The sequence below is a fragment of the Leucoraja erinacea genome, chromosome 38 (genome assembly GCF_028641065.1).
Source record: "Leucoraja erinacea ecotype New England chromosome 38, Leri_hhj_1, whole genome shotgun sequence".
Taxonomy (NCBI): Eukaryota; Metazoa; Chordata; class Chondrichthyes; order Rajiformes; family Rajidae; genus Leucoraja; species Leucoraja erinaceus.
The window spans coordinates 4,145,896-4,217,984 of record NC_073414.1 but is presented as its reverse complement, the minus strand read 5'-3'; the positions used below and the strand labels follow the sequence as shown (position 1 = coordinate 4,217,984).

At 46.1% G+C, this 72,089-nt stretch overlaps 1 protein-coding gene across 1 annotated transcript; it reads left to right on the top strand.

Annotated features, from left to right (window-relative positions):
- Positions 1-38,677: 38,677 nt before the first annotated feature.
- Positions 38,678-70,127, top strand: slc1a5 (solute carrier family 1 member 5). Its single transcript, XM_055663660.1, is given in 9 exon segments — positions 38,678-38,947; positions 38,950-39,487; positions 50,670-50,712; positions 52,529-52,615; positions 56,003-56,169; positions 57,461-57,694; positions 59,132-59,326; positions 61,778-61,912; positions 63,900-70,127. Coding segments are annotated over 9 exon segments (1,716 nt in total). The 5' UTR covers positions 38,678-38,856; the 3' UTR covers positions 64,126-70,127.
- Positions 70,128-72,089: the final 1,962 nt, after the last annotated feature.

Genomic DNA, 72,089 nt, shown 5'->3' with positions numbered 1-72,089 from the left:
TCTTAGGCTACACTACCTTGGTAGTCTAGGGGTCCTATCTTTGCATATCTCACTTTTTTCTTTCTCTTGCCCTTTCTAGAAACATAGAAACATAGACAATAGGTGCAGCAGTAGGCCATTCGGCCCTTCGAGCCTGCACCGCCATCCAATATTGTAATGTATGTAATGTAATTAGCATATGTCAAATAATGGGAAAAAAGCTTATACTTAAATTCTGGAAAAATGCCCCCACACCAACAATAAAAATGTGGATATCAAATATGTTTGAAACATTACATCTGGAAGAGATGAGATTCCTCTTAGCACGTAAAGCAGACCAATTCCAAAAGACGTGGTCTATGTTTCTGGACCTATTACAAGTATGAGGTGCAATAGTAATTTAAATAAATAAATAAATAAATAAATGGTATCAGGACCTGGTAACGGGAGGTAAAACAACAAAAACAGACTTGGTTGGTAGTCCCCTTTCTGCGGAGTTTAATGTTATAATAGAGCGACTGTTCCTATTTTCTTTTTCTTTCTTTTCTAGGGTCTACTTTCTCACTTTACTTCCTTCTCTAACTTATTTTCTAAGGGGTTTTCTTTTCCCAACACTCTTGCACTTCACAACTCTCTTACACTTTCTTTACTTGCTTTACTTCTATCTTTTTCTTAAAGCTCAAAAAAAAATGAAGCGGTACAAAAAATGTATTAAGATATATGTGTTGTGTAGTATTGTAATTTACCGTACTTCTAATAAAAATAAAAATAAATAAATAAAAAAGCGTATGTTATGTCTTGTGCAAGGGGACGCATGCGCTGGAGGAGACTCATGGTGGCATCCTACAATTGGTAGAGAAAACCAAGGCAGCACGCTGTATTAAGTCATTCATAAGAATGTGCATTACAAGAAAGCATTTCTTGATGCAAAAGGCAGCTGTAGTCACTCTGTAAGCTGCATCCCGTGGTTACCGATTAAGGGTATGGTACAGAGCTATTCGACAAGGCTAGGCAGTGGGTTAAGCAAAAGAGAGCTACTGTAAAAGTGCAGTCAGTACTCTGTATGAGTTGGTATAGGAAAGACCTAAGGAGACAAATAGACGCACAACAGAAAAGGCTGAAACGATACAAAAGACTTAAACGATATAGGAAAGACTTCCTCAAACTGATTTATCCAGCAGTTGTAGTGCAGTATCACTACCGTGCTTATGTAGTAAGAGAAATATACAGAGCGCAAATCAAAGCCACTGTTGTACGGCAAGGACAGTATAGATACTACTTCGTGATGAAGAACCAGAAAGGTGATTTAAGAAGACAAATAGACGAACAGCAGAAAAGGCTTAAATGTTGCAAAGAACGGTGCAATAAATGTGTGACGATGAGCAAAAAGCTGTTAACAGAATAGTCTAAAGAAGAGAGGCTTGTCGGTCGGGACAAAAGTATGTAGGACCGATTGCGATTAGGACACTTCAGTATAGTCCAGCATGGAGCTGCCTTCACTGAGCAATGGACAAATGTTTATGCATTGCAGAATGTCATTATACAACAAGAGCAGATCAATACATAGCCTCAAGGAATTGAGCGACGGAAAAACGAAAACCTGCAGTCATGTGTCAGATCCCACCTACAAATAAGGAACAGAAACAGAGGAAATGTTAACTTTAGCAGAATATCAAGAACAGGAAGAAATCTGCAAATTAGATTAGGATATTTAAAAAGGGAAGAGGCAGAGCTACAGGTAGAGCTAGGGTGATTAGAAAGATGATGGGAATGAACCATTATAAGTGTAAGTTTTAGTACGATTATTACAATTATGAGGATGTAATGTACGATGACTGTAATAATATAATTTTGCAACTGTGTGTTAATCAATTATATTTAACGTACTAGAAATGGTGTTATTTGCCTCCAAGCTAAAGGGCGATCAGTGTAATGTATATAATGTAATTAGCATATGTTATGTCTTGTGGGAGGGGATGCATGTGCTGGAGGAGACTCATGGTGGCGTCCTGTAATGAAGAAGCTTGCTAGTTTACTCCTGTATCTGAGAGTTCTTTTGAGTCAGTTCCAAGTACCCAAAATACACTACACCACTTCGGTTTCCTCCCACACTCCAAAGACATAGAAACATAGAAATTAGGTGCAGGAGAAGGTCATTCGGCCCTTCGAGCCTGCACCGCCATTCAATATGATCATGGCTGATCATCCAACCAAGTATCCCATCCCTGCCTTCTCTCCATACCCCCTGATCCCTTTAGCCACAAGGGCCACATCTAACTCCCTCTTAAATATAGCCAATGAACTGTGTGGCCTCAACTACCTTCTGTGGCAGAGAATTCCACAGATTCACCACTCTCTGTGTGTGAAAAAAAATGTTTTTCTCATCTCATCAGGGTCCTAAAAGATTTCCCCCTTATCCTTAAACTGTGTGTGTGTGGCCCCTTGTCCTGGACTTCCCCAACATCGGGAACAATCTTCCTGCATCTAGCCTGTCCAACCCCTTAAGAATTTTGTAAGTTTCTATAAGATCCCCCCTCAATCTTCTAAATTCTAGCGAGTACAAGCCGAGTCTATCCAGTCTTTCTTCATATGAAAGTCCTGACATCCCAGGAATCAGTCTGGTGAACCTTCTCTGTACTCCCTCTGTGGCAAGAATGTCTTTCCTCAGATTAGGAGACCAAACCTGTACGCAATACTCCAGGTGTGGTCTCACCAAGACCCTGTACAAGTGTCTTGTTCCTATTTTCTTGTCCATTCTTCTAATTCAAAGCTAAAAAGTCAAAATTGAAGCTGTATAATAACTGTATAATTTTAAATGCCGTTTGTTCTACTCTTGTACATTTGCTTCCAATAAATACAATTATTTAATTTTAAAAAATTAAAAAATAGTGGGGCTGGAGAAATGACCAGCCGGCCCTCTCGAGTGCCATTGTGGGGTGCTGTCCCTTTAACTATCTCCACTGCTCACACTGGACGTCAATGCTAATGTACCTATCGGTCGCCACGGTAACCGGCCGGTGACGTGGTGAGTTCTGTTCCACATAATTACATGCTTGCGCCTCCAGGTACGTGGAGACAACTCCGTCACAAGAAGACAGACAGGTCATCCATCAGTAACTGTGCTTTATGGCTAGGCTCTGAACTTGGAGGTTCCCTGTTGGCTGCTTGACCTCCCGAAGCATCACGGGGATGGTCAAAGCACTTTGTCCAGCCTTCTCGTCACCCCCTCCATTCACTCCCCCTCCCACCCCAGTAACGGACTGTTCCAGTTCCAGCTGCTACGGTCAGGCAAGCGCCTCCGCTCTCACGCTGTGAAAACGGAGAGGATGAGGTGGAGTTTCTTCTCACAGGCCGTCAGGACCAAAGACCCTACAGCGAGCAAGATAGCCCACTCGACGAAAAAAGACATAGTAGGGTCATGGGCAGATTCATGGGTCATTTGAGGCCCCATTTCCGAAACCGGCTTCCGTCTCCGCACCAAAGATCCCGTAGCGGAGCAAAGATACTAGTGCGGAGACGGAAGCCGGTTACGGAAACGTCCTCGTAAAAAAAAAGTTATTTGGTAAAAATCTTCTGTGGATTTTTTCACCCAGAGAGTTGTGAATCTGTGGATTTTCTCACCCAGAGAGTTATGAATCTGTGGATTTTTTCACCCAGAGAGTTGTGAATCTGTGGATTTTCTCACCCAGAGAGTTGTGAATCTGTGGATTTTTTCACCCAGAGAGTTGTGTATCTGTGGATTTTTTCACCCAGAGAGTTGTGAATCTGTGGATTTTCTCACCCAGAGAGTTGTGAATCTGTGGATTTTCTCACCCAGAGAGTTGTGAATCTGTGGATTTTTTCACCCAGAGAGTTGTGTATCTGTGGATTTTTTCACCCAGAGAGTTGTGAATCTGTGGATTTTCTCACCCAGAGAGTTGTGAATCTGTGGATTTTTTTACAGAAGGCAGTGGAATCCAATTCACTGGATGTTATCAAGAGAGAGTTAGATATAGTTCTTAGGGATAAGGGAATTAAGGGATATGGGGAGCAAGCAGGAACAGGGTACTGGTTTACTGATTTGGATGATCAGCCATGATCATATTGAATGGCGGTGCAGGCTCGAAGGGCCGAATGGCCTACTCCTGCATCTATTTTCTATGTTCAAGGTTCAAGGCTTATTTATTGTCACATGTACCAATTAAGAAAACAGAAGGAAGGACAGACAGACTGTTGGCGAGGTAGCCATTCTATGTTAGTATGTTGTATGAGGGTGTGGTATGTGGTATGTCATCGAGTCATAGAGTGATACAGCGTGGAAACAGGCCCTTCGGATCAACTTGCCCACAACAGCCAACATGTCCCAGCTACACTAGTCCCACCTGCCCGTGTTTGGTCCATATCCCTCCAAACTTGTCCGATCCATGTACCTAACTAACTGTTTCTTAAACGTTGGGATAGTCCCAGCCTCAACTGCCTCCTCTGGCAGCTTGTTCCATACACCCACCACAACTCTGTGTGAAAAAGTTACCCCCGCAGATTCCTATTAAATCTTTTCCCCTTCACCTTGAACCTATATATCCTGGTCCCCGATTCCCCTGCTCAAGGCATGAGACTCTGTGCAAGTCAAGTCAAATGGTGAGACCACACCTGGAGTATTGCACACAGTTTTGGTCTCCAAATATGAGGAAAGACATTATTGCCATGGAGGGAGTGCAGAGAAGGTTCACCAGACTGATTCCTGGGATGTCAGGACTTTCATATGAAGAAAGACTGGATAGACTCGGCTTGTACTCGCTAGAATTTCGAAGATTTAGGGGGGATCTTATAGAAACTTACAAAATTCTTAAGGGGCTGGACAGGCTAGATGCAGGAAGATTGTTCCCGATGTTGGGGAAGTCCAGAACAAGGGGTCACAGTTTAAGGATAAGGGGGAAATCCTTTAGGCCCGAGATGAGAAAAACCTTTTTCACACAGAGTGGTGAATCTCTGGAACTCTCTACCACAGAAGGTAGTTGAGGCCACAGTTCATTGGCTATATTTAAGAGGGAGTTAGATGTGGCCCTTTCGGCTAAAGGGATCAGGGGGTATGGAGAGAAGGCAGGTACAGGATACTGAGTTGGATGATCAGCCATGATCATATTGAATGGGGGTGCAGGCTTGAAGGGCCGAATGGCCTACTCCTGCACCTATTTTCTATGTTTCTATGATTCAAGTCGTCAAGTTTATTCGTCACATACACACACGAGATGTGCAGTGAAATGAAAAGTGGCAATGCTCGCGGACTTTGTGCAAATAGACAAACAAACAAACCACAAACAGAATGGAACAGAATCACATATTCTTTTACATATTACATATTGTGGGAGGAAGGACATCTATTCCGCTCATGATTTTGTACACAAGGTGACATGTCGCTGCGCCAGCCTCCCTTCATCTTTGCATGCAGCATCTAAGCACAGCTGTGATAAAGCATCTGGGTTTTAGCGTGACAGATGCTTGATTGTAACTCCCTAGCAACCAGAATATCGTCACTTCACAAGAGACCCCAACAGGCAACTGAACTGGTCCCTGCGTGCAGATGTAGCCACGGCAACAGGCTTAAAGTCAATGGCTTTATCCTCCGGCCAGTGATAAGACTTGCGTCACGAGCCGGTACTGCCTGACAACCGCCTTCTGCACCTCATTGATTTTCATTTGACCTCCAAGATCTAATATCCCCATGAAGAAACAGATGCTGCGGTCTGAAAGAAAGAGAGAAAATGTCAGGAATGCTCAACAGCATCTGTGGAGAGGGGAAAAAACAAGGTCAACGTTGCCAGGGGTGATGGTGGAGACAGATGCGTTGGTTGCGTTCACTAGACTTTGGATATTTCTAAGTATAGGAAGAAACTATATAAAATTATGAGTGGAATAGATCGGGTAGACGCACAGAGTCTCTTCCCCAGAGTCATGACCCTATAACTGCAGATGCTGGTTTACACCAAAGATAGACACAAAGTGCTGGAGTAACTCATAAGGACATAGGAGTAGAACTAGGCCATTCGGCCCAACATCTACTCCACCATTCAATCGTGGCTGATCTATCTCTCCCTCCCAACCCCATTCTCCTGCCTGCTCCCCATAACATAGAAAACATAGAAACATAGACAATAGGTGCAGGAGTAGGCCATTCGGCCCTTCGAGCCTGCACCGCCATTCAATATGATCATGGCTGATCATCCAACTCAGTATCCCGTACCTGCCTTCTCTCCATACCCCCTGTTTCCTTTAGCCACAAGGGGCACATCTAACACCCTCTTAAATATAGCCAACAAACTGTGGCCTCAACTACCCTCTGTGGCAGAGAATTCCACAGATTCACCACTCTCTGTGTAAAAAATGTTTTTCTCATCTCGGTCCTAAAAGATTTCCCCCTTATCCTTAAACTGTGTGACCCCTTGTTCTGGACTTCCCCAACATCGGGAACAATCTTCCTGCATCTAGCCTGTCCAACCCCTTAAGAATTTTGTAAGTTTCTATAAGATCCCCCCTCAATCTTCTAAATTCTAGCGACTATATGAGTGGAATAGATCGGGTAGACGCACGGAGTCTTTTCCCCAGAGTCATGACTCTATAACTGCAGATGCTGGTTTAGACCAAAGATAGACAGAAAGTGCTGGAGTAACTCATAAGTGATAGGAGTAGAAATAGGCCCTTCGGCCCATCATCTACTCCGCCATTCAATCGTGGCTGATCTATCTCTCCCTCCTAACCCCATTCTCCTGCCTTCTCCACATAACCCCTGACACCCGTACTAATCAAGAGTCTATCTATCTCTGCCTTAAAAATATCGATTGACTTGGCCTCCACAGCTGTCTGCGGCAATGAATTGCACAGATTCACCACCCTCTGACAAAATAAATTCCTCCTCATCTCCTTCCTAAAGGAACGTCCTTTAATTCTGAAGATGTGACCTCTAGTCCTAGACTCTCCCACTAGTGCTAGAGGAACTGAACGAGTCGGGCAGCATCTGTGGAGGAAATGGACAGACAGTGCTTGGGGTGGGGCCCTTTGTTCAGAGCGTCCAGGAGCGGAAAAGGCTGTCAACACTGCCCAGTCCATCATCGGCTCTGACCTCCCCACCATCGAGGGGATCTATCGCAGTCGCTGCCTCAAAAAGCCTGCCAGCATCATCAAGGACCCACACCATCCTGGCCACACACTCATCTCCCCGCTACCATCAGGTAGAAGGTACAGGAGCCTGAAGACTGCAACATCCAGGTTCAGGAATAGCTGCTTCCCCACAGCCATCAGGCTATTAAACACTACTTCAAACAAACTCTGAACTATAACAGCCTATTGCACTTTATCTGTTTATTGATGTGTGTGTGTGTATATATTCTATGGTATATGGACACACTGGTCTGTTCTGTATTTATGCCTACAATATTCTGTTGTGCTGGAGCAGGCAAGAATGTCATTGACCTATCTGGGACACATGACAATAAGCTCTCTTGAATCTTGGCTTGGCTTGGCTTGACTTGACAGGGTTTGAGATGCAGATAACTGTCCTCACTTACAATAAATGCAGAACCCAAGATTTTTCCAATGAGTAATCGTTTCTTAGGAAAGCAACCAATTTGTTAAAACACTTTCTCTGTATTTTCTCTCCACAGATGCTACCTGAGTCATTGGATGTACTGGGAAAACAGGAATTGCAAACGCTGGAATATTGAGCAAAGCACCAGGTGCTAGATTGTCATGTGTCCCAGATAGAATAATGAAAATCTTGCTTGCTGCAGCACCACAGAATATGTCAACATAGTACGTAACGGGAGAAAAACGTTCAGTGTATATATATATATATTTAAAATATTTCTAATCTAAAATATTTCTATATATAAAATATGTATATATATATAAAAAATATTTCAGGAACAGCTTCTTCCCCATAGCCATCAGTCTATTAAACGCACCATCAAACAAACTCTGAACAATACAGCCTATCGCAATGTATCTGTTTATTTACTGTGTGTATATATATGGTCTATGTTATATAGACACACTGAACTTTTATCTCCTGTTCTGTATTATGTTTGCATATTCTGGAGTAACTGGAGTAACTCAGCGGGCCAGGCAGCATCTGTGGAGAACATGGATAGGTGACGTTTCACAGAGTGCTGGAGTAACTCAGCGGGTCAGGCAGCATCTGTGGAGAACATGGATAGGTGACGTTTCACAGAGTGCTGGAGTAACTCAGCGGGTCAGGCAGCATCTGTGGAGAACATGGATAGGTGACGTTTCACAGAGTGCTGGAGTAACTCAGCAGGTCAGGCAGCATCTGTGGAGAACATGGATAGGTGACGTTTCACAGAGTGCTGGAGTAACTCAGCGGGTCAGGCAGCATATGTGGAGAACATGGATAGGTGACGTTTCACAGAGTGCTGGAGTAACTCAGCAGGTCAGGCAGCATCTGTGGAGAACATGGATAGGTGACGTTTCACAGAGTGCTGGAGTAACTCAGCGGGTCAGGCAGCATCTGTGGAGAACATGGATAGGTGACGGTTCACAGATGATGGCGTAACACGGCGGGTCAGGCAGCATCAGTGGAGAACATGGATAGGTGACATTTCACAGAGTGCTGGAGTAACTCAGCGGGTCAGGCAGCATCTGTGGAGAATATGGATAGGTGATTTTTGGGGTCGAGACCCCTTCTTCAGACTATCCATGTTCTCCACAGATGCTGCCTGACCCACTGAGTTACTCCAGTATTGTGTGTCCTTTTGGAAACCCAGTCAGATTGCTACCACGTTCAGCTCTGAGTTCCTGCTGTGCTTTGTTGTGAGACGTGGCAACCACACAAACAGGCATCTCAAGTTATTTGTAATGTTCTCTCACAGGCTGTCAGTCTCACAGACACATCCAGGTTTATTACCTTCCCTAATTGACATAGACCAGGTTGTAAGCAATAGTTTAAGGAGAGAGACAGAGTGAGAGAGAGAGAGGGGGAGGGGGGAGAGAGAGGGGAGAGAGAGAGTGGGTGAGAGAGGCAGAGAGAGGGAGAGGGAGAGGGAGAGAGGAGAGAGAGAGGAGGGAGAGAGGGGAGAGGAGAGAGGGAGGAGGAGGGAGAGGGATAGAGAGAGAGAGAAAGAGGGAGAGAGGGGGAGGGGGAGAGAGAGAGGAGGGGAGAGAGGGAGAGGGAGAGAGAGGGAGAGAGAGAGGAGAGAGAGAGGGAGAGAGAGAGGGAGAGAGAGAGGGAGGGAGAGAGAGGGAGAGAGGGAGGAGAATATAGAGAGAGAGAGAGAGAGAGAGAGGGGGAGAGGAGAGGGAGAGAGAGAGAGAGAGAGAGAGAGAGGGAGAGGGAGAGAGGGAGAGAGGGAGAGAGAGAGAGAGAGATAGAGAGAGGGAGAGAGGGAGAGAGAGAGTGGGGAGAGAGGGAGAGAGTCCTCAGAGGGAGAGATGGGGAGAGAGTGGTGGAGAGACAGAGATGGAGAGAGGGATGTACCGGGAGGGGGATCCTGTACATTTCCTACAGCCTCAGAAGAAAGGACATTCCTTTAGGAAGGAGAGAGGAGGGATTTACAGTGTTTGAGGGAAGGTGAGTCACACTAAAGCAGGATTAGGCACCAGGACCTCGGTCTGTCCAGGTGTTCAGAGTGACCCAGTTTCAAGCAAACCGCAGCTATTTTAACAACGTCCTCACTTCCTCCATATGGTTTCTCATATCCGTGAATGGACATTAACCTGAAATGTTGTCTCAGCTATGTACCGCCCTGGGTATCCTGTACATTTCCTACAGCCTCAGAATGAAAGGACATTCCTTTAGGAAGGAGATGAGGAGGGATTTACAGCGCTGGAGATCCGGGATCAATCCCGACTTACGGGCGCTTGTCTGTACGAAGTTTGTACAGTCTCCCCGTCAATCGGTGACAGGTCGCTGACAGAGTCGTAGCTTGTGGATGTAGGTTGGTGTCGGTGTGGTTGTAAGTGGACGTACTAATGGGTCGCTGGCTGTCGGTAGCTTGCCGTAGCTTAACGTCGACTAGGTGGTAGATTGATGTAGACATTGTCGCAGACATTGTCATTGGGGGGGTCCAGTCGCTGTTTTTTCCGGCGATCTGCTACGACCATGACAGTCGCCGAAAAAATCACCTAAGTGGGACAGGCCCATTATAGAGTCTTGTAGAGTCATAGAGTCATGTGGTTTTAAGAAGGAACTGCAGATGCTGGAAAATCGAAGGTAGACAAAAGTGCTGGAGAAACTCAGCGGGTTTCCTTCGTTCCATAGATGTTGCTGCACCCGCTGAGTTTCTCCACCCAAAGGGTTTCAGCCCGAAACGTTGCCTATTTCCTTCGCTCCATAGATGCTGCTGCACCCGCTGAGTTTCTCCAGCACTTTTGTCTACCATATAGTCATACTGTATGGAAACAGGCCATTCGGCCCAACTTGCTCACACCAACCAACTTGCCCCATCTACACTGCCTACTTCTGCACCTATTGTCTATTGTCAATTACCAAATGAGGTTACTCATTAGATGTGGCCCTTGTGGCTAAAGGGATCAGGGGGTACGGAGAGAAGGCAGCTACAGGATACTGAGTTGGATGATCAGCCATGATCATATTGAATGGCGGTGCAGGCTCGAAGGGCCGAATGGCCTACTCCTGCACCTATTGTCTATGTTTCTACACGCGTCCCACCTGCCTGCTTTTGGCCCACCCACATACCCATCTAAATGCTTCTGAAATGTTCTTCGAACGACATGTCGAAGTTAATTTTGGATCTCAAGGGGCTGTTGCAAAAGTTGGTGAGATACATTCCGACACGTTGCAGACAGCAACATTTCACTGCCCTAGCCTCTCACACTTGATTAGACCCACTCCCTTTATCTCACGCACTTCAAACTATACAACAAAGTGAGGTTTGCTTAGACTCTTGTCTCAAGCAAACCAGCCTCAGCTGAATGACATGATTACAGATGTCATGTACAGATCGCCCAATGCTCGACTAATCTTTAACGCTGAATGGAACAAGAAACTATTAATCCAACTCTCAAAACAGCTTCAAGAGAGTCGTTGAGAAGTCTAACAATGGCCAGAGATTAAGTGGTTTGGAATTTTGCCCTGTCCTAATCCCCTCTCACTGTCTGATGTCAATGAGTCTGAAGCCCGTTTTGACAGGAGGTCACAGTTGTCTGTCCAAATAACAGACCCTGAGCAAGATCAACATGTTGGAACAACTCTGCTGAGACTTAGGACAACTTTCCCACAGTGAGTAAGAAAACTCACAACGTTCCCAATGTTGGGAGAGTCCAGAACCAGGGGCCACAGTTTAATAATAAGAAGGTAAGCCATTTAGAACGGAGATGAGGAAAATGTTTTTCACACAGAGAGTTGTGAGTCTGTGGAATTCTCTGCCTCAGAAGGAAGTGGAGGCCAATTTTCTGCAGGTTCTGAAGAGAGAGTTAGATAGGGCTCTTAAAGATAGCGGAGTCTGGGGATCTGGGGTTAAGGCAGGAACGGGGCATTGATTGTGGATGATCAGCCATGATCACAGTGAATGGCACTGCTGACTCGAAGGGCCGAATGGCCTACTCCTGCACCTGTTGTCTATTGTCTATCACCAAATATGACCTTAAACCACAAAGCATCTTGGATAAAGGCATGGAGTCCTAGTGCATGGAAGCAGGCCCTTCGGCCCACCAAATCCATGCTGACCACCCAGCACCTCTTTGAAACCTACTGAATAGTGAAAGGCCTGGATAGGTTGAATGTGGAGAGGATGGTTCCACTCGTGGGAGAGTCTAGGACCAGAGGTCACAGCCTCAGAATAGAAGGATGTATCTTTAGGAAGGAGATGCGATGGAATGTTTTTAGTCAGAGGGTGGTGAATCTGTGGAATTCCTTGCCACAGACGGCTGTCGAGGCCAAGTCAATGGATACCTTTAAGGTAGAGATTGACAGATTCAAGAATGTCAGGGGTTATGGAGTGAAGGCAGGAGAATGGGGTTAAGAGGGAAAGATAGATTAGCCATGACCCACCTTACACCAGTTCCCTCAAGTTTTAGACTCTCTTAACTTGCGAATAAGGCCATGATCATCCAACGATGTCCCTCATGACTGTATATTCATTCAGACCTCCGCTTCCTGGGCTCCAGAAGAAACCAGTCCCAACCTGTCCATTCCTCCTCGTCTCAGAGTCGTACAGCCCTTCAGCCCAAAGCCTATGCTGATCAAGTTGCCTAACTTACTATCCAAATGGCGTCAAGTTGGGAAAAGGGGAAGCACAACGGGATCTGGGGGTCCTTGTACATCAGTCTATGAAAGTAAGCATGCAAGCATGCAGGTACAACAGGCAGTGAAGAAAGCGAATGGCATGTTGGCCTTTATAACAAGAGGAATCGAATATAGGAGCAAAGAGGTCCTTCTGCAGTTGTACAGGGCCCTAGTGAGACCACACCTGGAGTACTATGTCCCCTAATTTGAGGAAGGACATTCGTGCTATTGAGGCCAATCTATCTCTCCCTCCTAACCCCATTCTCCTGCCTTCTCCCCATAACCCCTGACACCCGTACTAATCAAGAATCTATCTATCTCTGCCTTAAATATATCTACTGACGTGCATCTCTCTAAACCTTTCATGGGTTCATGTTTATAAGTGATAGGAGCACAATTAGGCCATTCGGCCCATCAAGACTACTCCGCCATTCAATCATGGCTGATCTATCTTTTCCCCCTAACCCCATTCTCCTGCCTTCTCCCCATAACCCCTGACACCCGCACTAATCAAGAATCTATCTATCTCTGCCTTAAAAATATCCACTGACTTGTGACCTCCACAGCCTTCTGTGGCAAAGAATTCCACAGATTCACCACCCTCTGACTAAAGAAATTCCTCCTCATCTCCTTCCTAAAAGAACGTCCTTTAATTCTGAGGCTGTGACCTCTGGTCCTAGACTCTCCCACTGGTGGAAACATCCTCTCCACATCCACTCTATCCTTGCCTTTCACTAGCTGATGTCATTGCATAGGTATGGAGATTTGAATGGGCGGGAGGTGGTGGTGCTGGAAAACACGCACGCAATTCCCAAAATGATATCATGAACTGGGAAGAGAGGAATGCTGCCTGGACTCTGCACACTGCCTGGACATTCCATGGGTCTGCTGGCTGGCATGTGTGTTGTTTACCAGAGTCAAGCCCTCTTTGAAAGAATGAATGCACACACACACACACACACAGACGTTGACAGTTATAGAAGCAGCTGTAAGCACATGACACAGTCTCATCAGCCCACAACTTTCTTCAGCCCAGATTCACGATTCCAGCATCTACAGTGACTTGTGTCACAAGGCAAAATCAATCACGTTGGTTCTGAAGGCATGTTACAGTTGTGTAAGACATTGGTGTGCGTGCGTGCGTGCATGCAAGCGCGTGGGTTTGTATGTGGGTGTGCGTATGTATGGGAACATTGTGTGTGTATGTGCATTGTAACATAGAAACATAGACAATAGGTGCAGGAGTAGAGGCCATTCGGCCCTTCGAGCCTGCACCGACATTCAATATGATCATGGCTGATCATCCAACTCAGTATCCCATCCCTGCCTTCTCTCCATACCCCCTGATCCCTTTAGCCACAAGGTCCACATCTAACTACCTCTTAAATATAGCCAATGAACTGTGTGGCCTCAACTATCTTTCTGTGGCAGAGAATTCCACAGATTCACCACTCTCTGTGTGAATTTTTTTTTTCTCATCTCGGTCCTAAACGACTTCCCCCTTATCCTTAACCTGTGTTTGTGGCCCCTTGTTCTGGACTTCCCCCAATATCGGGAACAATCTTCCTGCATCTTGCCTCTCCAACCCCTTAAGAATTTTGTAAGTTTCTATAAGATTCCCCCCTCAATCTTCTAAATTCTAGCGAGTACAAGCCGAGTCTATCCAGTCTTTCTTCATAATAGTACTTAAAATAGGCACCACAGTCTGGTGTCACAGCGGTAGAGTTGCTGCCTGACAACGCCAGAGTCCCGGGTTCGATCCTGACTATGGGCGCTGTCTGTATGGAGTTTGTTGTACGTTCTTCCCGTGACCTGCGTGGGTTTTCTCCGGGAGCTCCGGTTTCCTCCCGCACTCCAAAGACGTGCAGGTTTGTCGGCTTCTTGGCTTTGGTAAGGTTGTGTGTTGGATAGTGTTAAAGCCCTGTCCCACTGTACGAGTTCGCTCAAGAGCTCTCCCGAGTTTAAAAAAAAAATCAAACCTGTGGTAAGCACGGAGAATGTACGTAGCGGGTACGTCGGAGCTCGGGGACGTCTCTTAGCGGCTCGTAACGCTAACGGCAGGTATTCGGGAACCGCGGTAAGCTCGGGAAGACTGGTGAAGATTTTTCAACATGTTGAAAAATGTCCACGAGAGCCCCGAGTACCGACGAGTGGCCATTACCGTAAATCTCCAAGTTCGAATCAGGGCAAACTCGGGAGAATGTGCTCTTGGAATGAACTCGTACAGTGGGACAGGGCCATTACTGCCTTACAGCAGCAGAGACCCTGGATCGAGCCTGAGTACGGGTGCTGGAGTTTGTACGTTCTCTCCGTGACCCATGTGGGTTTTCTCCTGGTGCTCCGGTTTCCTCCCACACTCCAAAGACTCTTGAATGAACTCGTACCGTGGGACAGGTCTATTAGTGTGCGGGGTTCGCTGGTCAGTGCTGGCTCGACGGGCCGAAGGGCCTGTTTTCGTGCTGCATCTCTGAGCTGAAACTTTGTGGCATGAAAGGTGGGGAACAGGTCAGACCAGTTTCCTTAAATCAGACAGGTGGGCGGCTCGTGTGGGTATCGTGTTAGCTCTTGTATTGAAAGGATCTGCGATCAGGAAACGGCACTGTTGCCGAGCTACCACTCGGACCGAATTACAGGAAGAGTTTGCCTTTTCCAACATCAGATATTGACACCAATAATTGTGTACACGACATCTGAAATTAACTGTTGCCTAGATTCCCAAAATGAATGGCATATTGCATGCATGTCAACATTTCCCAAAAGGCACTGATAGTTCTACTTATTGTCCCCAGTATTAAATATTAACGGATCAAACCCTTCTGTGTATCTAGAATCAGGGGCTGTAAATAATGTTGATAACCTCCGATTCAATACGCACAGCTGTACATTTAATTTGTCGATAAGCACAGTAGATTAAAGCTAGACCATCGCGTCCCTTGGAGCTAACGTGCCTGACAACAAGATCTAAGGTAGACAAAAATACTGGAGAAACTCAGCGGGTGAGGCAGCATCTATGGAGCGAAGGAAATAGGCGACGAGACCATAGAAACATAGAAACATAGAAATTCGGCCCTTCGAGCCTGCACCGCCATTCAATATGATCATGGCTGATCATCCAACTCAGTATCTCGTACCTGCCTTCTCTCCATACCCCCTGATCCCCTTAGCCACAAGGGCCACATCTAACTCCCTCTTAAATATAGCTAATGAACTGGCCTCAAATACCCTCTGTGGCAGAGAGTTCCAGAGATTCATCACTCTCTGTGTGAAAAAAGTTCTTCTCATCTCGGTTTAAAGGATTTCCCCCTTATCCTTAAGCTGTGACCCCTTGTCCTGGACTTCCCTAACATCGGGAACAATCTTCCTGCATCTAGCCTGTCCAACCCCTTAAGAATTTTTGTAAGTTTCTATAAGATCCCCTCTCAATCTCCTAAATTCTAGAGAGTATAAACCAAGTCTATCCAGTCTTTCTTCATAAGACAGTCCTGACATCCCAGGAATCAGTCTGGTGAACCGTCTCTGCACTCCCTCTTTGGCAATAATGTCCTTCCTCAGATTTGGAGACCAAAACTGTATGCAATACTCCAGGTGTGGTCTCACCAAGACCCTGTACAACTGCAGTAGAACCTCCCTGCTCCTATACTCAAATCCTTTTGCAATGAAAAGCTAACATACCATTCGCTGCAATGAAAGCTAACATACCATTCGCAGAATGGTCCTTCGCTCCACAGATGCTGCCTCACCCGCTGAGTTTCTCCAGCATTTTTGTCTACCTTCGATTTTCCAGCATCTGCAGTTCCTTCTTAGACAACAAGATCTAGGTTGGTCTGGATTAAATATTTGTTTATTACAGTTTCTTCGATATATTGACTAAAATCAACTGCATTCTGGTCTCCCAGTTCAAAATGAGTTGATTGCATTCCAGTTGTATTAGTTCTGAAGTGGCTAAAGAGTCTAGCATGGGATATGCAGACATTTGAGGGAGTGGGGACTGGCACAAAGTGGTGGAGTAACTCAGCGGGTCAGGCAGCAGCACCTCTGGAGAAAAGGAATAGGTGACGTTTCGGGTCGAGAGACTTCTTCAGACTGAGGAATGGGGTAGTTTAGTTTGGTTTAGAATTTAGAGAAACAGGCCCTTCGGCCCACCGAGTCCATGCTCAGATTCAGATTCAGATTCAGATTCAATTTTAATTGTCATTGTCAGTGTACAGTGCAGACAACGAAATGCATTTAGCATCTCCCTTGAAGAGCGACATAGCAAACGATTTGAATGAAAAAAATAATAAGTGTAACTCAGCGGGGACAGGGGGGGGGGGGGGGGGGGTGATTGGCAGTCACCGAGGTACGTTGACTTTTAGTAGAGGACGTACAGCCATTGCCGGAAAGAAGCTGTTCCTCGACCTGCTTTTAAATATCGGCAACGAGAGAGACCTGTAGCGCCTCAGCCCGGATGGTAGGAGGGGTAAACACCTCCATGGTTGGTGTCTCCGAGCAGTCCTTGGCGATGCTGTGGCACCCTCCGCAGACAGCGCTTGCTTTGGACAGACTCAATGGAGGGGAGCGAGGAACCGGTGATGCGTTGGGCAATTTTCACCACCCTCTGCAATGCCTTCCAGTCGGAGACAGAGCAGTTGCCATACCATACTGTGATACAGTTGGTAAGGATGCTCTCGATGGTGCAGCGGTAGAAGTTCACCAGAATCTGAGGAGACAGATGGACCTTCTTCAGTCTCCTCAGGAAGAAGAGACGCTGATGACTATCATTCAGAGTGTGGCAAAGATTTACCAGACTGTTTCTGCCAATGGCAGCTCTGCCATTGAAGATGGAAACAAGGGAACCGCAGATGCTGCCTTACACAAAAGGACACAATGCGAGCAGCAAACCACAATTGGAACTAGACACAAAATGCTGGAGTAACTCAGCGGGACAGGCAGCATCTCTGGAGGGAAGGAATGGGGTGACGTTTCGGGCCGAGACCCTTCTTCGGATCTCAACCAGAAACGTCACCCATTCCTTCTCTCCAGAGATGCTGCCTGTCCCGCTGAGTCACTCCAGCATTTTGTATCTGTCTTGGATCGAGTAGGTGCCAAAAGTCGAGGCAGAATGGAGTCAAAGGGTGTCAAAAGGGTGGGGGACCCAAAACGTCACCTACCCACGCGCTCCAGTGAAGCTGCCTAATCTGCTGAATCACTCCATCTATTTGTGTCCTTATCTGTTCTGCAGTATCTTGTTTCCACCTTAAATGACACAAGTGCCAGCTGAATTGTTGCCATGCCCTGAACAATGCACGGCATGGAGTCAATGAGCCGAAGGGCGTTCATAACTTTGTGTGATAGGAGCAGAATTAGGCCACTCGGCCCATCAAGTCTACTCCGCCATTCAATCACGGCTGATCTATCTCTCCCTCCTAACCCCATTTTCCTGCCTTCTCCCCATAACCCCTGACACCAATAATGAGAATCGCCCCAAAGCCTTTTTCCATGATGTATTTTTAGCAGCAGGCATGGGACAAAACGATTAAAGAGTTTCTCTACGGGTGTGTACAGCAATCTTTGCATAACTATTTTGGCTGCACACCCTGCAGGTTGCACCAAGCCCTTTATAATTACAATGACACGTCACCTACATCTAAATCCATTTGACGTTACTAGTGACTTTAGAGATACAGTGCAGCAACAGGCCCTTCGGAACACTGAGTCTGTGCTGGCCATACATCACCCCGTACACTAACATTATCCCTACACACACTAGGGACAATTTCCCATTTTTACTGGAGCCAATTAATCTACAAACCTGTACGTCTGAGTGGTGAATCTGTGGAATTCTCTGCCACAGTAGGTAGTTGAGGCCACAGTTCATTGGCTATATTTAAGAGGGAGTTAGATGTGGCCCTTGTGGCTAAAGGGGATCAGGGGGTATGGAGAGAAGGCAGGTACAGGATACTGAGTTGGATGATCAGCCATGATCATATTGAATGGCGGTGCAGGCTCGAAGGGTCGAATGGCCTACTCCTGCACCTATTTTCTATGTTTCTATGACTTTGGAGTGTGGGAGGAAACCGAAGATCTCAGAGAAAACCCACGCAGGTCACGGGGAGAACGTGCAAACTCCGTACAGACAGCACCCGTAGCCAGGATCAAGCCCGGGTCTCTGGCGCTGAGAGGCGGCAACTCTACCGCTGCGCTCCCGTGCCACCCTCTGGTCATTAATATCTCCCATCCTTGCATAGGAAGGAACTGCAGATGCTGGTTTACACCGAAGATAGACACAAAATGCTGGAGTAACTCAGCGGGACAGGCAGCATCTGAAGAAGGGTCTCGACCCAAAATGTCACCCACACCTTCTATCCAAAGATGCTGCCTGTCCCGCTGAGTTACTCCCGCATATTGTGCCTATCTTCGATGTCTATCGTCCAATCCTAGCAAATCCTGATCCCTGGTGTCCATTCTCTTAAATGCCCCAGTTTCTCTTCACCCATCATCTCTCTACTGGGGTGAAGGGAAGAGCATTCACGTCGCGGCCCTGTTTCCACCAATCTCTCCACCACCACACACAAGAAGCACAAGATGCACAAGAGACCATTGTATGCAGATTCCGAGAGTGCGTTCACATCTGGCTGAACAATTTCTAACCTTGTGATGTGGTCTCGATAAGAAGATCTCTCTACTTGTTGACCTACTAAGGCTCACAATTAAGTTTTGATTTTTTTTAAATTCTTGCCCTATTTTCTAACTTTTCTCAATACGTTATCTCTTTCTCAGCCCTTATATTCCTACAAGGCACATAGAGCGTTAATAAGTCAGAGCAGAAGAGTATAATGGGCTTACAGCGATGGACTGGGAGATGTAGAGGTGGGAAAGAGGTTTTTCAGTCAGAGGGTGTTTGTGATGTGGAAAGCACTGCTTCAGTGGGATGTGGAGGCACAGACTCTTATATGTGTCGAAACAAACATTTGAATCCTGGCCTGGATTGAGTGGAAGGTAGACAAAAATGCTGGAGAAACTCAGCGGGTGCAGCAGCATCTATGGAGGGAAGGAGATAGGTAACGTTTCAGGCCAAAACCCTTCTTCAGACTGACTGGATTGAGTGGATGTGGATTGTGAGTCTGTGGAATTCTCAGCCTCAGAGGGCGGTGGAGGCCGGTTCTCTGGATGCTTTCAAGAGAGAGCTAGATAGGGCTCTTAAAGATAGCGGAGTCAGGGGATATGGGGAGAAGGCAGGAACGGGATACTGATTGGGGATGATCAGCCATGATCACATTGAATGGCGGTGCTGGCTCGAAGGGCCGAATGGCCTCTACTCCTGCACCTATTGTGTATTGTCTATTGTCTAAAATGCACCCGGTGTGAACATATTAACGATGGACTCGGTGGGTCGAACAAGGACATCATTGATGTATTTTTAACAGAAGCTATCACACAAAAGGACTGGAGAATTGCTTATTAAAAAGCTAAAGGAAGGAATGTAACCGACTTTATTCTGCATGTCTGAACAAGGGTTTAGTTTTTTAGTTTTTGGTTTAGAGATACAGCGCGAAAACAGGCCCTTCGGCCCAACGAGTCCAAACCCACCAGCGACCTCTGGCATTGTCACTGACACATCGACACCTCGAAATAAAAGCTTTATTTCAATGTAAGAGCAGGAATAGAAGCCAAAGTGTGTGCGATGAGATTGTAACAGGATATAGAAAAGGATTAATGAGGCACCTTATCGTTGTGTGTACAGCAATCTCTTTGTTGACTTAAGGGGCATAAAAAACAGCAAATACAACAATGGTCAAATGGTGTATGGAGGTTCTGCAGATGCAGGTTTACACCATAGATAGACACAGAATGCTGGAGTAACTCAGCGGGACAGGCAGCATCTCTGGAGAGAAAGAATGGGTGACGTTTTGGGTCGAGACCCTTCTTCAGACTGCAGCGTGTAATTTCTGCAGTGTGGGAGAGACCGTGTTCCATGTGTACATGGAGTGTCAGATTCAGATTCAGATTCAATTTTAATTGTCATTGTCAGTGTACAGTACAGAGACAACGAAATGCATTTAGCATCTCCCTTGAAGAGCGACATAGCGAGGTCGCAGCCCCTGTTTTGAGTATCTGAAGGGGCTGCTCCTTGAGACTTGGCTGCATTTCAGCCCCACGCACCTTCGCCCATCGTCCAACCTGGATTCGTATCTATATCTTCCTGCATTCCTTCCTCCGGCTTCACAATTTGCAACTCACATCTTCTACTTTAACCTCCGGCCTTTATTCCAACTCATCTCCAATTCTTCCCACACACCCCACCTCCTCCACACCTTCCAGACCTTCTCAGTCTGAAGAAGGGTCCCGCTCCCGATCCAAAACGTCACCTGTCCATTCTCTTCAGCGATGCCGCCTGACCCGTTGAGTTACTCCAGCGATTAGTGCCAACTACCGACCCAAAATATTGTCTATCCACATTCTCCACCGATGGTGCCTGACCTGCTGAGCTACTCCAGCACTTTGTGTTCTGGGCAAGAGCCTGTCCCACTTACGTGTCCTTGGCACGCAAATTACGATACCTCGTGGTTGCGTTGAGGAGTTAGGGGATATGGGGAGAAGGCAGGAATGGGGTACTGATGATTTCACACAGAGAGTGGTGAATCTCTGGAACTCTCTGCCACAGAAGGTAGTTCAGGCCAGTTCATTGGCTATATTTAAGAGGGAGTTAGATGTGGCCCTTGTGGCTAAAGGGATCAGGGGGTATGGAGAGAAGGCAGGTACGGGATACTGAGTTAGATGATCAGCCATGATCATATTGAATGGCGGTGCAGGCTCGAAGGGCCGAATGGCCTACTCCTGCACATATTGTCTAGTGTCTATTGTCTATATCTCCAGACTCCCTCTCCCCTGACTCAGTCTGAAGAAGGGTCTCGACCCGAAACGTCACCCATTCCTTCTCCCCAGAGATGCTGCCTGTCCCGCTGAGTTACTCCAGCATTTTATGTCTATCTTTGGTGTAAACCAGCATCTGCAGTTCCTTCCCTACATACTGCACCTTACTAATCAAAATTCTGTCAATCTACACCATACAAATATCCATTGACTTGGCCTCCACAGCCGACTGTGGCAATGAATTCCACAGATTCACCACCCTCTGACTAAAGAAATTCCTAGCTGTTACGGGGCGTTTGCTGAGCAGAAATTGTTACTGCCTTCCCAAGGTGTCTAATCTTCGAAAAGTGCGTCATTAACTACAAAGTGCTTTGGGGTTATCCGGATAGGAATGTAAGCTATGCCTAAGATACAAGGATGTCATTCTGAATCAGCAATTTACCTAGACTCTGCATAGGTATAGGAGGAACGTTGGAGGCCTGAGGGGAGATCAGATTTCAGTACAGATTTATTATTGTAACAGGTACCAAAGATCTAGTGCAGAGCTAGCCAAAAACGCTGGAGAAACTCAGCGGGTGCGGCAGCATCTATGGAGCGAAGGAAATAGGTGACGTTTCGGGCCGAAACCCTTCTTCGGGGGGGGGGGGGGGGGGGGGGGGGGGTGGGGGGGGGGGGGGGGAGAAGAAAGGAAGAGGAGGAGCCAGAGGGCTAGAGGGAGAGTTGAGAAGGGGAGGAGACAGTAAGGACTACCTGAAATTGGAGAAGTCAATGTTTATGCCGCTAGGGTGCAGACTGCCCAAGCGGAATATGAGGTGCTGCTCCTCCAGTTTACGGTGGTGCTCACTCTGGCCATGGAGGAGGCCCAGGACAGAGAGGTCGGATTCGGAATGGGAGGGGGAGTTGAAGTGCTGAGCCACCGGGAGATCAGGTTGGTTATTGCGGACCGAGCGGAGATGTTCGGCGAAACGATCGCCAAGCCTACGCTTGGTCTCACCGATGTAGATCAGCTGACACCTAGAGCAGCGGATGCAATAGATGAGGTTGGAGGAGGTGCAGGTGAACCTCTGTCGCACCTGGAAAGACTGGTTAGGTCCTTGAATGAAGGGGGGTTGCAAGGGAAAAGCTTTGTTTTGCATGATGCCCAGTCAAGTCAGATACTTCTTAGTGTGAAATTGTGAGCATCAGTGATAGGATGAGAATTTTTATACTGACGAATTGTAATGTTTATGTTGGCCTAAAATAGGACACGTTGATAGTGTCGTCTGTGATGTTCAAATGAAAGACTCTTAACTCTTGAAGTCATGGTTGTTCACGGGTGCCTCCAGGGATGGCGGACGCCTGTGCGTGACTTTGTTTAACGTGGGGAGACTGGTGCACAGACAGCCACCACACACACGGTCCTTGACAGATCTGGGTCAGGATCCAGTTGCCTGGAGTCCAAGCTGGCCGGAGATCATCAGATAATGCTGTACACAAAGCAGGCCAAACTCAAGTACAAAAGGGCATGCAGAATATAGTTCCCAGCACAGTGCCATAGACAATACCCAATGTCCGCAATGGGGTAGAGGTGAATCGGACAGTACCCCAGCTTATGGAAGAACTGTTCAGAAAGCCTGATAACAGAGGGGAAGAAGCTGTTTTTGAGACTGATGACATGGGTTGATAAGTTAATATATTCTCAGTAGACAAAAATGCTGGAGAAACTCAGCGGGTGCGGCAGCATCTATGGAGCGAAGGAAATAGGCTTCCATACCTTCCATTCTCCAACATTTGCAGTTTGTTCTTGATCATAAATTCTTGGGGTAGAATTAGGCCATTCGGCCCATCGAGTCTACTCTGCCATTCAATCATGGCTGATCTACCTTTCCCCCTTAACCCCATTCTCCTGCCCTTCTTCCCATAATTTTTGACAACTTTACTAAGCAGGAATCTGTCAATCTCCACCTTAAAAATATATCCATTGACTTGGCCTCCACACCCATCTTTGACAATGGATTCCACACATTCGCCACCCTATGACTAAAGAAATTCCTCCTCATCTCCTTTCTAAAGGTATATCCTTTTATTCTGGCCTCTGGTCCTAGACTCTCCCACTAGTGGAAACATCCTCTCCACAAGCTTCTGTATCTTTTGTCTGACGGGAGAGGGGAGAAGAAGGAATGACCAGATCAGAGGTCACAGCCTCAGCATTAAAGGACGTTCCTTTCGAAGGAGATGAGGAGGAATTTCTACAGCCAGAGGGTGGTGAATCTGTGGAATTCATTGCCACAGAGGGCAGTGGAGGCCAAGCCAATGGATATTTTAATGACAGAGAGAGATGGATTCTTCATTAGTACTGGTGCCAGGGGTTATGGGGAGAAGGCAGGAGAATGGGGTTAGGAGGTGGAGATAGATCAGCCATGATTGAATGGTGGAGTAGACTTGATGGGCCGAATGGCTTAATTCTGCTCCTATCACTTATGAACATATGGGCCAAGTCTTTGACTATGTTGGTTGCTTTTCTAAGGCAGTGTGAAGAGTAGATGGAGTCAATGGTGTGAAGTCTGGTCTTGGTTGGCGAATTCCTACAAGGTCAGGTGGCAACCCCCCCCCCCCTCCGGGCTTATACAAAACTGCCAAGGTCAACATTATACAATGTTATCTTAGTTTATTTGTTTAGTATTTCTGCCCAGCAAGTATTTTGGAAGCACAAGAAACTGTTGATGCTGTAACCATGAGTCAAAGTTCGAGTTCAAGTTCAAGTGAGTTTATTGTCATGTGTCCCTGTATAGGACAATGAAATTCTTGCTTTGCTTCAGCACAACAGAACATAGTAGGCATTGACTACAAAACAGGTCAGTGCGTCCATATACCATGATATAAATATATACACACACATGAATAAATAAACTGTTAAAGTGCAAATAACAGAAAGTGGTTATTAATAATCAGAGTTTTGTCCGAGCCAGGTTTAATAGCCTGATGGCTGTGGGGAAGTAGCTATTCCTGAACCTGGATGTTGCAGTCTTCAGGCTCCTGTACCTTCTACCTGAAGGTAGCAGGGAGATGAGTGTGTGGCCAGGATGGTGTGGGTCTTTGATGATACTGCCAGCCTTTTTGAGGCAGCGACTGCGATAGATCCCCTCGATGGAAGGAAGGTCAGAGCCGATGATGGACTGGACAGTGTTTGCTACTTTTTGTAGTCTTTTCCGCTCCTGGGCGCTCAAGTTGCCGAACCAAGCCACGATGCAACCGGTCAGCATGCTCTCTACTGTGCACCTGTAGAAGTTAGAGAGAGTCCTCCTTGACAAACCGACTTGAGTATTGGCAAAGTCTATACTAGTATTGGCAATACTAGTCTGAGTATCAACAAAGACAAGAGTATTGGCAAAATGCAGCTTGTTGGGCAATATCTTACTTTGGTTTCGAGACACAGCGCACGCTAACATTATCCTACACACACACACACACACACACACACACACGCACACACCTACAGACAGTTTAGAAAGTTACCAAAACCAATTACCCTACAAACCCGCATGTCTTTGGACTGTGGGAAAAGGTACAAACTCCGTGCAGAGAGCACCCATGGTCAGGATCGAACCTGGGTCTCTGATGGCTGTGAGGCAGCAACTCCAACCCTATGCCACCATGCCTGTGCAGGTAAATGGCCAAACGACGTATTGGGTCGAAATTTTCTTCACCGACCCTAAAAGTCAACAATTGTTTCCACAGATGTTGCCTGACTCACTGGGTCCGCCCAGTACTTTGGTTTTTTTTGCCAGTAAGTATTTCTCTAGCCCAGCCAGCTCTTGAGGAGGTGGGGCTGATTCACTTCCCCGAAGTCTCAGAGCCCATGTGGTGTCTAGATGTACTGATGAGAGTGAGTTGCTCTTTCAATACCTTAAGCTGGCACAGCTGGTTCAACCCCAGACCCCGGTTCGATCCTGACCTCGGCTGCTGCCAGTGTGGAGTTTGCATGTGCTCCCTGTAACCGCCTGAGTACCCTCTGGTCACCTCCCACATCCCAAACATAGACATAGACATAGAAAATAGGTGCAGGAGTAGAGGCCATTCAGCCCTTCGAGCCTGCACCGCCATTCAATATGATCATAGCTGATCATCCAACTCAGTATCCCATCCCTGCCTTCTCTCCATACCCCCTGATCCCTTTAGCCACAAGGGCCACATCTAACTCACACTTAAATATAGCCAATGAACTGTGTGGCCTCAACTGCTTTCTGTGGCAGAGTATTCCACAGATTCGCCACTCCATGTGTGAAAAATGTTTTCCTCATCTCGGTCCTAAAAGATTTCCCCCTTATCCTTAAACTGTGTGACCCCTTGTTCCGGACTTCCCCAACATCGGGAACAATCTTCCTGCTTCTAGCCTGTCCAACCCTTTAAGAATTTTGTAAGTTTCTATAAGAACAAGTTTCTATAAGAATAAGTTTAGCTTCGTTTAGTTTAGAGATACAGCACGGAAACAGGCCCTTCGGCCCACCGAGTCCGTGCCGACCAGTGATCCTCATACACCAGAACTATCCTACACATTAGGGACAATTCACAATTTTGTACCGAAGCCAATTCACCTACAGACCTGTACGTCTTTGGAGTGTGAGAGGAAACTGGAGCAACTGGAGAAAACCCACACACAGTCACAGACATTAACATACAAACTCCATGCAAACAGCACCCTGAGTCAGGATTGAACCCGGGTCTCTGGCGCTGTAAAGCAGCATCTCTACTGCTGCGCCACCCCGACTAGTGTAACTAGTCCTAGTGTAACTAGTGTAACTAGACCCAACCTAATGTACGAATGTTCGGTGGGGCAAAGTATCTCTAAACTCGAAACATTATTGCTAAACACTCCATGAGACTATCTGAAGATAGTCACAGGACATCTGGTCAGCCAACAATGAAGATGAATCAGATCAAAACAATGGTTTCATAATTTTCCACGAAAAATTGCATCACAGAAGGAGGCCATTCTGCCCGTCGTGTTCATTCTCGGACGCAGCGATGCTATCTACGCCAGTGTCACCAGCTCATGTACGTCCAGTATTGGCTCCACTGTGGTGTTGCACCTGTATTATGAATTTTGTTGGTAGGTAACAGTGCTGGAGAAACTCAGCGGGTGCAGCAGCATCTATGGAGCGAAGGAAATAGGCAACGTTTCAGGCCGAAACCCTCTTTCAGACTGATGCAGAATAGATAATAGACAGTAGGCCATTCGGCCCTTCGAGCCAGCACCGCCATTCAATGTGATCATGGCTGATCATCCCCAATCAGTACCCCGTTCCTGCCTTCTCCCCATATCCCCTGACTCTGCTATCTTTAAGAGCCCTATCTAGCTCTCTCTTGAGTTAGATTTAGCTCGTAGTTACAGGGATATGGACAATTTCTGTTGCTCTACACTAGGAGATAATGAGTTTACAGTTACATTCTCCAGTGAGAACAGGTGACATGATTAGACATGCTGGAGAATAGGGATAAGTAACATTTCGGGTCGAGATTGCTCAATAGACAATAGGTGGCTATTGGTGGCAATAGCTAGCTATATTTAAGAGGGAGTTAGATGTGGCCCTTGTGGCTAAAGGGATCAGGGGGTATGGAGAGAAGGCAGCTACAGGATACTGAGTTGGATGATCAGCCATGATCATATTGAATGACGGTGCTGGCTTGAAGGGTCGAATGGCCTACTCCTGAACCTATTTTATATGTTTCTATGTTTCTATGAAAGCATCCAGAGAACCTGCCTCCACCGCCCTCTGAGGCAGAGAATTCCACAGACTCGCAACTCTCTGTGGGAGAAAAAGTGTTTCCTCGTCTCCGTTCTAAATGGCCAACCCCTTATTCTGAAACTGTGTGTGTGGCCCCTGGTTCTGGGCTCCCCCAACATCGAGAACCTTTTGCAACTTTTGCCACGTCCCTTTAAAGCCTCGGCCTCTGCAATGAATCAGCAGTTTGATTGATGTCCGGTGTCTATTCTCGAACTGACCTACACAGAGACGTCAAGATCAAAACTGCACCACCAGCTTTACATTAACCTGAACCCACGGCTGGCCGGCCTTGGGCTATTTTTATCAGTCTTGTTGACCACTACTAACTGAGACCAGCCACCTTATTTTTAGCTCAACACAGATCAGTTGATATGAAAACACATAGTAAGGATCTGCAGGACACCAGTTTGAACAGAAGCTGGACTAACTCAGTGGAACAGGCAACATCTCTGGAGATAAGGGTATGCATGGGTGACTTTTCGGGTCGAGACCCTTCTTCAGAAGAAGGCTGCATTGGGTCTGAAGAAGGGTCTCGACCCGAAAAGTTATCCATTCTTCTTGCATGTGGATGCACAGTCTAAAGTTGTAGGACAACTTGTTCTATTTGATCTTTCTTGATTGTGCATTCGTCGAAACAGGGCGGACCACGTGAAGGTTGTAATCTCCCACCCCCATCCAAGATACAAGATACAAGATACATTTATTCATCACATGTGCCAGATGGCACAGTGAAATGAAATTCCCATACAGCCATACAATTAAAAAAAGGCCACACAACACACTATAGGGTTTGACATAAAACATCCCACACACAGCCAGCAGAATCAAAGTTTCCCACTGTGTGTGGAAGGCACCAAAGTCAGTCTCTTCCTCCATTGTTCCCCGTGGTCAGGGCCTCCCATTCCATCTCTCTAGAGATGCTGCCGGTCCCGATGAGTTACTCCAGCTTTTTGTGTCTATCTTCACTTGATATGAAAACACAATACGGTTCAGACAGACTCGTTATTTCAGTTTTGCATCCTGAACCTTTTATGGAATGAAGCTGGTACGAAAATAGGATCAGTGATTTAGATCATAAGACCTACTTTCCTTCATTTCTGCTTTCCACTGAAGTAACGGTCTGCCTCAGGGGCAGTGATTCTGATGTTGCAAAGACATTTCTTGGAAAGGGCAGAAATGATATTAGTCACCCTTCTCACAGAGGGTGGTGGGTCTATGCAATAAGCTGCCAGAGGAGGTAGTTAAGGGCTTGAAGGGCCAAATGGCCTGCTCCTGCACCTATTGTCTATTGTCTATTGTCTAACATTCTCCGTGGATTGCCACCTTATCGTGGTGGAGAAGCTCGTGTGGACCTGAGATCCTGAGAGCGATGCCGTCTGGAGCTATGCTCCTGGTAGGGCCACCCATGGCGGTAAGGTCGAGGCAGAGGTCTCTGACAAAGAGCAATCCAACCAAGACCTCAACGGAGGAACAGGCGGAGGACGATGGCTGACCTTAGTGGAGCGTCACAACGGCTGGGAAGGCTGATGAAGGCTGCAGCAGAAAAGGGTCTCCGGTCGTCTTGGACTCCATGCCACTGGATCCTGACCCAGATCTGTCACGGACCGTGGGATGGCTGTCTGTGCACCAGTCTCCCCACGTTAAACAAAGTCACGCACAGGCGTCCTCCATGAGAGGACAGACACACTCGTTTTGAGTGACTGCTGATGATGGTCACATCATTTAAAAGATATTTGGATAATAGGTACAGGGGGACAGTGTTGCTGCCTTACAGTATCAGACACCAGGGTTTCATCCCGACTACGGGTGCTGTCTGTACGGAGTTTGAACCTTCTCCGCGTGTGACCGGGTGCGTTTTCTCCAGGTGCTCCGGTTTCCTCCCACGCTCCAAAGACGTACAGGCTTGTGGTATCATTGGCTTCTGTAAATTGTAAATTGTCCCTCGTGCATCGGATAATGCTAGCGTACGGGGTGATCGCTGGTCGGCGCGGACTCGGTGGGCTGAAGGGCCTGTTTCCACGCTGTGTCTCTAGTCTAAAGCCCTTTGGCCAACATGGACCATGAGTGCATCCTCACTGCTCCCAGAAAATTTGCATGCAAGGTAGCAGGTGAAAACAGGCATTGTGTTCTCTCTTCTGACAAAGTTGACTAATGAGAAATTCAAGTCGTTTGTTTTATTTATTTAGTACTCAGTTTGGCACCCTTCCCCTTCATGGGAATAAAGGCCTTCTCTATTTTACCTCAAATTACAGTTAGAACTGTTTGCCAATAAGTTAGAAGATATGTAAAGACATATAAATGCTCTATTATGGAAACTTGCAACTTTATATAATGCAAATAGGATATTGTGTAACGAGACTCAAAGCAATTTTTTTTCCCACAATTTGCTCACTGAAGGCTTCTTGTCCATTTTCATTGTGATACTATTGAATTCAGGCTGAAAAGTCATGAGAGTGGTGTTTATTTACAAGATGCTGAGTTGCAACAAGGCACTAGTAATAGTAATATGAGGCGTTCCACACCAGGACATCTGAAATGTCCTCATTATTCAGGGAACGGGGGTTCCCCTCCTCCACCATAAATGAGGCTCGCACCAGGGTCTCTTCCATACCCCGCAACACTGCTCTCTCTCCCCATCCCCCCACTCGCAACAAGGGCCGAGTCCCCCTAGTCCTCACCTTTCACCCCACCAGCCGTCACATACAAAAAATAATCCTCCGTCAGTTTCGCCACCTCCTACGTGACCCCACTACTCGCCACATCTTCCCATCTCCCCCCATATCTGCCTTCCGCAAAGACCGCTCCCTCCATAACTCCCTTGTCAATTCTTCCCTTCCCTCTCGTACCACCCCCCCTCCCCGGGCACTTTCCCTTGCAACCGCAAGAGATGCAACACTTGTCCCTTTACCTCCCCCCTCGACTCCGTTCAAGGACCCAAGCAATCGTTCCAGGTGCGACAGAGGTTTACCTGCATCTCTTCCAACCTCATCTATTGCGTCCGCTGCTCTAGATGTCAGCAGATCTATATCGGTGAGACCAAGCGGAGGTTGGGCGATCGTTTCGCCGAACACCTCCGCTGGGTCCGCAATAACCAAGCTGACCTCCCGGTGGCTCAGCACTTCAACTCCCCCTCCCATTCCCCATCCGACCTCTCTGTCCTGGGTCTCCTCCATGGCCACAGCGAGCAGCACCGGAAATTGGAGGAACAGCACCTCATATTCCGTTTGGGGAGTCTGCATCCTGGGGGCATGAACATCGAATTCTCCCAATTTTGTTAGTCCTTGCTGTCTCCTCCCCTTCCTCAGCCCCCCTGCTGTCTCCTCCCATCCCCCAGCCTTCTGGCTACTCCTCCTTTTTCCTTTCTTGTCCCCACCCACCCCCGCCCCCGATCAGTCTGAAGAAGGGTTTCGGCCCGAAACGTTGCCTATTTCCTTCGCTCCATAGATGCTGCTGCACCCGCTGAATTTCTCCAGCTTTTTTGTGTAACCTTCGATTCTCCAGCATCTGCAGTTCCTTCTTAAACACTAGTAATAATCTCCCTGATAAGCTGCATAAAACTGGAACATTGGAACCAAAGCTGAAGAATCAGTTGGTGGCACGAAACACATCAATGGGTAAAACTACGCTAAATCAAGGAACTAAAATGTTCAGAGAAACGCCATGGCTGCTTCAGCGCTTCCTTGGTTTTTCAAGACTATGCCTAAAGGGCCTGTCCCACTTGGATGTTATTTGCGTGTCATGCAGGTAGCGAGCGAAGATTTTGTGAATCCCAAAACCCTGGGGCGTCGCGCATTACTGCCTGCATCACCATGCACCATGCGCGCGTAATGCACGCCATGCACGCATCACGTGCGTGTCAAAACGCGTGCGTTGTGCGTTGTGACGCGTAAGTGATGTCGCCTAAATGACGCACAAATGACGCCCAAGTGGGACAGGCCCTTAAGACTAAATGATCTTGATACCACACCTTTCCCCATGGCCCCAAGCAGTGAAGTGGCAATGAAGCACAAGAGAAATATGTTTTAGAGTCATTAAAAAAAGTGATAGGAACAGAATTTAGGCCATTCGGCCCATCAAGTCCATTCCGCCATTCAATCATGGCTGATTTATCTTTCCCTCTTAACCCCATGCTCCTGCCTTCTCCCCATAACCCCTGACACTCGTACTAATCAAGAATCTATCTATCTCTGCTGTAAAAATATCCATTGACTTGGCCTCCACAGCCTTCTGTGGCAATGAATTCCACAGATCACCCTCCAAATAAATTACTCCTTCTCTCCTTCCTAAAGGAACGTCCTTTAATTCTGAGGTGATGACCTCTGATCCTAGACTCTCCCACTAGTGGAAATATCCTCTCCACTTTCACTCTATCCAGGTAGAGTCATATAGCACATCCCAACTTGTTCATGTTGACCAAGGTGCCCCCATCTAAGCTAGTCTAACTGGCCCGCATATGGCCCATATCCCTCTACTCTACCTATGTACCTGTCCAGGTGTTTTTTAAATGCTGTTAGAGTACCTGCCTCAGCTACAGCAATGTCTGAAGAAGGGTCCCAACCCAAAATGTCACATCTGTGTTGTGCAGAGATGCTGCCTGACCTGATGTTACTCCTGCACTTTGGATTTTTCTTTGATATAACCAGCATCTGCAGTTCCTTGTTATTACATCCCAACTTCTATTCTCAATTCCCTGACTGATGAAGGCCAATGTACCGAAAGCCTTCTTGACCACACTATCTAGTTGCGACACCACTTTCAGGGAACTTTAATGCTCACACTCACAGCTTCCTGGCCTCTACAACATTCCCCAGAGACGTACCATTCATGGTGAACTTCCTGGCCCAGGGTATCTTCTGAAATTGAAATACTTTGCACTTCTCTGCATTAATTTAGCTGGTGATAATGCATTTCGTTGTCTCTGTACTGTACACTGACAATGACAATTAAATTGAATCTGAAAAAAATCTGAATCTGAATCTGAGAAGATAATCAGTCGTGAGGCTGATGCAACCTCAGTGCTGCTTTGCAACAGCCTCAGAACTAGACCAGTATGTCAGAGGCTCAGGCTAAAGGTGGAGTCCCAAAGTCACTGTCTCCCTCTCTCCCTCTCTCCCTCCCTCCCTCGCTGTCAGGCCCCCAGCTAACTCATCCCTTCTCTCCAGGACATCCTGGGTTGGATATCAACTGGCCCCGGAAATTTACACATACCATGATATCTAACACCCTCTCCCTTCTTATTGCTGACCTGCTCAAGACCGTCAAAGTGCTCCTCCCTGAACCTACCGCCTTCCACTTCCACTTCCAAGGAAGACAAAAATGCTGGAGAAACTCAGCGGGTAAGGCAGCATCTATGGACCAAAGGAATAGGTGACATTTCGGGTTGAGACCTTTCTTCAGACCCTTCTTCTGAAGAAGGGTCTCGACCCGAAATGCCACCTATTTCCTTCGCTCCATAGATGCTGCCTCACCCGCTGAGTTTCTCCAGCATTTTTGTCTATCTTCCATTTTCCAGTTCCGTTATAGACCTATTGTCTATTATCTATTGAACCCAAACCGAAACATCTCCTATCCTTCTCCCTGCACAGATGCTGACTGACATGCGAACAACCTCCATCAGTCTGGTTCCTTTGCATTCCTATAACCTTATTCCCAGAGTGGGAATGTCGAAGATGAGAGGGCATGGTTTAAGGTCAGAGGGACAATGTTTAATAGAGATGTATAGGGGTTTGTTTTTTTAATACAGATGGTGGTGGGTGCTTGGAAAGTGCTGCCGGGGTTGGTTTTGGACGCAAACAACTTCACTGGCTTCCCATCTCCCACCGGATCAACTGCAAAATCCTGGTCCTCACCTACAAAGCCCTCCACCATCTTCCCCCCCCCCCATATCTCACTGACCTCCTCTCCCCCTACCAACCCTCACGGTCCCTCAGATCCACATCAGCCGGTCTCCTCTCCATCCACAAGTCCAACCTCCGCAGTTTTGGGGACAGAGCCTTCTCCAGGGCAGCTCCCAGGCTCTGGAACTCCCTCCCCCAACTGATCCGCAATTCCGTGCCCCTCACCATCTTCCAGTCCCGCCTCAAGACCCATCTCTTCATCTCTGCCTTTCCTTAGCCCCATGTCCCCCTCCCTTTTCATCTGTGCATGAATTGCCTCGTATTGTGTTTTGAATTGAATTCTGTCTTTACTTTGTGTACTAGTCATGTCTCTACTATTTATTTCATTCCCCTTACATGTTTTTCCTCTACCTGCTAAACTTTTGTAAGGTGTCCTTGAGACTCTTGAAAGGCGCCCATAAATAAAATGTATTCTTATTATTATTAGATATGATAGTGGCGTTTAAGAGACTTTTTGAAAGACGTGTGAATATGCTTGGAATGGAGGGATATGGATCACATGCTGGCAGAGGTGATCAGTTTAACTTAACATCATATTTATCACATAAAAGTCTATGTTATAAATTCCAAAGCTCTAACATCTTTCGATGATTTGTGTACATACATATTCTGATGAAAATTATGAAGCCCACAGTATAATGAAAAATAATCAATCAATCAATTTATATGCTGTTAGTTAAATCAATTCTTGAAAATGTCACAAGGCATACAAAAATCTTTACTGCTTAATAGAGCAATTAGAATTGTAGTCAGCTCACATGCTTTTTTTTTTTAAGTGTTTTTGATCCTAAATAACTGCTTCCAAAGGGAAAATGGAATTATAATGGCAAATTTTCATGGCTACTGATGTGTGATTCCAGTCACACACTGTCTCTGTGTCACGACAGGCTCAATGAATAGTTTATGGCCACGGTGTAATTTGCTTTCCACAGGGGCAGCAAGGATTGCAATCACGAGGCAACTATTGACGTGGGTTTCATTCACGGATCTTTGCAGATGGGGAGGGGGGGGGAGGGAGGGGAGATAAAACAGGGGAGGAGATGGAGATGGAGATGAAACAGCCCGAAAGGAAAGCACATCGGTCGACTGCTTTCCTTCCTGTTACCTCGTTACAATTTGAATGTACACATCACCATTTTATCGCTCCCAAGAGCTTCATCTCCTACCCAGGGCTGACTAGAAGCTGTGTGTATGTAGTCAATGTTATGCAATGTTAACTACAGCAAGGAGGATGCAGAGAGGCCAAATCAAAGAATATTGGAGGATCAGCACATAACATTCTGTTTGGGTAGCTTCTAACCCAAGTATTTCCAACTTCTGCCATCAGGCCGCCAATATAAAGTCCCCCTATCCAAGAAAAACATCCACAAAAACTCATTCGTACCCATTGCCATAAACAGCTTAAATACAAAATGAATAATGGACAAATTAACCCTGACGCATTGTCACTTTACACGTATCCACAACTTTTATCGTGTCTATTTTTACAGTTTTTAATCTTTATATTTGCTTTTAAGATCGATTCGCACTGTGTGTGCTCGCAGAAATCTGTGCTGTATGACTGCTTATCAGTACATTGTCCTGTCTGTATGTTGAGCCACGTCAAAGAAGATTTTCTGTTATGACAGAAAATAAAGTTTTCTGAATCTGAATCTGAATCTGAATATGAACATTGAATTGTCCAATTTAAGGCAGCCATTAGTCATAAGTTTAATGTCACATGTACCACTATGGGAACTTCACTCACCCCCCTGCAGGAACTATACAACAGGAGGTGCAACTCCAGAGCAAACAAAATCATGGGAGACCCCTTCCACCCCTGCAACGGACTGTTCCAGCCGCTACGGTCAGGCAAACGCCTCCGTTGCCATGCAGTGAGAACGGAGAGGTTGAGAAGGAGTTTCTTCCCAGAGGCAATTCGGACTGTAAACGCCTTTCTCACCAGGGACTAACTCTACAGAACGTTTTTCCTTCTATTATTTATTATGTAAAATAATATGTGTGTTATGGTTGTGTTTATAATTTGTTTGGTTGTTTTGTTGTTCCGCGAGCATTGCCACTTTCATTTCACTGCACATCTCGTATGAGTATGTGACAAATAAACTTGACTTGACTTGACTTGACTTGACTTGACCGAGTATGTTTTTGTTAAAGAGTTATAGAGTGATACAGAATGGAAACATGCCAACTTGCCCAACTTGCCACACTGGCCAAAATGTCCCAGCTACACTAGTCCCACCTGCCCGCATTTGGCCCATATCCCTCCAAACCTGGCCTATCCATGTACCTGTCTATCAGTGTCTTCAACATTGGGATAGTCCCTGCCTCAACTACCTCCTCTGGCAGCTCGTTCCACACACCCACCACCCTTTGTGTGAAAAGGTTACCCCTCAGATTCCTATTAAATATTTTCCCCTTCACCATAAACCTATGTCCTCTGGTCTTCGATTCACCTACTCTGGGCAAGGGACTCCGTGTACCTATTTTGTTGCGCGTTAACCAGTCAGCGGAAAGACAATACGTGATTGCAATCAAGCTGTCCGCAGTGTGACAAATCCTGCCCCCTTTCACCCCCCCCCCCTCACTTCCCCATGCCCTACTCTGGTGCGCACCTGTTTATCCCCCCCCCCCCCCCCCCCCCCCCCCCCCCCCCCCCCCCCCCCCCCCCCCCCCCCCCCCCCCCCCCCCCCCCCCACCCCCCCCCTTTCCTCTTCTCCTTCCACCAGATCCCTCCCACTAGCTTCAGTTTCTCTCTTTACAGTACCCCCTGTAGCCTCCTTTTCACCTCTCGCCTCTGTTTATCCATATGCCAAAGAAACCCCTCCCCCGTATCCACCTATCAATTGCCAAACTCCTTGCATCATAGTCAATAGTCAATAGTCAATTTAATTGTCATTTGGACCCCTTGAGGTCCAAACGAAATGCCGTTTCTGCAGCCATACATTACAAACAAATAGACCCCAGATACAACATAATTTACATTTTACATAAACATCCATCACATTGCTGTGATGGAAGGCCAAAAAAAACTTATCTCTCCACTGCACTCTCCCCCCCCCCCCCGATGTCAGAGTCAAAGTCAAAGCCCCCGGCTGGCGATGGCGATTGTCCCGCGGCCATTAAAGCCACGCCGGGTGGAGCAAGATCGCACACCGGGTCTTGGTGTTAGAGCCCCCGGCGTGCGCTCGCAGAGTCCTGCAGCCATTCCAAGCCGCGCGGGGCGGTGATGTTAGGCCCCGCTCCAGGAGCTCTTCGACTCCGCAGCTCGGGCGGGAGAAGTCGCCATTGATTCCAGCCATCCATCGGAAGAAGTCGTAGGAGTCTGAAAACTGTAACATCCTGGTTCAGGAACAGCTTCTTAACACGAACCATCACGTTACTTTGAAATCTGAAGAAGGGTCTCGACCCGAAACGTCACCCATTCCTTCTCTCCAGAGATGCTGCCTGTCCCGCTGAGTTACTCCAGCATTTTGAGTCTACCTTCCATTTAAACCAGCATCTGCAGTTATTCCCCACACAAGCTACTGAACACAACGGTCCCCAACTAAATTAAATTCTAATTTCTAAATTCTACTAAATTCTAATCTACCTGGGTTTTAGTACAAGGGAATTATATTGGGATTTATTATTGACTTCTATTGTTTTGTTTTAATTAAATGTTTTTTTCATTTATTCACCACATGATCTATTAAGTGCCGGATTTACAGACCTGTTATGCTGCAGCTGCAAATAAGAATTACATTATTCGGTTCAGCGACACATAACAATAAAACACTAAAGGACACAGAGTGCTGGAGTAACTCAGCGGGTCAGGCAGCCTCTCTGAAGGACATGGGGATAGGCGACAATAGACAATAGGTGCAGGACTAGGCCATTCGGCCCTTCGAGCCAGCACCGCCATTCAATGGCTGATCATCCCCAATCAGTACCCCGTTCCTGCCTTCTCCTCATATCCCCTGACTCTGCTATTTTTAAGAGCCCTATCCCACTCTCTCTTGAAAGCATCCAGAGAACCGGCCTCCACCGCCCTCTGAGGCAGAGAATTCCACAGACTCACCACTCACTGTGAGAAAAAGTGTTTCCTCGTCTCCGTTCTAAATGGCTTGCCCCTTATTCTTAAACTGTGTGGCCCCCGGTTCTGGACTCCCCCAACATCGGGAACATGTTTCCTGTCTCTAGCGTGTCCGAACCCTTAACAATCTTATATGTTTCAATGAGATCACCTCTCATCCTTCTAAACTCCACATTGTACAAGCCCAGCTGCTCCATTCTCTCAGCATATGACAGTCCCGCCATCCCGGGAATTAACCTTGTAAACCTACGCTGCACTCCCTCAATAGCAAGAATGTCCTTCCTCAAATTAGGGGACCAAAACTGCACACAATACTCCAGATGTGGTCTCACTAGGGCTCTGTACAACTGCAGAAGGACCTCTTTGCTCCTATACTCGACTCCTCTTGTTATAAAGGCCAACATGCCATTTGCTTTCTTCACTGCCTGCTGTACCTGCATGCTTACTTTCATAGACTGATGTACAAGGACCCCCTAGAGCCTGAAAACTGCAACAACCAGGTTCAGGAATAGCTACTTCCCCACAGCCATCAGGCTATTAAACCTGGCTCGGACAAAACTCTGATTATTAATAACCCATTATCTGTTATTTGCACTTTATCAATTTATTTATTCATGTGTGCATATATTTATACAATGGTGTATGGACACACTGATCTGTTCTGTAGTCAATGCCTACTATGTTCAAGAAGGAACTGCAGATGCTGGAAAATCAAAGATACACAAAAATGCTGGAGAAACTCAGCGGGTGCAGCAGCATCTATGGATCGAAGGAAATAGGCAACGTTTCGTCCCGAAACGTTGCCTATTTCCTTCGCTCCATAGATGCTGCTGCACCCGCTGAGTTTCTCTGGCACTTTTGTCTTCCTATGTATGTACCTGTTTAAATACCTTTAAAATTGGATTATTTATTTAATGGAGATTTTTTTAAATGTGCTATATAAATAAATGTGACTTGACATGTGACTTGTGAGCTAATGGATACTTTATTGATTTGATTCTAGTGATTATACATTTTATTATAGAGAATGTTTGTTTACATGCATACCTTAATCCAAAAAAAATGGATGCAGTTTTTATCGCCTTTCACAATGAAATACGATAGTTTTTAATGAGGGGTATAAGATGAGAACAAGGGGTCACAGTTTAAGGATAAGGGGGAAGTCTTTTAGGACCGAGATGAGAATTTTTTTTTTCACACATCTGTGGAATTCTCTGCCGCAGAAAGGCAATTTAAAGTGGCAATTATCCCAAGAAACCCTTAAAGAAGCTCTTAAAGAAGCCCTTCTTCTTTTTGCCTATTTCCTTCGCTCCATAGATGCTGCTGCACCCGCTGAGTTTCTCCAGCACTTTTGTGTGCCTACTATGTTCTGTTGTGCTGAAGCAAAGCAAGAATTGCATTGTCCTATGTGGGACACATGACAATCATCACAGCTATGTGATGGATGTTTATGTAAAATGTAAATTATGTTGTGTCTGGGGTCTATTTGTGTGTAATGTATGGCTGCAGAAACGGCATTTCATTTGGACCTCCAGGGGTCCAAATGACAATTAAATAGACTATTGACTATTGAATAAAGTCTCTTGAATCTTGAAGAACCCGTTTAGGGGGATTGTAGTTGGGGTGGATGTGGGGGGTTTACTGGAAAGCTGGCAGGCTGGCAGGCAGGTGGTGAGAGGGGAGTGGGTGTCGTGCGACTACGAAAAGATGTCTCATTTTTTCTGTGTATAACTAGTTCCTCGGGTCCTGATGCAATAAGCAGAACTGTTTCAACACACTGTTCCTATAGGATCTTTGGTTTCCACGCCCAGAGAGGCGAGAGACTTTGTGCGCAGACCGGACATGACAAATAGCGACACTCCCCCCTCTGAACACGGCTTGCTCCTCTATAACTGCAGAACAACTGGCCTAGCCTGTCCCATTTACTATTGACTCCGCATGTGCTTGGTCGAGCTCCTCTGTGGATAGCTCCACTGGAAGTGAGAGTACACACACACACACACACTACTCAAGCACAGGCGTCCAGGCAGCGGTGAATTCGGAAGGTGTTTGATCATGGCTACAACGAGAGACGAGGATCAGCCGAACGGCACCTCCAACGGCGACATTTACCCGGACAATAAGAAGAGTGCCGCCAACGGCGACAATGCGCGAGCGCCGGCGACAAAGTGGCGAGCGCCGGCGACAAAGTAGCGAGCGCCGGCGACAACGTGGCGACCGCCGGCGACAATGTATTCCGCGGACGCAAGCCGGCGGACAAGATGGAGAAGGTCAAGGGCTGCATCAGGGGGAATCTCCTGGTCATCCTGACCGTGACCGGGGTCATAGTCGGCGTGGTGATCGGCCTGTCGGTGAGGAGACTGGGACTGAGCAGAGTACAGGTCATCTACTTCTCCTTCCCGGGAGAGCTGCTGATCCGGCTGCTCAAGATGATCATCATCCCTCTGGTGGTGTGTAGTCTAGTGGCCGGGGCCGCCAGCCTGGACACTAAAGCCCTGGGCAAGCTGGGCGGCTGGGCCATTCTCTTCTTCTTCATTACCACCCTCCTGGCCTCCACCGTCGGCGTGGTCATGGCCTATATTATCAAACCAGGAGTTGGAGCGGAATCTAAAGCCCAGCTGCCTGGCTTGGAAGATGCGCTCCGAGAACCCAAAGAAATCACCGACTCCTTCCTGGATCTGGTGAGGTAAATAACACTCTCAAATATACATACATATATATATATATATATAATTTAAAAAAGCCAGGCCGGCCCGTTTTACAGACTCTTAATCAAAAGACTAGACATCTCCTGAGGTAATTCAGATTCAGATTCAATTTTAATTGTCATTGTCAGTGTACAGTACAGAGACAACGAAATGCATAATGTGGATTAAAAAACATTAAAACGTTGCCTATTTCCTTCGCTGTTTAAGAAGGAACTGCAGATGTTGGAGAATCGAAGGTAGACAAAAAAGCTGGAGAAACTTAGCTAGAGAAACTCAACTCAGCCTATTTCCTTCGCTCCATAGAAACCCGCTGAGTTTCTCCAGCATTTTTGTGCAACTTGTATATATATATATATATATTTTTTATTTTAAAAAGCCCGGTCGTCCCGTTTACAGACTCTTAATCAAAAGACTACACATCTCCTGAGGTAATGTGGATTTTTTAAAAAAAAAAACTCTATTTTACGTTTAATTCAAAGTAAATAACTTGAATCTCTCTGTTCCTCGACAGTCCAACTTTTGGCGCCAGAGGTGGAAAGGTTTTGTTTTGAGCCACGAGGTTTTTCAGTCGCTGTTTAGTACAAATGAGTGTATTATCTTAGTGTGGGGGGAGGAGACACACACACACACACACTTATTTTTCTGTCTCCCCCACCCTAAATTTGGTTTAAGCTGCTGTACATTTGTCAGTGCAGTGCAGTGCCTTGCAACGTGTGTGTGTGTGTGTGGTGTGTCTGATGCAATCGACCGACGTTATAGGAATGCACTGACACCACTCGAAGCCTGAAGGAAATGCGTAGAAATGCAGTGAGGGCGCCTGCTAAAGAATACCAGCCACTTGGACCACAACCCAGCTTGTTTTATCCTCATTAAGTGATAGAAGTAGAATGAGGCCATTTGGCCCATCATCTACTCCGCCATTCAATCATGGCTGATCTATCTCTCCCTCCAAACCCCATTCTCCTGCCTTCTCCCCATAACCACTGACACCCGTACTAATCAAGAATCTATCCGTCTACCCTGTAAAAAATATCCATTGACTTGGCCTCCACAGCCTTCTGTGGCAAAGAATTTCACAGATTCACCACCCCTCTGACTGAATTAAAAATCCCCCCCTCATCTCCTTCCTAAAGGAATGTCCTTTAATTCTGAGGCTGTGCCATTTATCTCCCTTATAATCCAAGTCTTTGGATCGTGGTGTAGCGGTTAGGCTCCCGGACTAGCAGCCAGAAGCACGAGTTCGAATCCAGTGGAAGGTGATTAATTTTAAATTTGTGTCCTGTGCTACTGTATCAGCCTGTGTTGCATTAAATCCTGTGCTCCAGTATCGGCAAGTAATTTGGGCATCATATATGGCTAGAAGAAATAGGCGACGTTTTGGGTTTCGACCCGAAATGTCACCTATTTCTTATCAACATAGATGCTGCCTCACCCACTGAGTTCCTCCAGCATTTTTGTCCACCTCCGATTTTTCCAGCATTCTTTCTTAAATAGCAAGTAATCTGTCTTTATTTCTTCGAAAGGAAGATGAGGAATTTCAAATTAGACTCATGAAGTAAATGCTGTATTAAAATATGTGTAAACTACCAGATTTTTTCCCCTCTGATGGTAGATGAGGAATTTTAAATTAGACTCATTAAACCCCATGCTAAAGTACCAGTAGGAAATTGTTGGATATTTTCTTTCTTCGAATGGAATATGAGAAATTTGAATATCGAGTCATTAAATACATCTTGTTTTAAAATATCGGTGTAAACTGCTGGATATTTTTTTTTCTTCCTCTAGTGAAAGATGTGTGGAAATTAAAGTTAGTCATTAAATAAATTGCATGCTAATGGATCAGTAAATAAACTGGTGGAATGTTTTCTTCCAGTGGTAGATAAATTGGAATTATTAAATAAATTCGCTTTTAACGTATCAGTGGGTCAACTATAGGATTTGTTTAAGGTTTGGGGGAAAAAAAACACAAGGATCTGAAAAAGGGTCTCGACCCAACATGTTGCCTGTCCATTCTCACCAGAGATGCTGCCTGACCCGCTGAGTTACTCCAGCACTTTGTGACTTTTTTTTGGTAAACCAGCATCTGCTGTTCCGTACACCTACATTTGATTCTCCGCGATTTGTGACTTGTCCTTCAGGAGCGATTTGGAGAAGAACGGTAAATGCTACCAGTGACGTCCATGCCCTTTTGAGTAAATAAAGAAATAATTACCCAGTTTGCTTCCATTAAAGATCATGTGTTTTGAAACCATGTTGCTGTGTAATCTCCGTCTCCTCTGATTTCCTTAATTTCCAAATATCTTGGAATGATATGACTGGGCCCCCTCAGCCATGAAGGAGAATTTCACAGATTAATGCACTTTGCGTGACATATTTCCTCATTGCATTCCATCGGTATATTGCATGGTTCAAAGAAATCCCTTCTTAGGCTTTTAACCTCCAGTAAATATAACATCTCTTCCTAAGGCAGTCAGTCATCCATTCCTGGATAAGACGGTGAATCTACAGCATTGTGGGCTCCACCGTTCCTTGATCATCATGGCTTTTTATATATATCTTTCATTTGTTCTATATATCTTCCCTCTCCCTCTCCCCTGACTCTGTCTGGAGAAGGGTCTCGACCTGAAACGTCACCTAGTCCTTTTCTGCAGAGATGCTGCCTGTCCTGCTGAGTTACTCCAGCATTTTGTGTCCATCTTCACTGATTCCAATGTCTCTACCTCTGTTTGTGTAAGAAGGAACTGCGGATGCTGGTTTAAACCGAAGATAGACACAAAGAGCTGGAGTAACTCAGCGGGACAGACAGCATCTCTGGGGAGAAGGAATGAGTGTCGTTTCGGGGCGAGACCCTTCACGTCACCCATTCCTTGTTTTCGGCGATGCTGCCTGTCCCGCTGAGTTACTCCAGCTTTTTGTATCTCCATCTCAATTTTCTCCCCCTCGCCTTTCTTTAAAAGGTGGGGTCACATTTACAATGCACCAATGTGCAGGAACTGCTCCAGAATCTATTGCATTTTTAAATGGTGTTTTACATCTACAACTATCTCAAACAGCTAGCATCAGAAACCGCCACTTTCATCACTTTCCCTTTTTTAGTCACTCCAAGCCACTGAATATTCAGCCTCAGTTCCCCATTTCTGTATAACATGGCTGGATTGCATCAGACAAGGCTCTGCACTGACCAGGCTGCACCTCTATCTCGCGCTCTCTCTCTCTCATCAGCTCACATTCCACCACTCTCTTCCTCTGTCCTCTCTCTATCTCTGACTATCACAATTTCTGGCTGCCTCAAGTACACACACAACGTTTTTTTTTCTGCCATTTCCTATTCCTCATTATAAATGTTCCCGTTTCTCTCTGGAATGCACCTGGGTTTTCCTTCGTTAGATTTTACCCAGATTATGCTTTTAAAAACATTTTGCTCCAGTAAACCTCCACAGTGAAATCTCCTCTAGGTATGCCAACTTTGCAACAAACGGTTACTTCAATAAAATAACACACGGGTTTTTTTAAGAAAGGAATATTTTGTGAGTTTTGGGCACAGGATTTATTTAATGACTCTAAGATTTTCTCCTCCCTCCAACGGTAGTTCTGCAACACCCTCTCTCTCTAATCCCCCTCTATGATTACTCCTGTCTTCTCGACAATCATCACCGGCGTGGGTTTTCCCCAGGTGCTCCGGTTTCCTTCCACACTCCAAAGGCGGGCAGGGTTGTAGATTAATTGACTTTGGTAAAAACTGTAAATTGTCCCAAGTGTGTGTGTGTGTAGTGTGTCAGCATGGACTCGGTGGGCCGAAGGGCCTGTTTCTGTGCTGTACCTCTAACCTAAACAAAACTGAAAAATAATGGGCCGAAGTACCCGTTCCACAGATGTATTGTTCTATGTCTTGTTTTAAAGATGACTTAAGCTTGACATTTGTGGTTTGTTACAGAATTTCTGGACCAATTTGAGTTTCTTCCAAACCAAGTCTCCAGGATCATGTCACATGCAGAGAGACAGCATAGGTGGTGCATAGAGTGATCAATAGTATCGCCATGTGAACCAATATACAGTGAAATTCATTTTTTAGCATCCAGATCAGTAAGATTATTGCCATATACAAGTACAATCCCTGGTCTAAGTACAGAATGCATGGAAACTCTGGAGTTTAGAAGGACACTGGAGTTGAGAAGAATGAGAGGGGATCTCATTGAAACATATAAGGGTTTGGACACACTAGAGCAGTGGTTCCCAACCTTTTTTTGGCCATGCCCCACCTAATCACCTCTAAAATCCTGATGCCCCCCCCCCATTGCTTTCCTTTGAGAGAAAACAGAGGAAATAGATATTATAAGGGTAACTTAGCAAAAGCTCTTTGAATCGCATTTCTAAATCCAATTCAATAAATAAGGTTCTCCCATGACCTCGCGCGTTTCGTGCGACGTGCATGAAGAGCGATGGCGCGGTGATTATGTAATAACTACTCAATAAAGACCTTTTTTACCCCAAAAAAATTATTTACTCAAAATAACATCTGAAACATAAACTACAAATGTTTACCTGATGGAAAATCCTAAAAAAAACAACATCGAAAATTTGGACCCAGACCTCCTCAGTCGCGCTCAATTGCCCCCCCCCCCTTAAAAATCAAATTGCCCCCCTGTGGGGTGTACGCCCCACGTTGGGAACCACTGCACTAGAGGCAGGAAACATGTTCCCGATGTTGGGGGAGTCCAGAACCAGGGGCCACACACAGTTTAAGAATAAGGAGTAAGCCATTTACAATGGAGACGAGGAAACAATTTTTCTCACAGAGAGTGGTGAGTCTGTGGAATTCTCTGCCTGTGGAGGCAGGTTCTCTGGATGCTTTTAAGAGAGAGCTAGATAGGGCTCTTAAAAATAGAGGAGTCAGAGGATAAGGGGAGAAGGCAGGAACGGGGTACTGATTGGGGATGATCAGCCATGATCACATTGAATGGTGGTGCTGGCTCGAAGGGCCAAATGGCCTACTCCTGCACTTATTGTCTATTGAAACAGTCTGATGCGTCTATATGCAAGAGAGGCGTAGGTTAATTGGTTTTTCTAAAGTGTCCCTAGTGCGTAGGATAGTGCAAGCGTACGGGATGATCGCTGGTCCACGCTGACTCGGGCCAAAAGACCTGTCTCTACGCCGGATCTCGAAAGCCACCAAGTCTAACGGCCCGTTGCCTCCGTCCGGATCGTTCCGCAGACCGACCAAGCTGCGGGCGAAGACGGACACAAAGGTCTGGAGTAAGTCAGCGGGTCAGGCAGCATCTCTGGAGAAAAGGAATAGGTGATATTTCGGGTCGAGGCCGACTTCGAGACTATCTTCATGGGTCATGGGATGTTGGCCAGGTACAACGTTACCACCTGGCCCGCATGTCAACAATGGACCTTTGTGGGCTCCACCATTCCTTGATCATCGTTGCTCTTTGCATATATTTCATTCATTTGTTCTCCATCTCTCTATAATCACCGTCAATATCTCTTGTTTCCCTCTCCCCTGGCTCAGTCTGAAGAAGGGTCTTGACCCAAATCGTATTTGTTTTTCTCCAGAGGTGCTGCCCGACCCACTGAGTTGCTCCAGCCCTTTGCGTCTGTCTTTGGTTTAAACCAGCATCTGTTGTTCCTCCCAACATATAGTGGTGGGTGTGACGTGTTTGGATCCTTCACAGAGTTCCTGTGTCCTCCTGGTACTGAGAGACACTGTTGCTTTGAGGGTGAGGTCGAAAGGTAATGCCATGACGGTGTAGATTTGTATCGGGGTGTGAAATAAACAGGATACTTTGCATTCCACACCTTGTTGCGAATGTGGGGAGGATGTTTCCACTCGTGGGAGAGTCTAGGACCAGAGGTCACAGCCTCAGAATAAAAGAATGTATCTTTAGAAAGGAGCTAAGGAGGTATTTCTTCTTGCGTATGGTGTGTAAAGTTGTAGGACAACTTGTTCTATTTGATCTAGTTTGATTGTGCATGCCGGGTTGATTGCATTCGCCGAAACAGGGTGGACCACGTGAAGGTTGCAATCTCCCACCCCGAGGTATTTCTTCATGTGTAGGAAGGAAATTCAGATGCTGATTTAAACAGATACTAGAAGCCACGGTTCTGGGAGGAAGGATTGCGATATGTCGACATGTGATGTCTGTATGGTCGTCAGTAGTCGCCCAAAGTCGTACATTTTTCTGGTCGCCACTGGGTTTTCAACATGTTGAAAAATTTCAGTGACCTGCTGTAACTGATGGGTGCCGGCAAGTTGCTGAAAAAAATCACGCAAGTGGGACAGGCCCTTTAGAAGGTAGACAAAAATGCTGGAGAAACTCAGCAGGTGAGGCAGCATCTATGGAGCGAAGGAAATGGGCAACGTTTTGGGTCGAGACCTTTCTTTAGGCTGATGTGAGGGTGGGAGAAAGAAAGGAAGAGGAGGAACCAGAGGGCTGAGGGGAAGCTGAGAAGGGGAGGGGAAAGTAAAAACTACCTGAAATTAGAGAAGTCAATGTTCATGCCACTAGGGTGCAGACTGCCCAAGTGAAATATGAGGTGCTGCTCCTCCAATTTACATTGGTCCTCACTCTAGCCATGGAGGAGGCCCAGGACAGAAAGGTCGGATTCGGAATGGGAGGGGGAGTTGAAGTGCTGAGCCACCGGGAGATCAGGTTGGTTATTGTGAACGTCACTCCAAATATCATCTTCTGGTTCCCGTACAATAATGTTTGATGTCACTCCGGTGAAAGACCTTGGTGATATTTGTGGACATGAAAGCTGTTATATCAACATAGGTTGTTGGGAGATAAATACTGGACTGGCACTGAGACTATTTTCTTTATCTTTCTAATGTCACGGGATCTGTTTCTCTGTCAAAAGAGAACACTCTGTGCCTTAAATTTAACCTCTTATTCACAATGGTGAAATAACACCAGGGTAGTTTACAACCCAGCGGTATGATCATTCTACAGACAACTCACTCTTCCCCGCCCCTCTTTCTCCATTTAACATCTGTTGGCCAGCCCCACAGTTCACTACAAAGTATCTCTCTTGGATTCACACCATCTCTGGACAACAATTAACCGATCAGTGAACCTCACAACCTGTGGTCATCCGTTGCCAGCCCCGATATGTCCTGATTTTATTTTTTCTCCCCAGTTTCCCCCCCCCATTATAATCAGTCTGAAAAGGGGTCTTGACCCGAAAAAGTTGCCCATCAGATTCCTACTTAAACCCCTGTCCCACTGTACGAGTTCATTCCAAGAACTCTCCCGAGTTTGCCCTGATTTGAACTCGGAGATTTACGGTAATGGCCGCTCGTCGGTACTCGGGGCTCTCGTGGACATTTTTCATCACGTTGAAAAATCTTCATGAGTCTTCCCGTGCTTATCTGCCGTTAGCGAGTCTTCCCGAGTACCTGCCGTTAGCGCTAAGAGACGTCCCCGAGCTCCGACGTACCCGCTACGTTCATTCTCCGTGCTTACCCCGAGTTTGAATTTTTTGTAAAATTCGGGAGAGCTCTTGGAATGAACTCGTACCGTGGGACAGGGATATTAATCTTTCCCATTTTACCTTAAACCTATGTCCTCGATTTTGCTGAGAGGATAAAATGTAATTTTTCCACATTTGCAGTTGACATGAAGTTACTTGGAATGTAAAGGCTAGGATATCAAGGCCTCTTTAGGATATGGACTAGCTGAATAAGTGGGTGAGAACATAACAGATGGTGTATAATGTGGACAAATGCAAGGCCAATTACCTCAAACACGGTGTGTTTACAAAATGCTGAGAGATTGCCCTGTGTTTTATGGGCTGTAGGTGTGAGCGTACATGGCACCATAAGCCAACATGCCAGGTGCAGCAAGTTTTAAATCAACAAATAAACCCTTTGAATCAGAATCACATGTTATTCGCCAAGTATGTGTTGCAACATATGTGAGGAATTTCACTGGCCAGGTCAGTCATACAATTAAAAGCAACAGATCACTCAAAAACATTTTAACATGAACATCCACCACAGTGACAACCACTACACATTCCTCACTGTGATGGAAGGCGAAATCAAGTTCAAGTCCTTCCCTTCATTCTTCCTTGGTTGTGGACCTCAAGACCCCGTTGATGGGATGATCTTGACTCCCGTAGCCGGCGGGGTTTGAGCCCTCTGCGTCGAGGCGTTCAGCTCCCGCATCGGGGGAGATGTCAGCTCCCCCGCGGCGGGCGGTCGAATCTCGTGTCGGGGCTGGTCGAACCTTCCGCAACGCTGGACCTCCCGACTCAGCCTCACCCGAGACTGCGAGCCCTTGGTGTTGGTGATTCCACGGTGGGGCTCACAACAGTCCGAGGAGGCTCCCAGCTCCAGCTCCATCGATGGCACGCCGCAGAGCCCGGAGAATGTGATCCGAATATTGATCACATCTCCAGGAAAGTAAGAACCTGAAAAAAAAAGTTTCCCTCGATTTTCCCCCCCCCCCCCCCCCCCCCCCCCCCCACCCCCCCCCCCCCCCCACGTAAATCAAACCAAAGAACATTAAAACAAAACATTTTAACAAAGTAAAAAATACCAACAAGAGTGAGAAGACTGGATAGACTTGGTTTATACTCTCTAGAATTTAGGAGATTGAGAGGGGATCTTATAGAAACTTACAAAATTCTTAAGGGGTTGGACAGGCTAGATGCAGGAAGATTGTTCCCGATGTTGGGGAAGTCCAGGACAAGGGGTCACAGCTTAAGGATAAGGGGGAAATCCTTTAAAACCGAGATGAGAAGAACTTTTTTTCACACAGAGAGTGGTGAATCTCTGGAACTCTCTGCCACAGAGGGTAGTTGAGGCCACACAGTTCATTGGCTATATTTAAGAGGGAGTTAGATGTGGCTCTTGTGGCTAAGGGGATCAGGGGGTATGGAGAGAAGGCAGGTACGGGATACTGAGTTGGATGATCAGCCATGATCATATTGAATGGCGGTGCAGGCTCGAAGGGCCGAATGGCCTACTCCTGCACCTATTTTCTATGTTTCTAAGACAAACAGACTGCCAGCAGGGCTGCCATCTCCCCGGCGTCCCTGGTGGTCTTTTGGTCTTGTCCCTCTGGTGTGCTTGTCAATTCATTGAAGTTGGCCAATGTGTAAGGCAAAGGGTGAATTCTGGTCCAAGCAAAGCATGAAGTTCTCAACTCAGCGGGTCAGGCAGCATCAATAAAGGGAATGAAGAGATAATGTTTTGAAGAAAGCACCCGATCCGAAACATCACCTATCTATGCTCTCCAGGGGTGCCGGAGTTTCATTGTTCCATCATATGTACCAATGACAACTAAACACCCATGACTTTTGTTAGACACAAAATGCTGGAGTAACTCAGCAGGGCAGGCATCATCTGTGGAGAGAAGGAATGGGTGACGTTTCGGATCAAGACCTGCCTTCGGTGTCTGGAGAAAAGGAATGGGTGATGTTTCGAAGCGTCTTAAGAAAGATCTCGACCCAAAACATCACCCATTCCTTCTCTCCAGGGATGCTGCCTGTCCCGCTGAGTTACTCCAGCATTTTGTGTCTATCTTTGGTGTAAACCAGCATCTACAGTTCCTTCCTACACACTCTTGAGTCTTGATCTTTCTTACTGCGGTCAAATAAGGCAGGTGCTGGAAATAAGAAATAAATATTGCATTTTTTCCCCGTAATTTTTTACACTATTCGTACAGTTTTTATCAGGAACTGGTTTGTTTTTTTATCGTTTTTATTTGTGCGTGAAATAACCATATAAACCATATAACAATTACAGCACGGAAACAGGCCATCTCGACCCTTCTAGTCCGTGCCGAACACATAATCTCCCCTAATCCCATATACCTGCGCTCAGACCATAACCCTCCATTCCCTTCCCATCCATATAACTATCCATTTATTTTTAAATGATAAAAACGAACCTGCCTCCACCACCTTCACTGGAAGCTCATTCCACACAGCTACCACTCTCTGAGTAAAGAAGTTCCCCCTCATGTTACCCCTAAACTTCAGTCCCTTAATTCTCAAGTCATGTCCCCTTGTTTGAATCTTCCCTACTCTCAGTGGGAAAAGCTTTTCCACGTCAACTCTGTCTATCCCTCTCATCATTTTAAAAACCTCTATCAAGTCCCCCCTTAACCTTCTGCGCTCCAACGAATAAACTTGTTCAACCTTTCTCTGTAACTTAAATATTTAAGTTTTTATGTACGATGCTCAGGTAATCCCTGGGAAACATCTTCTCATTTTGCTCTCTACAACTGTTGCTTTGCAAGATGACAATAAAAGGATGATGATGGTGATATCGTGCCGGTGAGGAAACCCATCGATGTTTCAGCTCCATAAACTTGTATCGCTATAAAGATGTTATGTTAGATTTAGTGCTAAATATTGGCTCAAGCACAGGGAAAAAAATTGTCCTGTGTTATTTACAGTCAAGGTGGGGCCATCAGGTAATGTTTGCTGAAAGTGTATCCTGGTGTGTTCTTATGAAATGTTTGCATTAGGTTAGACTGGGTCTTGAATCTTTAACCTTCTAGACTCGAGGCAAGACTGACATATTAATCATGGCTTTTAGCATTAAATGGTGTATGTGAGAGGTCTGTGGAATTCTCTGCCTCAGAGGGCGGTGGAGGCAGGTTCTCGGGATGCTTTCAAGAGAGAGCTAGATAGGGTTCTTAAAGATAGCGGAGTCAGGGGATATGGGGAGAAGGCAGGGACGGGGTACTGATTGGGGATGATCAGCCATGATCACAGTGAATGGCGGTGCTGGCTCGAAGGGCCGAATGGCCTCTACTCCTGCACCTATTGTCTATCGATCACGAAAGCAGAAAGTTTAAGTGCTTCAGAGAGGGCGGCACGGTGGCGCAGCGGTAGAGTTGCTGCCTTACAGCGCGGGAGACCCGTGTTCGATCCCGACTCCGGGTGCTGTCTGTACGGAGTTTGTACGTTCTCCCCGTGACCTGCGTGGGTTTTCTCCGAGATCTTCGGTTTCCTCCCACAATCCAAAAACGTATAGATTTGTAGGTTGATTGGCTTGATGTACATGTAGTACTAGGATAGTGTAAGTGTGTGGGGATCGCTGGTCGGTACGGACTCGGTGGGCCGAAGGGCCTGTTTCTGCGCTGTATCTCTAAAACAAAAAAAACAAATCCTTACATTTTTACTTTTTTTTCTCTTTAGGAACATCTTCCCGTCAAACCTTGTCTCAGCTGCTTTTGAATCGGTGAGTTACTTACATTCACAACAACAGTTTAGTTAATTGTCGCATGTGCCAAGGTACAGTGAAAAGCTTTTGTTGCGTGCTAACCAGTCAGCAGAAAGACAATACATGATTACAATCGAGCCGTCCACAGTGTACAGTTGCAGGATAAGGGAAAAATGTTTAATGCAAGATAAAGTCCAGTAAAGTCTGATCAAAGATAGTCCGAGGATCTCCAATGAAGCAGACAGTAGTTCAGGATTACTTTCAAGTGGTGATAGGATGGTTCAGTTGCCTAATAACAACTGGGAATAATCTTCCCCTGATTCCGGAGGTGTGCTCTTTCACACTTCTATACCTTAACCTGCCTCTACCACTTCCTCCAGCTGTTTGTTCCATGAATGCACCATCCTCTGTTGGTAAAAAGTTGCCCTTTAAACCTGTGCCCGCTAGCTTTAGACTTGTTTACCTTATGTTGCTATTCAGCTTAACTATGTCCGTCACAATTTTATATACCTCAATAAGGTCACCCCCCCCCCCCAGCTTAAGACCCGGGTTCGATCCTGACTACGGGTGATTGTCTATACAGAGTTTGCACGTTCTCCTGTGACATGCGCGGGTACTCCAGTTTTCTCCCACACTCCAAAGACGTACAGGTTAGCAGGCTAGTTGGCTTGGTGAAATTGTAAAATGATCATGTGGGTACGTGTCTGTGGGTGCGTGTCTGTGGGTGCGTGTCTGTGGGTGCGTGTCTGTGGGTGGGTGTCTGTGGGTGTGCGTGTGTCTGTGTGTGTGTGTGTGTGTGTGTGTAGGATGGTGTTGGTGTGCAGGGATCGCTGGTCGGCGATGACTCGATGGGCCCAAGAGCTTGTAGCTCTACACTAAAATTAAACTAATCTGGCCTCTCCTTATAACTCAAACCCTCCACACTCGGTAAGCAGAAGGGTTAGTTCCCACATGGGGCTGAAGCCAGCACTGACTAGCATCTGAAGTTTCCCCTCATGGGGTAACTTGCTGGGTGATATCCAGAGACAAACATGTTACTGCGGTTTTGGACTTGCATGAAGGTGGCACGGGGTAAGGGTGGCAAATTTCTTTTTTCTGAGAAGATTTACAAGGATGTTTCCAAAACTAGAGGGCCTGAGCTATAGGGAGAGGTTGGGTCATCTGGGACTCTATTCCTTAGAGCAGGAGGATGAGGAGTGATCTAAGAGGGAGTTAGATGTGGCCCTTGTGGCCAAGGGGATCAGAGGGTATGGAGAGAAGGCAGGTACGGGATACTGAGTTGGATGATCAGCCATGATCATATTGAATGGCGGTGCAGACTCGAAGGGCCGAATGGCCTACTCTTGCACCTAATTTCTATGTTTCTATCTTATGGAGGTGCATAAAAATCCTGAGAGGAATAGATTGGGTAGAGTGTCTTGACCAGGGTAGGAGAATCGAGGACCAGAGGACATGGTTTTAAGATGAAGGGGAAGATTTAATGGGTAACTTTTTCACACAAAGGATGGTGGGTGTATGGAACGAGCTGCTAGAGGAGGTAGTTGAGGCTGGGACTATCCCAATGTTTCAGAAACAGTTAGACAGGTGCATGAATAGGACAGGTTTGGAGGGATATGGACCAAATGCTGGCAGATGGGACTGGTGTAGCTGGGACATGTTGGCCGGTGTGGGCAAGCTGGGCCAAAGAGCCTGTTTCCACACTGTATCACTCTATGAATCTAAGAATATTCATGAACTGGCAGAGGTTTTCCAGCAATCCAGGAATTTTATGATGAAGATTATTTCATTTAGTTCCTCGTGCATGAATGCTTTGTTTTTTCTCTTCATTCTCCAGTACGCTACAGATTACAAGACCATAAAGCTTCTACAAAATATTACTGACGAGTTTGGAAATGTTACCGAGACCATGCAAGAAATTAAGGTGAGTGGACAAGAAAGGGCAAAGATGCCCCGAAAAAATGTTTGTATTTATATAGTGTAGGAAGGAACTGCAGATGTTGGTTTACACTGAAGATAGACACAAAATGCTGGAGTAATTCAACGGGACAGGCAGCATCTCTGAATAGAAGGAATGGGTGACAGTATGGGGTCAGGTACGTTTCGGCGATGCCATTTCGGCACCGAAGTTAGGGTTAGGGTTGGGCCGGGTGCTTTTTGGCGCTGCAAAGGAAACTATCTGCTTTAAGTTTTCAACTCCTTTCCTTCTCTATGGCACATTAGCACAGTCTTATGTCAGTGCTAATGCTAAATACATATGACAAAATAAATTTAAGAACCTATTACAAGTATGAGGCGCAGTAGTAATTTAAATAAATAAATAAATAAATAAATGGTATCAGGGCCTGGTAACAGGAGGTAAAACAACAAAAACAGACTTGGTTGGTAGTCCCCTTTCTGCGGAGTTTAATGTTATAATAGAGCGATTGTTCCTATTTTCTTTTTCTTTCTTTTCTAGGGTCTATTTTCTCACTTTACTTCATTCTCTAACTTCTTTTCTAAGGGGCTTTCTTTTCCCAACACTCTTGCACTTCACGACTCTTGCGCACTTTCTTTACTTTCTTTACTTCTATCTTTTTCTTAAAGCTCAAAAAAAAATGAAGTGGTACAAAAAATGTATTAAGATATATGTGTTGAATAAAAAAAATTAAGAGCATGCTGTAGTATGAATAAAAAACATGAACTTTCTAAAACGTTAAAAGCCCCTCATCGGCCATTCCTCACGAAAAGCAGTCCTGAATGCTAACCCTAACCCTAACCCTCCAAAACGGAGGCGCAGAAACAGTGGTACTGTTCCGATGTTTTGAGTTTAAAGAAGAGCCTCGACCCAAAACATCACCCATTCCTCCTATCCACAGATGCTGCCTGTCCCGTTGTTACTCCCAGCATTTTGTGTCTATCTTTGGTGTATTGATATAGTGTCCAACCCCCCCACCCCCCCATCTCAAATGGATTATATTGCTTCTGTCACTTCTGGGGTAAATGTGGCTGCTGTTTACGCACTGAGATCTCACAAAGCAGCATTTTGTGGCAGGTTTATATGTTGCTATTAGTGGAGTGAACTGTTGGCTACATCATAGTACAGTACACAAACAGTATCAAGTATTGATGTGGATAGAGAACTGGCTGGCAAACAGGAAGCAAAGAGTAGGAGTAAACTGGTCCTTTTCACAATGGCAGGCAGTGACTAGTGGGGTACCGCAAGGCTCAGTACTGGGACCCCAGCTATTTACAATATATATTAATGATCTGGATGAGGGAATTGAAGGCAATATCTCCAAGTTTGCGGATGACACTAAGCTGGGGGGCAGTGTTAGGTGTGAGGAGGATGCTAGGAGACTGCAAGGTGTCTTGGATAGGCTGGGTGAGTGGGCAAATGTTTGGCAGATGCAGTTTAATGTGGATAAATGTGAGGTTATCCATTTTGGTGGCAAAAACGGGAAAGCAGATTATTATCTAAACGGTGGCCGATTGGGAAAGGGGGAGATGCAGCGAGACCTGGGTGTCATGGTACACCAGTCATTGAAGGTAGGCATGCAGGTGCAGCAGGCAGTAAAGAAAGCGAATGGCATGTTGGCTTTCATAGCAAGAGGATTTGAGTATAGGAGCAGGGAGGTTCTACTGCAGTTGTATAGGGTCTTGGTGAGACCACACCTGTAGTATTGCGTGCAGTTTTGGTCTCCAAATCTGAGGAAGGACATTATTGCCATAGAGGGAGTGCAGAGAAGGTTCACCAGACTGATTCCTGGGATGTCAGGACTGTCTTATGAAGAAAGACTGGATAGACTTGGTTTATACTCTCTAGAGTTTAGGAGATTGAGAGGGGATCTTATAGAAACTTACAAAATTCTTAAGGGGTTGGACAGGCTAGATGCAGGAAGATTGTTTCCGATGTTGGGGAAGTCCAGGACAAGGGGTCACAGCTTAAGGATAAGGGGGAAATCCTTTAAAACCGAGATGAGGAGAACTTTTTTCACACAGAGAGTGGTGAATCTCTGGAACTCTCTGCCACAGAGGGTAGTTGAGGCCAGTTCATTGGCTATATTTAAGAGGGAGTTAGATGTGGCCCTTGTGGCCAAGGGGATCAGAGGGTATGGAGAAAAGGCAGGTACGGGATACTGAGTTGGATGATCAGCCATGATCATATTAAATGGCGGGGCAGGCTCGAAGGGCCGAATGGCCTACTCCTGCACCTTGTTTCTATGTTTCTATGTAAGATGCCCTGTCCAAGTTAGCCCCACGTGCCCACGTTTGGCCCACATTCATCTAAACCTTTCCTATCCATGTATCTGTCCAAGTGTCATTTAAATGTTATAGTTACCCACCTCAACTACCTCCTCTGGCAGCTCGATCCATATACCCTCCCCACCCCTCTGTGTGAAATGGTTGCCCCTCAGGCCAGTTTCTGCGCTGTATCTCTAAATGAACCTATTTGTTTATTATAGTTACAAGGACAGGTTTTTGTTGGAATGATATGGGGGATTTTCCAAGAAATGTATCTCTTCAACTTTATCTGGTTGTTATCAGTTATATAGTTTATGGAGGTCTGCTGTGCACAAATTAGCTACATGATCGATGTGACCACACCACATGCTTTGGAATGTCTTCAGGATGTGAATAATACTGAAAAAAAATTCAATCCAACCTCTTATTTTTTTTCGGTGAGACCAAGCGGGAGGCTTGGCGATCGTTTCGCCGAACACCTCCGCTCGATCTGCATTAACCAACCTGATCTCCCCGTCACTCAGCACTTCAACTCCCCCTCCCATTCCGAATCCGACCTCTCTGTTTTGGGCCTCCTCCATGGCCAGAGTGAGCACCACCGGAAATTGGAGGAGCAGCACCTCGTATTCCGCTTGGGCAGTCTGCACCCTAGCGGCATAAACATTGACTTCTCCAATTTCCGGTGGTCCTTGCTGTCTCCTCCCCTTCTCAGCTCTCCCTCAGCCCTCGGGCTCCTCCTCTTCCTTTTTCTTTTCTTCACCTCCTCATCTCCTTCCTAAAGGTACATCCTTTTATTCTAAGGCTGTGCCCTCTGGTCCCAGTATTGGAGACATTCTCTCCACATCCACTCCACCTGGACCTTTCACTGGGGGGGGGGGGGGGACCACAACACCCCCCCCCCCCCCCCCCCCCCTCACCCTACATCAGTCTGAAGAAGGGTCTTGACCTGAAACGTTGCCCATTTCCTTCGCTCCATAGATGCTGCTGCACCCGCTGAGTTTCTCCAGCACTTTTGTCTACCTTTGATTTTCCAGCATCTGCAGTTCCTTCTTGAACTCTTATTTTTATTGTCTCTTCATTGTTCCAGATTCCTACTCCGGCCAGCGTGGAAGGAATGAACATCCTTGGGCTGGTTGTTTTTGCCATTGTCTTTGGAATAGCCCTGCGGAAACTTGGAACGGAAGGGGAGAACCTGATCAATTTCTTCAGCTCCTTCAACGAGGCCACCATGATCCTAGTCTCGTGGATCATGTGGTAAGTGCTTCTGTGCTGCAGTACATGCAGGGGACATAACCTCCTCCTGTAGTCTAGTGAATGTAAGAGCAGAGTTTAAATTTTAGTTTACCGAGGTACAGTGAAAAGCTTTTCGTCGCTAACCGCAAAAATCATGTTGGTGGCCTTGCTAAGGCAGCGTTAGGTGTAAATGGAGTCAATCATAGTGAAAAGACAACATGGGCAGTCACGGTGGCGCAGCGGTAGAATTGCTGCCTTACAGCGAATGCAGCGCCGGAGACCAGGGTTTGATCCCGACTACGGGTGCTGTCTGTATGGAGTTTGCACGTTCTCCCCGTGACCTGCGTGGGTTTTCTCCGAGATCTTCGGTTTCCTCCCACACTCCAAAGACGTACAGGTTTGTAGGCCATTTGGCTTGGCCCACAAGTAACAATATGACATGCAGTAACAGTTACGAATGTCTCAGAAAACACTAAACATTAATAATAATAAAACATTAATGATAAAACACCATTGATCAAACGTTGATATCGGGCTTCCAGCAATCCAAATTCCGTGACTCAATGTATAAAGGCTTGATAGTGGGCTATTGACTTTTCTTCGTTGATTTTTAAGAGAATAAATGTTATTGAACAACAAAGGTTGGAAAAGCTTTCAAGCGATTTGGCAGAGATAGATAGATAGATTCTTGATTAGTTTGGGCGTCAAGGGAGTTATATGCAGAAGGCAGGAGAATGGGGTTGAGAAGGAGAGATAGATCTGCCATGATTAAAAGACAGAGTGGACTTGATGGGCCGAATGGGCTTAATTCTGCTCCTATAATAATAATAATAATAACTTTATTTATAAAGCGCTTTTAGACAACATCAGTTACCACAAAGTGCTGTACATGGGAAGTCAACAAAAAGTTATTACAAACTACTAAAACCATTAAGACGACAGGACTATAAAAACAGTAAAAATTAAAAGACATTAAAAGCACTAAAACGGGAACAATGTCTCAGCCAGTGTCGAAAGCCAGTGAATAAAAGTGAGTTTTGAGGGAGGATTTAAAGATGGACAGTGAAGTCTGATCTGCAGCGGCAAGGTGTTCCAGAGTGCCGGGGCAGCAACAGAAAAGGCTCTATCCCCTCTGAGCTTCCGCTTAGACCTTGGTACCTCAAGGAGCAGCTGATCCGCTGACCTGAGGCACCGGGCAGGAGCATATAGGTGGAGCAGCTCAGAGAGGTAAGGCGGGGCGAGGCCATTCAATGATTTAAAATCACATATCCTTATGAATAGTCTCATTAATGTGATGCTCCCTCTCCATCAGGTATGCGCCCTTTGGTATCATGTTCCTGGTTGCGGGGAAGATTGTGGAGATGGAGAATGTCTGGCTACTGTTCTCCAGCCTGGGGAAGTACATCTGCTGCTGCATCGCGGGGCATCTGATTCACGGCTTGATCCTGTTGCCCCTCATCTATTTTGTCATCACTCGCAGAAACCCCTACACCTTCCTGTGGGGTATCTTCACGGCACTGGTCACCGCCTACGGAACAGCGTCCAGGTACGTTGGATAGCCGGGCAGAGCAAACGTGCCTTTTGCCCGGAACTGAGTAACCCCAAAGTAACTCCCAGGCTTGGAAACGAAGATAGACACAAAAAAGCTGGAGTAACTCATGGCCCTGTCCCACGGTACGAGTTCATTCCAAGAGCTCTCCCGAGTTTAACAAAAAAAAAAAAAAAAAAAAAAAATCAAACTCGTGGTAAGCACGGAGAATGTACGTAGCGGGTACGTCGGAGCTCGGGGACGTCTCTTAGCGGCTCGTAACGCTAACAGCAGGTACTCTAGAAGGCTCGCTAACGGCAGGTAAGCACGGGAAGACTGGTGAAGATTTTTCAACATGTTGATAAATGTCCACGAGAGCCCAGAGTACCGACGAGCGGCCATTACCGTAAATCTCCGAGTTCGAATCAGGGAAAACTCGTGAGAGCTCTTGGAATGAACTCGTACAGTGGGACACGGCCATCAGGCTGCACCTCTGGAGAGAAGGAATGGGTGACATTTTGGGTTGAGACCCTTCGTCAGGTCTGAAGAAGAGGCATCACCCATTCCTTCTCTCCAGGGATGCTGCCGGTCTCATTAGAGTTACTCCAACATTTTGTGTCTATCGTTTGTTTAAACCAACATCTCCAGTTTATTCCTCCTTGTGTTCTCCTGAGATGCTGCCTGGCCTGTTGAGTTACTCCAGCACTCTGCCTTTTGTAAATCAGCGTCTGCAGTTCCTTGTGAAGAGCGACATGTGGCAAATGGGACGAGCTCAAATGGTGCATTCTTGGTCGGCTAGAATTTGGTTTGCCCGCTCAACACAACTTCTGTGTTTAAGAAGGAACTGCAGATGCTGGAAAATCGAAGGTAGACAAAAATGTTGGATAAACTCAGCGGGTGCAGCAGCATCTATGGAGCGAAGGAAAATAGACAATAGACAATAGGTGCAGGAGTAGGCCAATCGGCCCTTTGAGCCAGCACCGCCATTCAATATGATCATGGCTGATCATCCCCAATCAGTACCCCGTTCCTGCCTTCTCCCCATATCCCCTGACTCCGCTATTTTTAAGAGCCCTATCTAGCTCTCTCGAAACTATCCAGAGAACCTGCCTCCACCACCCTCTGAGGCAGAGAATTCCATAGGATTGGAGGGGAGGGAGAGAGGAGGGGGATGGTTCGGGCTAAAACCCTTCTTCAGACGTCTTGAAAGCATCCAGAGAACCTGCCTCCACCACCCTCTGAGGCAGAGAATTCCACAGGATTTGAGGGGAGGGGAGAGGAGAGGGTGGGGGAGAGAGGAGGGGGATGTTTCGGGCTGAAACCCTTCTTCAGACGTCTTGAAAGCATCCAGAGAACCTGCCTCCACCGCTCGCTGAGGCAGAGAATTGCACAGACGCACAACTTCTGTCGTTAGTTTTCTTCTCTCAGTAACACCCTTTGTCCTCTGGTCCTCAGCTCTGCCACGCTGCCTCTCATGATGAAGTGTGTGGAGGAAAACAATGGCGTCAGCAAGCAGATCAGCCGATTCATTCTGCCTATCGGTGCTACTGTGAACATGGATGGTGCTGCTCTCTTCCAGTGTGTTGCTGCCGTCTTTATAGCTCAGCTCAACAAGATCCCTCTGGACTTTGTGCAGGTCATCACCATACTGTAAGTACACTCACTTTTTACAGTGCATTGTAAGTTCATAAGTGGTGGGAACAGAAATTAGGCCATTCGGCCCATCAGGTCTGCTCCGCCATTCAATCATGGCTATCCCTCCTATCTCTCCCTCCTAACCCTGTTCTCCTGCTTTCTCCCCATAACTCCTGACACCCGTACTATGCAATAATTTATCGATCTCGGCCTTAAAAATATTTACTGACTTGGCCTCCACAGCCTTTAGAGGCAATGAATTCCACAGATTCACCATGCTTCGACTACAGAAATTCCTCCTCATATCCTTCCTAAAGGAATGTCATTTACATCTAAGGCTGTGACATGTGGTCCTAGACTCTCCCACTAGTGGAAACACTCTAGAAACATAGAAATTAGGTGCAGGAGTAGGCCCTTCGAGCCTGCACCATTCGCCATTCAATATGATCATGGCTGATCATCCAACTCAGTATCCCGTACCTGCCTTCTCTCCATACCCCATGATCCCCTTAGCCACAAGGGCCACATCTAACTCCCTCTTAAATATAGCCAATGAACTGGCCTCGACTACCCTCTGTGGCAGAGAGTTCCAGAGATACACCACTCTCTGTGTGAAAAACGTTCTTCTCATCTCGGTTTTGAAAGGATTTCCCCCTTATCCTTAAGCTGTGACCCCTTGTCCTGGACTTCCCCAACATCGGGAACAATCTTCCTGCATCTAGCCTGTCCAACCCCTTAAGAATTTTGTAAGTTTCTATAAGATCCCCTCTCAATTTCCTAAATTCTAGAGAGTATAAACCAAGTCTATCCAGTCTTTCTTCATAAGACAGTTCTGCCATCCCAGGAATCAGTCTGGTGAACCTTCTCTGCACTCCCTCTATGGCAATAATGTCCTTCCACAGATTCTCTCTGCATCTATTCCATCCAGGCCTTTCACTATTCGGTAAATATACTGAATAGATATTGAATAGTGAAAGGTCCAGGTGGAGTGGATGTGGAGAGAATGTCTCCAATACTGGGACCAGAGGTCACAGCCTTAGAATAAAAGGATGTACCTTTAGGAAGGAGATGAGGAGGAATTTGTTGAGGCAGAGGGTGGCAAATCTGTGGAATTCATTGCCACGGAAGACTGTGAATGCCAAGTCACCGGGTATTTTTAAAACAGAGATTGATAGGTTCTTGATTTGGAAGGGTATTAAAGGATATGGGGAGAAGGCAGGAGAATGGGGTTGAGAAAGGAAAAAAAATAGTTCATCCAATATTGTGTGGCGGAGCAGACTCGATGGGCCGAATGGCCCACCTCTGCTCTTATGTCTTACAAGAAGGTGCTGGATGGCTCTTGGTGACTTTGTGTCCTGTGTCAGTAATGTTGAGGTGACATAACAGTAGAGTTGCTGCCTTACAGAGACCCGGGTTCAAGCCTCACTGAGTGTGTGCTGTCTGTACATAGTTTGTACGTTCTCCTTGTGGCCACATGCGTTTTCTCCCTGTGCTCCGTTTTTACCCACGCTCCAAAGACATGTAGTTTGCAGGCTAATTGACTCTGCAAAATTGTCCCTAGTGTGTGTGTGGTGTAGGATAAGAACCAGTACGGATTTCGACTCTTGAGCCGATGGGCCTGTTTTCAAGCCGTGTCTCTACAAAGTCTGCTATTCCTAGACTACATTTGTGGCACTCTAGTGGATATGTTTATGGTTGTATAGTAAAATTTTACTTGATTGTATGCAAAATTGAAAATTTCACAGTATCGAGGTAATGTGACATTAAAATACCCTTGAAACCATAGATCTCGTTTTTTCTGGGTCTGGTGTCATTGTTTAGTTAGTTTAGAAATACAGTTTGGAAATAGGTCCCTTCGGCCCACCGAGTCCGCACCGACCAGTGAGCACTCACACACTAAAACCCCTGCCCCACGGTACGAGTTCATTCCAAGAGCCCATTCTCCCGAGTTTGCCCTGATTCGAACTCGGAGATTTACGGTAATGGCCACTCGTCGGTACTCGGGGCTCTCGTGGACATTTTTCATCATGTTGAAAAATCTTCACCAGTCTTCCCGTGCTTACCTGCCATTAGCGAGTCTTCCCGAGTACCTGCCGTTAGCGCTGAGAGACGTCCCCGAGCTCCGACGTACCCGCTACGTTCATTCTCCGTGCTTACCACGAGTTTGATTTTTTTTAAACTCGGGAGAGCTCTTGGAATGAACTCGCACCGTGGGGCGGGCTATAACACTATAACGCTAGGGACAATTTACACCTATATCGAGCCAATTAACCTTACAGGCCTATGCGTCTTTGGATGTGGGAGTAAACCGAAGATCTCGGAGAAAACCCATGTGGTTACGGGGAGCACGTACAAACTCCGTGTGGACAGCACCCGTAGTCGGGATCAAACCCGGGTGCTGCATGCGCTGTAAGGCAACAACTCTACCGCTGTACTAATGTTGACTGCGCTTGCTTTCTTCAACAGAGTGACTGCCACTGCTTCGAGTGTGGGGGCTGCTGGAATCCCAGCGGGAGGGGTACTGACGCTCGCCATCATCCTGGAGGCCGTGGGGCTACCCACCAGCGAAATCTCGCTGATTCTCGCAGTGGACTGGCTGGTGTAAGTATCTCATTCTCTCCATATCCACAGAGGCGGCGCGGTGACAAAAATCCTCACTCTTTTTCTGAGATTTGAGCATAACATAAGAACGGCACGGTGGCCCAGCGGTAGAGTCACTGCCTCAAAGCCTCGGAGACCCAGGTTCGATCCTGACCACGGGTGCTTGTCTGTGTGTGTATATATTTATACAATGGTATATGGACACACTGATCTGTTCTGTATTCATGCCGTCTATATTCTGTTGTGCTGAAGCAAAGCAAGAATTTAATTGTCCTATCTGGGACACATGACAAACTCGGTTGAATCTTGAACACTCCCCCCGTGACATGCATGGGTTTTCCCCGCATCCTCCCGTTTTCTCCAAAGACGTACAGGCTTGTAGGTTAATCAAGATTCAAGATCAAGATTCAATTTAATTGTCATTTGGACCCCTTGAGGTCCAAACGAAATGCCGTTTTGGCTTTGGTTAAAAATAAATTGTCAATTGTCCCTAGTGTGTAGGATAGTGTTGGTGTACAGGGCTTGCTGGTTGGCACAGACTCGGTGGGCCGAATGGCCTGTTTCCAAAATTCTGTATCTCTAAACTAAAAAAAATGTTTTACATTTAATATGTAGATTAAATCTTTTAAGAGATTTAATAAGAATTTGAGGGGCAACTTTTTCGCACAGAGGGTGCTGGGTATATGGGATGAGCTTACTTGAGGACAGATACTATAACAACACTTTAAAAATATTGGAAATGTACGTGGATAGGAAAGGTTTAGCGGGATAGAGGCCAAACGCGGGCAGGTGGGACTAGTGTAGATGGGGCAGCTTAGTCAACAAGTTAGGCCACAGGGACTGTTTCTGCGTTGTACAACTCTATCGAAGAACTTTCCATTAGTGAGAGAGTCTAGCACCAGAGACCACAACCTAAGTAATAAAAGGACGTACCTTTAGAAAGGAGATGAGAAGGAATTTCTTTAGCAATGGGTAGTGATTCTATGGAATTCATTGGCCACAGTCGGCAATGATCCCTGACACCCGAACTTAGCCAGAATCTATCAATATCTGCCTTAAAAGTATCCATTGACTTGGCCTCCACAGTGTGCTGTTCCTTGTCTTTTGCCTAATATTTAATGTAATTTTTCCTTTAATCAATTGCTATGGGGAATGAATGGGTGTTGTTGGCTGGCTGGATTAATCCATAGGTGTTTTAGGAAAATAATAGAAAAATATGTGCAGGAGTAGGCCATTCGGCCCTTCGAGCCAGCACCGCCATTCAATATGATCATGGCTGATCATCCCCAATCAGTACCCCCATTTCTACTTTTTCCCCCATATCCCTTTAATGAATGAATGAATAAGTTTATTGGCCAAGTATTCGCATACAAGGAATTTGCGTTGGTGCTCTGCCCGCAAGTGACAACATGACATACAGTGACAGTTAGGAATCAAGTCAAGTCACATATATTTATATAGCAACTCTCGTTGGCCAAAGTGCTTTACATTTGTATAAGAATAGTATAACAAACAAACTACATACATATAGCCCTCGCTCGGAGGACATCAAGAAAGGCTTGGGAGTACAGATGGGTTTTTAATATCGACCTAAAGGAGTCGATGGAGGGGGCAGTTCCGATGGGAAGAGGGATGCTGTTCCACAGTCTAGGAATGACACATAAAGCATTAACCATTAATAATAAAACATTATTGATTAAACATGTGCATTAAATAAAATACCAGGGCAAAATCTTTGCCCTAAGAGCTAAATCTAACTCTCTTGAAAATATCCACTGACTTCTGTGGCAGAGAATTCCACAGATTCGCAACTCTCTGTGTTCATTCTGATTCAGATTCAGATTCAGACTTTATTGTTCGTTGTCTCTGTACTGTACACTGCACAATGACAATAAAGATTGAATTGGAATCTGAATCTCTGGGTGAAGAAGTTTTCCGCACCTCAGTCCTAAATGGCCTCCCCGTTTTGTCTTTTCATTCAATGCAGAGACCGTTCTTGCACAGTTATCAACGTGCAGGGGGATGCCTTTGGAGCGGGTATCCTGCAAGCTTATGTGGACAAGCAGGAGAGCCGAGCGCTTCAGGTGGCGGAGCTCACCGAGGTGAAGACGGAAGGAATGAAGCCTGATGAAGAAGGGTCGCCCCTGCTCAAAGACGTGATGGTTTCCATTGAAGGTCAGAAGAGACCTCTGGAGAAGGAGTCGGTGATGTGAGCCTTCAAAGTGAGGACCGGATTATCTATATGTACCTGGACAAATACTTGAGAACCTCGTGCTGAGGAAATCACAGTGGATTCCTCAGCTCCATGCACCCCTAACCGCACACTAACACTCAGCAAGATGTGAAGTGGGCGACTAAGGGTTTTGGATACCCGGTGACAATATTCATTATTCCCCCTTCCCATCTCTTGCCTAGATATTTCAGCCTAGAAACCGTTCTTACCTGAAGCACCAAAACTTTCACAGTCTCTATTGAAGATTCTGACGATGCCTCTAATCTGGCATCTCTCCGTGATTACAGATGTGGACCTGACCTGAGGAAACCAGCTTTAATCTTCCGTTTTCCAAAAAAAACAAAAGGGGGTGCATTGCCACGGCCCTCAATAGGTCAATGCTGCAACAGAATGCCTGTCCACTATCCCGCCTTTCCCTCTTTACAAAGTAACATAGCTCACAGCGGTTGTGTTGGGGTTTGCTATTGTGGGTGGTTGTGTTCCCTTTTATCTCACGGGTGAGGGGGGCTAGAGAGGGGAGTGCAGTGGTGAGAGCTGGGAACATCTGGAACCCTCAGCAGACCAGGCAACATCTGCAGTCCGTGAAAACAATTGGTATTCCAAAATGTGTAGGAAGGAACTGCAGATGCTGGTTTACACCGGAGATAGACATAAAGTACTGGAGTAACTCCGCGGGACAGGCAGCATCTCTGTCGAGAAGGAACGGGTGACCTTTTTGGTTGAGACCCTTCTTCTTGATCCAGAACGTCACCCATTCCTTCTCTCCAGAGATGCTGCCTGTCCTGCTGAGTTACTCCACCATTTTCTGTCTATAGTATTCCAGGTCGCTGGCCTATCATCATCAAAATTGTTAACCCTGGTTCCCGCTGCAGATGCTGCTTGACCTGAGTTTTTGTTGCTGTTTCTAAATATTTAAAATCTCAGATTTCAGGCATCTGCAGTATTTTGCTTTAATAATGATCAGAGCAGTCTACCTCTGCTCTTTAACTTTTGGCTTAATCAGGGTTTGTATTATTCTGGGGGTGGGAAAGGGACAAACATTTGGGGAAACCAGGAAGAAATATAGGGAAATATGTCCCCTTTTTGTCTCCTTTTCATCTCTCGCCTTCATCCACCCATCTGCCAATCAACCCCCCCCCCCCCCCCTCACTCACCTGTATTCACCTATCACTTGCCACATTTCCCCCCCCCCACCCCCATCACTTTTCCAGCTTTCTCCCCTTTGCTACAATGTCTGAAGAAGGGTCCTGACCCAAAACGTCACCTATCCGTATCCCCCCAGAGATGCTGCCTGACCCGTAGAGTTACTCCAGCACTTTGCGTTCTAAGCAAGATTCCAGCATCTTCAGTTCCTTGTGTCCCTGCAGCTTTGGGTAGCATTTCGAACCAGTCCAGAAGTTTATCCATCACCCAACATCACAAAAACGAGAGATTGTCACATATCAACCCATTGTCTGAACCTGTGCAATGAGACTGGGCAAGAACATCGCTTGAAGATGCTAGTAACTGCAGGTGCTGGAATCATGAGGTTAAAAAAACAAAAGTGCTGGAGGAACAAGATGGGTCAATCAACAGCTGTGGAAGGCAATGGACAAATGATGTTTCAGGTCGGGAACCTTCATCAGAATCTTAATTCGCTTTCCCATTGGGAAGTCCCTTTGGCCATAAGTAAGGGTGTAACACTCCAGGTCTATCAAGAATTGGTAGAGCTAAAGACTTTGTAATAAGCAAGACTCGGTAGTCAAACAAATCATTTGGGATTACTACCTTTATTGTGTTTCGGCAGTGAGGTTTTCCCAGTTATAACGAATGGTGAGAGAAGGGAAAGGCCCAATTACGTGGACTAATACCAAATCCTCAGTGACGCAGTCAAGACCTGTTGTCTCTGGTTCAATCCTGACCTCCTCTGCTGCCTGTGTGGAGTTTGCACGTTCTCCCTGTGACCACACAGATCGAGTATTAGTTGATCATTGTCAAATGTACGGATGTACGGCGACAAACATTCTTTGTCTGCTATATCTAGTCAAATCATGTTATGCCTGAGTACAATCAAGCCATATCAAGTACAACTGGTTGTGCGACGAGAAAAGCACCAGAGTGCAGAATATAGTGCGTTGTGGCGTTATAATTATTAGGGAAAGTGCAGGGTTTTTTTGTTTTTTTTTAAAGTGCAAAGTTTGCAATGGGGTAGGTTGGGAGATCGCTGGGAAGAAACATGCAAAGTTTCTCCCTGGTGCTCCGGTTCCCTCCCACATCCTAAAGACATAGGTCAAAAGATTGGTAGGTCAATTGTGCTGCTTTTAGTGCTAGTGGGTGGCACAACTTGATGGGAATGTGGGATGGATAAAATTGTATCGATGTATAAAATGTGGTTGGCAATAGATGTGGACTGGGGATGGAGGTGGGGGGTCCAGCAACCTGTTTCTGTATCAGATTAATATAAGTTGTAACTTTCTGGAATATAACTGGACGGGCACAAAAATACTAACTAGATTTACCAGGCAGTAGTTTTAAATCTTTAACTTGAAGGGGAAAAGATGAATTGAAATGATGGGTTGATGGTGAATACACAGGGACGATGACGCACATCTGAAGGGCTGGGACTCATCCTTCCTGGTACAAAAACTCTGTAGTTCCAACCCTTTCTATTTTAATTTCAGCGGAGGGAGTGAAAGCCACCTTATTTTACCCTTGCATCAAACTCCGAACACTTTCCTCCACAAACCACCTCCCTCCGGCATACAAGTCTCCACTCAACCTCCACGACTTTCAATATGTGAGCTATCCTGGTTATAGAGAGGATAAAAGGCTGGTCTCCTTGGGGGGGTAAAAAAAAAAGCAACCTCGCCAGGAAAAAGAGGAAAAAAATAAAACATTTAACAAATTAATTATTACAACAGATGAGCAAGTCTAACCTGTCAATGTGTGGACAGGTTAGTGTGTATATTATAAAACACTAAGGATTCACTTTAACTTGTAACTATATTAGATTATAAGAAATGAATATCAAGGTTACCAAATTGATTTTTTGGGTTAAAAATGGATCTCCAACCTAAGAGGAGTTTCCATTTGGTTGTGTCAATGTTAGAGGCCATCTACTCTCTTCTGCCAACATCTCCGTCTTCTTTCCCTTTTAGCTCCAAGTTTATTTCCTTTCTTCCCCACATTTTCATTTCCTTATTTCTGCACTGTAGATTTCAAACACTGATGGTGTCACAACATAACACTGAGCGGCCATTATATTATGCGGGTGCATTATACTGGTGGGTCCACTGTATGACACTAGACTTCAGTATCATGGGCTGGAGAAACTCAGCATCTCTGGAGGAAATGAATAGGTGACGTTTCGGGTGGAGACTGACTCCAGTTGTTCTCTAAGGTCTGTCTCCATCCAGTAAGATGGTTACAGATCAGCCATTGTGTGTGTATAGATTTCAGTTCTGACACTATGGGTCATAACACTCAAAAGTCATAACACTGGTGGGTGTCTACCTATTGCTGTGTGGCAGGTGGGTACATTTTTGTTGTTGTGGGGAACAGTTCCATCTCTAACACTGCATCAAGGACACCTTGCACTAAAAAGTAGAAACGAGGGGACTGAGACTGCTGGCTCACCAAGAAAAGACACACAATGTTGGAGTAACACAGCGGGTCTGTTTCGGATGGGAACCCTCCTTTAGACTGATCCTGAAGCATCACCTGTACATGTTCTGCAGGGATGCTGCCTGACCCCCCCCCCCCCCACCCGAGTTACTCCAGCATTTTGTGTCTTTCTTACACACTATCACTTTCGATTGAAGGCACGTGATTCTGTGCCATCCACTAAAATGATGAGAATGTTACAATTTTCTCGCCTGTGTGATCGGTTATTAGATTTGATCGGTCGAACTAGAAGCAGCTGCATTCCCACAAAGGCATTTATCACGTGTGGCCTTTCAAGCAGTTTTTGTTGAAGTTTGAGGCGTTTTAATATTGGGACCACCGCACAAACTCGACTGTCAATGTCACACACACACACACACACGCACAGTTATTGATTGGGACATCGGCTCAATCAGCTCAACACTATGTGATCTGAATCTTTTCTGCCTCCTGGTTTCCTTCATTGAGCGTGGACATTCAGTGGGGAGTGGGAGTGGATGGGCGAGGCAAGGCTTGTGTAGGAATAGTCATCAGTGATGTTACAGATAGTTGGCTCCAAGGCAGAACTGGACGTTGTCGGGGAATGGTGATGCAAGGAACTGCAGATGCTGAAAACTTCGAGCAAAACACAAAGTGCTGGAGTAACTCAACGGGACAGGCAGCTTTTGTTTTAGTCTAATCACAGCATGGAAACAGACCACTGAGTCCATGCCGACCTTTGATCACCCGTTCACACTAGTTCTGTGTAACCTCACTCCCGCACAAACCTCACTTAGCGCTAATGTTCAAAGGGACAATTAACCTACAAACCCGCACGTCTTTGGGACATGGGAGGAAAATGAAACTCCTGGTGGTACGCCACTTGGGCACAGGGAGAACATGCCAACTCCTCAGAGGCAGCTTCTGAAGTTGGTATCATACCTGGGCCTCTGGCACTGTGAGGCAGCGGATCTATCCCTGGGACACTGTTCCGCCCATCGGAGGATAGGAGACGTTCCCAATCTGCAACGCTGCCCATCCATTCCCTCCACAGATGCTGCCTGGCCCGCTGAGTTACTCCGGCACTTGATGTTTTGCTCCAGGTATCAGGTAGCTGCAGGTAAGTGTAGAACAGGGGAAAGGGAGATGGTAGGAATAAATGAGTTGAGTGACAACAGTGTAAGGAAAATAAAATGTTGTTGGATGAAGAATATACTAAAGGAGAAAACTAAATATAATAATCGAGAATATGTGTAAATGCAACAGTAAAAACCACAATCAGATATCAAATGTTCGAAGATAAGGAAGTGTTGTAGAAATTGAATTTGTTGAAATCATTGTCGAGTCCATAGGTTATAAAGTGATATTGTTTTGTTGTCTATATATGGGCTTGGACAAGCTATGGTGTAGTTAGTGAGTCTTAGTAACTGGGCTGTATGTAATTCAAAGATGCTTGCTTCTGCTGTATGAGATTCGTGGAGTCTGGATGTGGTGTTCTCACAGCTGATCCCTCGGACTTGGATAAATCCGAACGTCTAAATTAATTTGGAGCATGTATTTAACTGACGTGTGTGAGGCCCTGCTGTATGGGCTACTCGGACGTTCTTGAGTTCAACGTTAATAGGGGCAGTGGTAGTGGCACAGCGGTAGAGTTGCTGCCTTACAGCGGCAGAGACCCGGGTTCAATCCAGACTACGGATGCCGCCAGTACGGAGTTTGGACTTTCTCCTCAGGACCTTGTGGGTTTTCTCCGGGTGCTCTGGTTTCCTCCCACACTCCAAAGACGTACAGGCTTGTCGGTTAATTGGCTTTGGTGAAACTTGTAAATTGTCCATAGTGTGTGTGTGTGTGTAGGATAGTGCTAGTGTGCGGGGTGATCGCTGGCTCGATGGGCCGAAGGGCCTGTTTCCGCGCTGTATCTCTAATCTAAAATACTAGTGCCCCTCCCTGCTCCTCCAGAGGATGGTATTTTCGTCACAGATTGACCGAGTTGTGATGTTCAGTGCTTTAATATATTTTTTAATACAGTTCTATTTCTGATTTCTATGCATTTGTGGCCTAGTTTTTAAAATTTCTGTGTGTCGGTCTCTTAACAGAAATGTATTGTGTGATGGTGATTTAAGTGATATTTGGAGATCCACGTTGTCTGTTTTGTGTTTGTACAGTCTGGATGTGTGTGTGTCTGTGTGTCTCTCTGTCAAAATAAAGCTTGGGTCTCATTCTCCCAAACCTGCCCCCTCATTCCCAAAGTTCAAAATGGGCAGGTGTGGTGGGGAGAGAATTAGCATTTGATGTTTATTTTGAAGAAGAATAAAATCTCATTTAAAAAAAAAAGTCAATAAATATGTCTTTGCAAGCTGAGCTAAATTGTAATGGTCTTTTAATTGTTCGTTTTAAAAATATATATATTTTTTCCTTATGCTCATCTTAACATCAAGAACCGGCAGCCTGCTAAGCTCGTAGTGTTCTGTGCTCGCTCAGCTCCCTGTGTGTATGTTTTACTTTTGTTTCCATGCTTATCTCTTCCTTCTGACAAGCCAACAGCTTGACCAATCCTAGTCTAAAGAAGGGTCTCGACCCGAAACGTCACACATTTCTTCTCTCCAGAGATGCTGCCTGTCCCGCTGAGTTACACCGGCGTTTTGTGTCCATCTCCGATGAGTTTGACCACACTGCCATCCCTGATTAAGTTCAGAAGGAATAGGAGCAGAATTGGGCCATTCGGCCCATCAAGTCTACTCCGCCATTCAATCTTGACTGATCTATCTCTCCCTCCTAACCACATTCTCCTGCTTGCTCCCCATAACCCATGACACCCGTACTAATCAAGAATTGATCTATCTCTGCCTTAAAAATATCCATTGAAACATAGAAAATAGGTGCAGGAGTAGGCCATTCGGCCCTTCGAGCCTGCACCGCCATTCTTTACGATCATGGCTGATCATCCAACTCGGTATCCTGTACCTGCCTTCTCTCCATACCCCCTGATCCCTTTAGCGTCAAGGGCCACATCTAACTCCCTCTTAAATATGACTTGACTTGGCCTCCACACTCTACTGCGGCAATTAATTCCACAGATTCACCACCCTCTGACTAAAGAAATTCCTCCTCATCTCCTTCCTAAAGGAACGTCCTTTAATTCTGAGACTGACCCCTGGTCCTAGACTCTCCCAGTATTGGAGACATCCTCTCTACATCCACTCCATCCAGGCCTTTCACTATTCAGTAAGACGAAGGAACTGGCCTGAACCTGTGGAAAGCATATTGTCAATTGCAAGGTGATGTGGATGAACCTCTAAATTCATTAGACCATAAGACACAGGAGCAGAATTAGCAAAAAAAAAAAGACGGCAGGGTTTGCGCAGATGGTAGTGCTGTTGCTTCACAACGCCAGGGACCCGAGGTTCGACCCCGACTATGTGCTGCCTATGTGGAGTTTGCACGTACTCGCTGCGATTGTGCGGGTTTCTTCCGTGTGGAACATAGACAATAGGCGCAGGAGTAGAGGCCATTCGGCCCTTCGAGCCAGCACCCCATTCAATTTGATCATGGCTGATCATCCCCAATCAGTACCCCGTTCCTGCCTTCTCCCCATATCCCTTGATTCCATTAGCCCTAAGAGCTAAATCTAACTCTCTGATGAGTGTGCTCTGGTTGCCTCCCACATCCCAAAGACATGTTGGTGTGTAGGTTAATTGCCCTTGTGCGTAGGCAGTGGACAAGAAAGTGGAATGATAATAATAATAATAATACATTTTATTTAATGGTGCCTTTCAAGACACTCAAGGTCACCTTGCATCACATAATATCAGTAATAAACATACAAAAAGCAACAAAGCACCGGTAATTAAAAAAATCAACAATCAAACATGCATGGCACAAGGCGAATAAGATTGATATAAAATAAGATGCAGTTGCAGTTAAAATGATAGAACTAGTGTGACTCTGTGGAATTCTCTGCCACAGAAGGTAGTTGAGGCCACACAGTTCATTGGCTATGTTTAAGAGGGAGTTAGATGTGGCCTTTGTGGATAAAGGGGTCAGGGGGTATGGAGAGAAGGCAGGTACAGTATACTGAGTTGGATGATCAGCCATGATCATATTGAATGGCGGTGCAGGCTCGAAGGGCCGAATGGCCTACTCCTGCACCTATTTTCTATGTTTCTATATTTCAAGTGTGAATGATGGCCACTGTGAACTCTGGACCAAAGGGCATGTTTCCATGCTGTATCTTTCAATCAGATAGCATCTTGCAGTGTAGCTATTTAATTGTGAGTGCACTGGGATCTCAATCTTGTTGTTGGATTGGGTCTTGTGCCTGCT